The sequence below is a fragment of the Lycium barbarum genome, chromosome 3 (genome assembly GCF_019175385.1).
Source record: "Lycium barbarum isolate Lr01 chromosome 3, ASM1917538v2, whole genome shotgun sequence".
In the NCBI taxonomy this organism is placed as follows: Eukaryota; Viridiplantae; Streptophyta; class Magnoliopsida; order Solanales; family Solanaceae; genus Lycium; species Lycium barbarum.
The window spans coordinates 105,867,102-105,939,190 of record NC_083339.1 but is presented as its reverse complement, the minus strand read 5'-3'; the positions used below and the strand labels follow the sequence as shown (position 1 = coordinate 105,939,190).

Here is a 72,089-nt window from a genome sequence, read left to right as displayed (position 1 = left end):
ATGGATGAGAATGATGTATTGAGACTTACGGTTTCATAAAGATAAAACTTTAGCATAAAAACTGCTTGTAAAAGGGTTGAATTGATTAGAAACCCATGAATTAGAATAGTATGATCATTGGGAGAGATGTAGTGACAAGTTCACAATAAGTAATAGTTCAACCAATTGGAAAGAGTGGAAATAAGTGGGTTGCCCTTTCCCAATTGTTGTATTGTTTGAGTAGATGACTCAAATACTCATGTAGCGCTATATTTCTAGACTTTGAACGTTCCGAGGCATTGCGGAAAGGAAAGAATCACGTGGAATAGATTGCATTATTTCAGTTCTGCATTGAGGTAGGTTACGGTCTAGTTGAGTTAGACTTTGATTAGTTGATTGTATATGTTATGAATTTGATAAAAGAAGGCATGATTAGGTCTTCGAACATAAAGTGTTGGAAATTCCTAAGTTTGATATTGATTGATTGATTATGTGATGAACTATTATGATATGATAAAGAAGAAGTTAATGAATACTCTTCTTGTTGACTTAGAGTAATCCCTTATTCATGCTATTGATGAATTGATTCTTGATTCTTGATATGACTTGTGGCATGTTGACTTATGTTCCTTGATATTGATTCATTGATTATTCACATTCCTTATTGATAAAGGTTGTGCGCTTACCAAACAGTCTATGAGGGACCTGGTTGTGTACCAGTTCCCTTGTGCAATGCAGTAAGTAAAGAAGACACTGTTTTCACCATGGAAAACTCCTTGTTTAAGGGATTAAAAACACGATCTATCCTAGTAGGATTTCAACTCCACTACACGAGCAACTTCAGATTACAACCTATTATAAGCTAAGAACTAACTCCCATAATCCCTCAACTTTTACAATAGTAGTAACCTAGGAACTAACCCTCGGTAGTAACCTAGGAACTAACCCTCGTAGTCCCTCTACCCTTGCAATATTCTGATTACAAGCACCTCCACTTGACTAACTCTAGCCAAGGAAACTAAGGTTAACTACCTCTAGCCAACCCAACTAATACACCTTAGGCTACACACTAGCCAAGGGTACCACTTAATAGATTGAAAGGTAAACTGCCTAACAACTACTAAGAATTTAAAATACCTACAACAACTTCTTATAAAAGAAGAGTAGGTTTACAAGTCAAAGAACATAAACAAAGGTTAATGCAAACTAAGAGAATAAAGCATCTTCGGTGTTGGAGCAGATTCTTTAGTTTGTGATTAGCTTTATTGAACACTTGGAGTGTCTTGTGACGGCTGCACCTTTTGAGTGATTTTTAGTGATACACAATATGGTGCAATATGTTGTATATATAGTGGGAAGCATTTGGGATGGATGAAGACCACTAATTCAATATTTGACCTAAAGTATGGGCCAACTCAACTGCTGTACTTTTGCAGTGAGTAGCTCGTCTTTACAGTTGTCTCTGCTTACCATGCAAAGTGCACAGAAAGCAGATCACAGACCAGGTCTTTATCTAGTTCTGAATTAATTTGACAATCATCAAAACACGAATGCACTTGAGCTTATCAATTTCCCCCTTTTTGATGATGTTAAACTTATAAATGATGTTCCCCCTGAGATCTAACTTCCCATTGTTCCACCTGTGAAGAAAAACATCATTGTCAAGGCACCTGCAATATGTTAGAAACGTAATACCAATTTCAACTGGAACACAAAAAAATGCCACAATATCATCGCATATCAGTCTTCAGTTCTTCCCTCTTGCTCAGCACATCTTCCCACAATTGTGATTTTGCAGTACAATTATTCAACATGTCTTCCTCCTTAATCACCGCACACTTCTCATCACTTACGAGCACATAGCCAGCTCAACGCATATACATTACTTTCTCATTTCAGCAAAATCTCACTAACACATCAACCAATCTCCCCCCTTTTGGCATCGTAAAAAATAACTAAGGCATAACAAGTAAGAAGGTCAGATGCATCAACACATAGCCACAAGGTGATTGTCGATGATCAGAGCAATTTAGAGCAGACAAAGAGTGATCACATGACATATAGTAGTTCAAACAGTACAAACATATGTTAAATTAACTACTATTGTACTTGCAGGAGGAGATAGGGAAACATACCATCACATAGCAGCACAGAACTAAATAACAAAGGAAAAAAAGGACGGAGACTGGAAAGAGTTTTCTGAGGAGTGGGTTACTAGAAATGATTTAGATCGTGAAACATCCTATCAATAATTTCACCCTGATCCTGAAGCATTTGGTTCCGGAGTTCTTCCACTCTTGCTTTCAGCTGATCCTTCAGGAGAGCATAGTCGGCCTTTAGCTATTCAATTTCGTAATTTACTGCCTTTAGGGCTTCGGTCAGGACAAAAATGGTGGAATCCGTTCCTTCAGCGATACATTCGTAATCTTCTAGATTAGCCATAGAGAGCGTGTTCTCTGTTGTTCCTAAGGTTGTTTTTCGAATTCTTACATTGAAGTACCCCAGTACTTTTGTCAAGAAGAAGCCATAGGGAAGACCAGGTTCATCTTCCCTAATGCGCGTTGCTTTGATCATTTGTCCGATCATGATGGCTGGTAGATTGATCGATTCAAAAGCTGATAGAGTTTCTATGAGAACCAAATGTGCTGAAGTGACGATAGCACTTCCTCCAGTCCTTGGTATGAATACTTTGTCCATAAATTCAAGGACTATAACTGGCTGGATCTCTCTTTTGTAGAGTTTTTTGGTGCAAGTTGACGATTCGTTTTTAACAATCACATTATTGAAGGAGGTAGAATCTCTTCCAGTCACATCCCTTACCCCTACAGCTGGTGCTCCCAGAATTTTTGCCAGCATTGATTCATTCAAAATAAAATCTGTCACATTTATAGGTAGAGCCAATGTGTTATTATCAAGGTGACATAGGCTTGTGTACAGTTTATCCACTTCAGTTTTGTATACGCAAGGAGCCGAAGGAGTAAAAAGATGAGTCCAATTTTGAAATTACAACATTTCCATCAATTCTTTCATGCCAGTCTCCTCCCCCAGGCTTGTATCGATCATGTTTCCAAAGGGATGAGTTTGATGTTGATAGGTATGAATTTTCAGCACTATCATTGGAGTAGTGTGGTTGACTTGAGTAGAACAACTCGGATAGAGATGTAGACTTCCCCCAGGTTTTGCGGTTACCGCCTCTAAGAGAAACAGAGTCGCTGGTATTGTGGTCTGAGGAGGTTGGATCATATAAGGATAATGACACAGGAACCATTTTGCTTTGGTTAGATATCAGTATGTCACACTAGGCAATATTTAGCAGTAGGAAAGAGATGTGAACCAAATAAGGTGTTATGTAAGAGAGAGAGATTGATGGTGAACAAACGAGAAAGCCTGTAATTGTTGTCAAGCTATTAGAGATGACTGTTCAGAGTGGATATAAGAGAAGGGGTATTAGTTTAGAATTAAAGCATCGATCCTGGGGATTCGTGTTTGTTTTTTACTTTTGAAGTGGGATGCGCTTGACCAGAGACATATTAGAGTGCTGAGAGAACTACTAACCTGAGTCACAGAGAGACCAGGTCTATGGACAAACTTGACCGTACTAAGCAGCAATTCTAAAAACTTGAACTTGTTCATGCGCTGTATTGTACTTCTCATGTGTGCATACCCCTTTTTCTATCACATCCACCTTTTGACCCAACATTTTCACACTCTATTTTTTCCTTGTGCTTCCGTTGGAGTGATTGAATTTTGAACTGCAGCTTCTGATATTGAGATGTGTCCTTTCCATTAGATGACAAAGACACATCCTGTCATGAAGGATTTAAGGAGAGACTTCTCAAGTTAACTCAGAATATTAATTAACCATTTCCTTTCTTCTCTCTCTCCTTAGCCTACACAAGATGTCAGTGTCTGGATTTGGGAACCCAAACCAGATTGGGTCAATTATAATTATAGAAGGGATGTGTCACGACCCAACCCGATGAGTCGCGACGAGTGCATGACTTCTACTGACCAGACACCCTTATACTCGTACCTGGATCTCACTGAATAACAGGGTGGCCCATATATAACTTATAACTGAACTATACTGACTCCTGTAAGAATAACACAATGGACTCTGCATCGAGAACTCACAATCATATATATACATATGTACTGAATATAAAAGTGCAAGTCGACTAGACCGCTACATACGATGTACAACCAAATAAAAGCCGACAAGGCTACATAGCACCCCAACAACATACAACTATCTACAGACCTCTAATGGAGTACAAAGTTGTAGAAAGGATGGGACAGGGCCCTGCCATCCGAACTAAGTGGAGCGCCTTACTACTGCTAGATGGAAGTCCTACTGAGCTGGACCGCCTGTCTGTCTACCTGAACCTGTGGGCATGAACGTAGCCCCCCAAGCAATAGGGGAGTCAGTACAAATAATGTACCGAGTATGTAAGGCATAAGAACAACATATACATAAGAATCATGAAAGAAATATGAAACATGAAAGCGAATCCAAATATCTGAATACATCTGAGTGACTGAACAGTTGGAAGTGTCTGTATAACTCTGTATATCTGAAAGTGCCTTTTTAAAAATACATATACCATAATATAACTGTTAGTGCTGAGGAACGTATAGCCCGATCCATAAATATCAGTGCTACGGAACGTACAGCACGATCCATATATCATATCATCTCGCGTTCGGGGTAATCTCATACCGTACCCACTGCAATGGTGTGCACATCTACATGTCTGCCCAACTGACTTTATTGTGGCGCGGTGTGAGAAAATAGTTATACATAGATATAAATGCATGAAAGACTCGTAAAAGAATACTTTGAACTCCTCGGGGTAACATAAGAAATCCAAGTGGCATAAGAAGCTAAAGTATCAATATAATAGATCTCTGGAAAACTATAGATGTGAAACATATGAAATCAAGGATACAATGATTCCTATACTATCTAGGAATAGAGTCTTTGGAACTCGCTCGTTTACTTCTTTTGTTCGTATGATAAGGATCATGCCAAACGAATAAAAAGGATAGCCTTAATATACCAGAAAATCTAATCTAAACGTCCAACCTCAAGTCCATAGGTCTACAATCAAGATAATATAAATCACGATTAGACCATTTACATCACTTACTATCTAATTCGAGTATGAATGGAACTTAACGAAATTCGGGAAGCATTTCCCCTATAATTCTTATTCCAAACCAACTCTAGAACAGCCCATAATATACACAACATCACTAAAAACAATAATAACATCAAATAGCAACATAAATAAGTGAGAATCTCTCCAAAATCTAATAACAAATAGCCCATAAGAAAACCATATCGACAAACTAGTTTATGCCTCTATAACACCATTTTTGTCACTTTAAACTAGGGAATTCTTCCGTAACCAACTTAATTAACAAGATAAGGGATAAAGCATACCTTAAACTCCAGAAAACCCAATTACAATCTTAACTTTAAGCTCCAATGATCAGCCCTACATCAAGGTATCAATACTACAACTCTTCCTTAGCTAGTTTCCAATTTGTAGACCAAATCTTGGTTTATTTTGAAAAAAATCACTTTGAAGACTTTGGAGAGCCTTAGGGGAGTATATGGGTCTGTTTGGATGAAAATATAACGAACAGGTCGATCCTCAACTTAATATAACAAAGAGAGAAGGTGGCCACCGCCTCAAAAGGACGGTGGCTTCAACATGTTAGACAACGGCGTCGACATGGTCGACGACTGTCGTCCCTTCACCGTCAACATGCCACAGCCCCTGATTCTCAGGTGGCTGGGCATTAACTTGGCTCTGACCACCATCAACAATGTTGACGACGGTGTGAACATGTTGACAGGTCGTTAACTTGCCTCGTCAAGTTGTACCATGCATTTTTTCATTCGTCGTCGATTCGTTTAACCTCTAATCCTTCCAATACTTGTAATACTTAAAATACAAGAGTTAAGCATGTCTAATATCCCAAAATCTTGAAGACGAATCTTAAAACTCGAGTCCGAGGTGATTAACATACTATGGACTAATGACATATCAAATAGGGAGATGTAACATTCTCTCCCCCACCCCCCCCCCCCCCCCCTCTCTCCCTTAGGAACATTCGTCCTCTAATGTTTAGTCTATAGAATCTTCTAAATATTTCGGCAGAGTCTCATCTATAACTGTACCAAGACCAACCTTCCATACAACAACCTAACAACACAAACCCTCACAGGGCTACACAAAACAATAATAATCGTGGCCTCACACGACCAAAATAAAATAGCTGTAAGTATATCACATACCTGAAGTCTGGACTTCCTCGGAAGTTGAGAATAAATGTGGATATCTGGATTTCATATCATTTTCTGCTTTCCAGGTCATTTCTTCAACATTATTATTCCTCCAGAGCACTTTAATGGAAGCCATATCCTTAGTCCGCAGCCGACAGACTTGTCTATCTAATATATCCATAGGGGTTTCCTCATATGATAATTTCTCAGTTACCTGAACATCATCTACCGGTACAACTCTCGAGGGATTTCCTATGCACTTACGGAGCATAGACATATGGAATACTGGATGTACAGACTCCAGATCAAAAGGTAACTCTAACTCATATGCTACCTTACCCACTGTACGAATGATTCTGTATGGCCCAATGTATCGAGGGCTTAACTTACCCTTCTTGCCAAACCTCATTTCTCCCTTCACAGCCGAGATCTTCTGGAAGACCCAATCACATACCTCAACTCTAACTTACGTCACCGATTATATGCATAGGATTTTTGTCGACGCTGTGCCGCTAGTAACCTTTCTTGAATCACCTTCACTTTGTCAACCGCTTACTGTACTAAGTCTGGGCCTATTAGCTGATTCTCTCCAACGTCGAACCATCCTATTGGTGATCTACATCTCTGCCCATATAAAGTCATAAGGAGCTGTATGAATACTGGAATGGTAATTTTTGTTATACGTGAACTCAATAAGAGGCAAATGATCATCCCAGCTACCTCAAAAATCAATCACACAAGCCCTCAGCATATCCTCAAGTGTCTATATAGTACGCTCAACTTGCCCATCTGTACACTCAGCTTGCCCATCTGTCGTAAATCTAAAAGTTAGTTGTGAATTGTGCTCATCTATCTGAAATAATAGATGTAGCAACCCTATGAAGTCGTACAATCTCTCTAAGGTAGAGCTTCACATAATTTTCAGTTGAATAAGTAGTTCTGACAGGTAGGAAGTGGGCTGACTTTGTAAGTCTGTCAACTACGACCCATATTGAATCATACTTATGCTGAGTACGGGGCAAAATTGCAATAAAGTCCATATTAATCACCTCTCACTTCCATGTCGGAATCTCAATGGCCTGCAATAAACATCCGGGCTTCTGATGTTCTATCTTAACTTGTTGGTAATTTGGACACTGAGCGACAAACTCCGCTATGTCTTTCTTCAGGCCATCCCACCAATACACTTCCTTGATATCATGGTATATTTTTATTGTGCTCGGATGAATAAAATAGCAAAAATAATGGGAATCCCCCATAACCTGTTGACGAAGCCTTATAACATTAGGAACACATAAACTACCTCGATACCTGAGTACTCCATCCCCTGTAATCACAAAGGGTGTCTTTTCTTTCTGAGGAGCGGTATCTCAATAATGAACTAAAATAGGATCCTCGTACTGATGCTCTTTTATCTCAGCTACCAAAGATGACATCGCTATATCCTGCACAATAACTCCTGTATTACCCGAGTCTAACAATCGGACGCCAGGACTGGCTAACTGACAAACTTCACGGGTTAGCTCTCTCTTCTCTGGCTACAAATATGACAAGCTACCCATGGATTTATGACTAAGGGCATCGGCTACTATATTGTCCTTCCCAGGATGGTACATAATATCAACATCATAGTTTTTTAGCAACTCTAGCCATTGCCTCTGACATAAGTTCAGGTCCTTCTGCTTAAAGATGTACTGGAGGCTTTTATAGTCAATATAAATATCAACATGGACACCGTAAAAGTAGTGCCTCCACATTTTCAAGGCATGGATCACTACAGCTAATTCAAGATCATGGGTTGAATAATTCTTCTCGTGCTTCCTCGGCTGTTGAGAGGCATAAGCAACAACTTTACTGTGTTGCATTAATACACAACCTAACCCAATACTTGAAGCATCACAATATATCAAATAGCCATCTGTCCCCTCTGAAAGAGTCAAGACGGGTGCTGAGGTCAACTTATCCTTGAATATCTAAAAACTCCACTCACATGCATCCATCCACTAAAACTTAGCTGATTTTTGAGTCATCTTGGTCCATGGGGCTGAAAGAGAAGAAAATCCCTCTACGAACCGCCTATAATATCCTACCAGACCCAATAAACTATATATTTCTGTTGGTGTCGTGGGCCTTGGCCAATCCCTTAAAGCCTCGATCTTCTGAGTATCCACTCTAATGTTTTTATCTGAAATAATGTGACCAAGAAAGCCATAGAGTTCAACCAGAACTTACACTTAAAAAATTTCGCATATAAATCTCTATCCCGAAGAACTCTGAGCACTGCGCGTAGATGATCTACATGCTCAGCCTCTGATAATGAATAAATCACAATATCATCTATAAATACAATCATGAACACATCTAGAAAGGGTCTGAATACACGGTTCATCAAGTCCATGAATACAGCTGGAGCATTAGTTAACCTGAATGACATAACACGAAACTCATAGTGCCCATATCTAGTCTTAAATGCCGTCTTCGGAATGTCTTCCTCCTTCATCCTAACCTAATGATACCCTGATCTCAAGTCTATCTTTAAAAAATACTTGGCACCCTGTAGCTGATCAAATAAGTCATCAATTCTCGGAAGTGGATACCTGTTCTTTATAGTCACTTTATTCAATTTCCTGTAATCAGTACACATTCGAAAAGAGTCATCCTTCTTTCTCACAAATAATACCGGCGCTCCCCACATCGATGTACTGGGCCTAATAAAGCCCTTCTCAAGTAAATCCCTCAATTGTTCCTTCAATTCTTTCATTCTTGCAGGTGCCATTCTATAAGGAGGAACGAATATTGGCTGAGTAACTGGTAATAGATCGAAAGTAAAAAATCAATCTCCCACTCCGACAGAATTCCTAGAAGCTCATCTGGAAACACCTCTGGGAACTCATTAACCACAGAAACAGACTGAAGGGTTGGTAACTCTGCTTGTACGTCTTGAACCCGAACCAGATAATAATATACCCCTTTCTAATCATCTTACGTGCCTTAAGGTAGGAAATAAACCTACCCCTCGGCAAAGCAGCATTACCCTTCCATTCTAAAACTGGCTCATCTGGAAACTGGAACAGAACCACTTTCGTTCTACAATCAACATTAGCATAGTAGGAGGCCAACCAATCCATACCCATAATAACATCAAAATCAATCATATCTAACTCAATCAAGTCTGCTATGGTATGAAGATTACAAACTATGACTACACAACCTCGATTTACTGGCCTAGCTATGACTAGATCACCAACTAGCGTAGATACCTCAAAAGGTTTAATCGATTCAGGCTCTATCCCAAACTAACCAGCAACAAACGGAATAATATATGACAAAGTAGAACATGGGTCAATCTGTGCGTATACATCGTAGGAGGAAACTGATAATATACCTATAACAATATCAGGAGACGACTCACGATCCTGTCGACCAGCTAATGCATAGATGCGGTTCTGAGGACCGCTCGAACTGGATGCTCCACCCCTTCCTCTACCACGACTTGCTGGTGTCTGTGAACCTTACCTTGAAGGGTATACAAACGAAGAAGAACTAGCTACGGACCCTGTAGGCTGAACAATACCTACACCATCTCTCGACGGACACTCCCTCATCACATGACTTGGCTAGCCACAAGCATAACAAGCATATGATCCCAGTCGGCACTGCCCAACATGTAGCCTACCACATTGGGCACATCATGGCAAGGGTTGTCTCATCTGGCCTAATTCCTGTCTATACTGAAAATTCAAAGTTCTAGAACTCTAACCCGCTCCGGAATAAGAAGGTCGATTATATCTCTAACCTGAAAATCACGGAGGTGCACTTACTGCTGAATGGGCTGGATACAGGGAATACTGATGTCTCTGGCCCACTTTAAACACACCAGCAATATCTAAAGATATGGCCCTCTTACCATGGCCCCGGTCACATTCACGTTCTGTCCGCCGCTGACGCTTACGATCCTCCAAATTCTATACATATGCATGTATGCCAGAAATATCCATACCTGGCTGTAATGCAGCTGTTATACAGTAGTCAATCAAATGTGGCCCTAGACTAACCACGAAACAGTGAACTCGATCCTCCATCTCAGCCACTACAGCTGGGGCGTATCTAGCCAATGAATCAAAGTGTACACTGTACTCGCGAACACTCATGCTGCCTTGCTGGATATGCAAAAACCTATCTGCTCGACCTCATCGAACTTTTGGCGGTAAGTAATGGCGAATAAAGGCCTCTAAAAACCCCTGCCAAACTGCTGGAGGGCATTCTCTCTCCTAGATAACTCCCAAGTCTGGTACCACTGTACCGCAACATCACGAAGCTTATAAGAAGCCAACTCTACTGACTCGATCTTGTTGACATGCGTGACCCTCAAAGTCCTCTGCATGCTATCAATAAAATCTTGGGGGTCCATTTTCTGTCTCAACCCAGAGAATTCTGGGGGATCTAAACAAAGAAAATCCTTGACCCTCGCACTAATAGCTTGGTCTGTCTGATCAGCACCAACTCCTTGACGCCGAACCTGAGCGGCTACCAATCTAGTCAACAACTGTATAGCATCCCGCATATCCTGACCCGGTTCATCTGGCTGATAAACTAGAGGCACTGGGGCAGGTGCTGAGGCTGGGGCTGAGGCTGAGGCTGGCTCCTCTCTAAGCTCCTCTGGTGCAGGCGGGGTATGCAAAGTCTGAGATGGGGTCTCACTTTGAAACTCTCCCTAAACCCTGGTAGTCCGTGGAGTTCGGCTAGTAGCTTTTCTAGTTACTATCTTGCCCTTCTGGAAAGTCGTAGCTTTCTTCGAAGGCATCGCTCAAATCACAACAAGCTATTAGAAGATGAATTCTTATCACATAGCTCTATCGCACGATTTAAGATAGAAAGAATGGCAACATCCTAAATGTCCTGCAGCATCCTATCTATAAGTGTGGTGCACAACACACCCATAAACAAAACTCTATTGGACACGGTCTGTAGACAACCCTGGGACAGAATTGCCCTAATACCACTTCGGTCACGACCTAACCGAAGAGTCGCGACAAGTGAGCCGACAAGGCTACATAGCATCCCAACTACATACAACTTTCTACAGACCTCTAATGGAGTACAAAGCTATAGAAATGACGGGATAGGGCCCCGCCATACCCATATATACATATCAAACTAGAATACCAAAAGAGACTGTAGCTCCGAACCAAGTGGAGCGCACTGACTACTGCAGGATAGAAGTCCTACTGAGTTGGACCGCCTGTCTGTCTACTTGAACCTGCGGGCATGAATGCAGCCCCCCAAGCAATAGAGGAGTCAGCACGAATAATGTACCGAGTATGTAAAGCATAAGAACAACATATACATAAGAATCATGAAAGAAATCTGAAACATGAAAGCTAATCCAAATATCTGAATACATCTGAGTGACTGAACAACTGGAAGTGTCTGTATAAATCTATATAACTGAAAGTGCCTCTAAGGGCTTATGATATGCATACTTTCTTTTTTAAAAATACATATATCGTAATATAATTATCAGTGCTGAGGAACGTAAGGCCCGATCCATAAATGTCAGTGCTACGGAATGTAAAACCCGTTCCATATATCATATCATCCAGCGTCCGGGGTAATCTCAAACCGTACCCACAGCAGTGGTGTGCACATCTACGTGCCTGCTCGGCCGACTATAGCCCGGTGCGGTGTGAGAAAATAGTTGTACATAGATATAAATGCATGAAAGACTCGTAAAAGAATACTCTGAACTCCTTGGGGTATCATAAGACCTCCAAGTATTATAAGAAGCTAAAGTATCAATATAACAGATCTGTGGAAAACTATAGATGTGAAACGTATAAAATCAAGGATACAATGATTACTATACTATCTAGGAATAGAGTCTTTGGAACTCGCCCATTTACTTCTTTTGTTCATATCATAAGGATCATGCCAAAAGAATAAAAGGGATAGCCTTAAGATACCTGGAAATCAATCTAAACGTCCAAACTCGATTAGACCATTTACATCACTTACTATCTAATTCGAGTACGAATGGAACTTAACGAAATTCAGGCAGTATTTTCCCCATAATTCTTACTCCAAACCAACTCTAGAACAACACACAATATAAACAACATCACCAACAACAATAGCAACATAAACAAGTGAGAATCTCTCCAAAAAACTAATCAAAAATAGCCCACAAGACAACCATATCCACAAACTAGTTTATGCCTTCATAACACCATTTCTGTCACTTTAAAGTAGAGAATTATTCCATAACCAACTTAATTAACAAGATAAGGGGATAAAGCTTACCTTAAACTCCAAAAAACCCAATTAGAATCTTAACTTCAAGCTTCAATGATCAGCCCCACATCAAGGTATCAATACTATAACTCTTCCTTATCTAGTTTCCAATTTGTAAGACCAAATCTTGGTTTATTTTGAGAAAAATCACTTGAAAACTTTGGAGAGCCTTAGGGGAGTATATGGGTTTGTTTGGATAAAAATATGAAGAAGAGGTCGAGCCTCAACTTAATATAACAAAGAGAGAAGGTGACCACTGCCTCAAAAGGATGGTGGCGTCAACATGTTCGATGACGGCGTCGACATGGTCAACGACCGTCGTCCCTCCTCCATCAACATGCCATAGCCCCTAATTCTCAAGTGGCTGGGTGATAACTTGGATTTGACCACCGTCAACAATGTTGACGACGTCGTCAACATGTTGAGGGGTCGTCAACTTGCCTCGTCAAGCTGCACCATGCGTTTTTCCGTTCGTCGTCGATTCGTTTAACCTCTAATCCTTCCAATACTTGTAATACTTAAACTTGACTATTTATATACAAGAGTTAAGAATGTCTAATAGCCCAAAATCTTGAAAACAAATCTTAAAACTCAAGGCCGAGGTGATTAACATACTATGGCCTAATGACGTATCAAAATGGGAGATGTAACATGATGGATCTGGTTCCTTTTTGCCCAAACAGGCAGCACATTCCTTTTCTCCTTCTGAGGTCCTTTCTTTTGAGAACCAGTTTCTTTTGTACCTAAACTTACTCTCCTTGCGATAAACTATCGGTTCCTCTTAACCGATTTGATTCTTGCTTCGCAAGACTTCTTGTAGTGAACTGCTCGTCCACAATGGGTGCACAAGCAATTTTTAGTGGTGGAGACATCCTTGCTGTGGGGATTGTAGGGGGTCTTCTCTTTTATAAAACCGCTTTCTTCTTTATCATTTCCCTTAATTTTGTACATGGAAGTGATCACATCAGAAGACCATGTCCACTTGAGAGCTCTGTCAAGATCAAACTTGATTCTATTTAAGTCTTACTTTAACTACTTGTTTCTCTCTGTCTCAGTAATGAGACTCAGTTTTGCCTTTTTGAGTTCATCTTTAAGTTCCAAGTGAGCTCTACTGGCTTCGCCCTTTCCTTTAAGATGCGCGTTTGTATCCCTTTTCAATTCCCTTTCTAGCATAATATTCAGTTGATTAGTCTCATCAACTTGTTCCCTCATCTCTCCAATTGACACCAACATCTTATCTCTTTCGAGTTCAGAATCACTGATTTTATGAACGAGTGTACCTTTCTCTGTGATAAGGGCATGATATGCATCAATTAGCATGCCTGAGAACAACTTGAATTAATTCTAAAAGTAGGCTTTCAGGTTCTTCTTTACCTCCAAAAGACTTACCTCTGCGTTTTCATTACTCTCATCACTATCATCTGAGTCTGATTTTTCCACAAGTGCAAAATTGACTCATACTTACAAGCTTCATTTTCTATGACTACCGTTGATGTGTTCCTTTTTTCATTTTCTTGTTCAGACTCATTGGAAGAGTCCCTCAACGCACCAAGTGCTTATTTTATCACAGCATTGGTAGCTTCCTTTCTTCTGGACTTTCTATCAGGAAACGGGTTCCTTCTTGCTGTTCTGTCATAGCTGTCCTACTTGTTTAGAGGGCACTCTTTAGCAAAGTGACCGAGTCTTCCACACCTATGGCAAGAATATTCATTTCCTTTGAGATTCTTGCTAAAGCTTCCCATCCTCTGGATTCCACCATTTTTTCGAATCAATTTATGAAATTTCCGTGTGAGATATGCTAACTCTAATTCACCGTCACTTGAGTCTTCCCTAGCCTCTTTGAGAGCTAGGTTCCTTTCCCTTTTGATTTCATTGTTTTCTTCCTTCTTCATAGACATCTTCATTTCATATGTCTTAAGATTTTCGACGAGTTCATCTACAGTCAATGTGCTGAGATCTTTGGCTTGGCAGATGGCATTTACCTTGCTATCCTAGGAGTCAGGTAACACACTCAGCAACTTTCTTACCAATTTGGTGGTTGTGATGACTTCTCCTAGACCATGAAGCTCATTTATAATATAGGTGAATCTAGTGTGCATATCATGAATAGATTTTCCCTCTTTCATTCTGAACATTTCATACTCTGTGGTGAGCATGTCGATCTTGGAGTTCTTCACCTGTATTGTTATTTCATGGGCAGTTTGAAGAGCTTCCCAAATATCTTTAGTAGTTGAGCATGCTGAGACTCGATTGTATTCATCAGGTCCTATTCCATACACAAAGATCTTCTTGGCTTTATAACTTTTCTCCACTGCCTTCCTGTCAGCATTATTGTATTCTTTCCTTGTTTTGGCAGTGCTTTTTATACCATCTTCACCTATGTGTACTGGAATATAGGGACCATCACAAATGATATCCCACAGTTCTAAGTCTTCAGCCATGATGAAGTCATGCATTCTAGTCTTCCACCACCCATAGTATTTTCTATTAAATCCGGGTGGCCTAGTGAAAGATTGACCTTCTTCAGTATTGGGTGGACCCGCTCTAACACCAATTGATAAAGGTTGTGCACTCACCAAATAGTATATGAGGGACCTGGCTGTGTACCAGTTCCCTTGTGCAATACAGTAAGTAAAGAAGACAGTGTTTTTATTGTGAAAAACTTCTTGCTCAAGGGATTAAAAACCATGAACTACCCCAGTAGGATTTCAACTCCACTACACGAGCAACTTCATATTACAACCTATTGTAAGCTAGGAACTAACCCCCATAATCCCTCAACCTTTATAATAGTAGCAACTTGGGAACTAACCCCCGTAGTCCTTCCACCCTTGCAGTACTCCGATTACAAGAACCTCCACTTGCCTAACTCTAGCCAAGGAGACTAAGGTTAACTACCTCTAGCCAACCCAACTAATACACCTTAGACTACACACTAGCCAAGGGTACCACTTAATAGATTGAAAGGTAAAATGCCTAACAACTACTAAGAATTTGAAATACCTACAACAACTTCTTATAAAAGAAGAGTAGTTTTACAGGTTAAAGAACATAATCAAAGCTTAATGCAAACTAAGAGAATAAAGTATCTTTGGTGTTGGAGCAGATCCTTCTGTTTGTGATTAGCTTTGTTGAACACTTGGAGTGTCTTGTGACGACTGCACCTTTTGAGTGATTTTTAGGTTTTCCAATTGATACAAAATATGTTGCAACATGTTGTATATATAATGGGAAGCATGTAGGATGGATGAAGACCATTAATTCAATATTTGACCTAAAGTATGGGTCAACTCAACTGTTGTACTTTTGCAACGAATAGCTTGGCTTTACAGCTGTCTCTGCTTATCGTGCAAAGTGCACAGAGAGTAGAACACAGACCAGGTCTCTATCTGGTTCTAAATCAATTTGACAATCATCAAAACATGAATGCACTTGAGCTTATCACTTATTGATTATTTGGAACAGAAATACATTGAGATGAGAAAGAACATATAAATATGAAAAGGCACATTTGACAGGGGCTGAAGATGTGGCCTAGTTATGGGCTCGTAATCCGAGGTCAGTTCTGGAGCTAGTGGTACATGGACATCATGGGTCCCCTGCAGGTCATGGCTATTTGGGCAAACAATACCACTTATTATTTTTACGGATATGTGATAGAGTTGAGATAATTCGTGGGTTACGGTTGTGTTGGTGATGACATGGGTTGAGTTACTTTTATTACTTGTTGTTTGTGTGGGCTTATCTTACTTCGGTGTTGGATGATTCTTGTTGATAATTTCATATGGTTATGTGTTGTTGTGCCTATCTGTCTATTCTATTGATTTTATGATTTTATGCATGATACTAATCTTAGTTGGCCTATGATATCTACCGGTACATAGTGTTTGTACTGTTACTACCTTGCTGCATTCTTTTGAGTGCAGACTGTGATCCAGAGACATCTACCAGACCTCATATTTAGCGAGAGGCTAGTTTCCGACAGATTTGAGGGTGAGCTCCTATCCATGCCAGGCCGCCTGAAAATATTCTCTTATTGATGTTTACTTTCATTCTAGACATTACTCATGTTATTTTAGATAGTTGTTATTTCCTTAGACAATTTATGTTTTAGAGTCCTTGTACGATGACTTTTGGATATTTGGGGATGTAATAGTTAGATTTTCGCACTTTTATTTATTGATGGCATGCCTAGATAGTTTTATGATTTAATTCTGGTTATTGATTTATGATTGTTTAAATGATTAAGTAATTTGTTTAGGGGATGGTTCGCCCACTAGGGGAATTAGTGTGGGTGCCACTCACAGCTATTGGGTCGTGACAATTCTACTCTTTGGAGAATTTGGGATTTGAAATGTCACGACCCAAAATCTAAAGTCATGATGGCACTTATTACCCACCCGATAGGTACGCCAAAGAAAAAAAAATTAACAGTCGATTCATTTTAAGTTAAATAAACATAAAGTAAAGTGAAAACACGAAACATCATTAATCAAGTCTATATATTTAATCAAAATGCGAAAACAACCCAAACTACCACCAAAGACTGGTGCCATGTGTACAAGAGCTATTAAGAATACTAACACAAGTCTGAATCGATCAAATACACTAGCTAGAATGTAAAAGAGACAGAAATAAATAAAGGTAGAAAGAGATTGGCATTGCAGATCATCCAAGAAGCTCACCTCTAAATCTCCTATTCAGAATAGAATTTGCACCACAAAGACTGCAGCAAGTGTAGTATGAGCATGAAACCACATGTACTCAGTATATCTCATAGACTGACAACGTAATAAGTAGTGACGAAGTAATTAGAAAAATACCAATTATATCATTACCATCTCACCTTATCCGAGAAACGCTTATCCATCCGTATTAGGACTATTTAATTTTTATTTAGGCCAATTCGACATTTAATCAGAATAATAAACAATCAAGTAAGGTAAATAACTCAATTAGTCAATTAGGAGCAACAACACAGATATTCAATCAAGGGAAGAATGATGATACTGTGCAAAGGCAATGCAATGATATGTATCAACCAAATGCCCCAAACCTGTATATACACGACACTCCTCGATAATCTTTGGGAGTTTGTGACCCATGAGGGACTTGCCAGGTCCATATACCTGCTGCAGGCGTGCAAACCCGAGCCAACCATATATAATCTGTTGCAGGCGTGCAACTCGAGCCAATCATATATAATCTGTTGCAAGCGTGCAAAACTAGCCAACCATATATAATTCGGTGCAGGCGTGCAACCTGAACCAACAATATGCAAGTGTATGTTATAACACATAAACATTAATCATCTCAAAGCTGGAGTTAATATGCTAAAGGTTCAACATCAACAACAATAAACTGGACTTAATGGCCGACAATTCCTTAACATGTTATTTCAAGTGTACGAGGTTTCTTGAGATGTCAAATATAACAACAATCAAGTCTACATATAGCACATATTAGCTAATGTCCATATGCTTTGGCATTCTGACCCCACACATAATGACTTAAATACGATACAAACTCCAGATCATGGCACCGGTACTCCTACCAATGCTAATCACATCACGGATACGAGACCCCCCTGTTATGCCCTTACCCCATTATTATTTCCATTTTTAATCTTTACTTAACAAAAACGTCCCTCAAACAAAATCTAGAAAGTCTTAACATACCTCGAATGCCAAGCAAACGCACCACGAACCCTCATGATTTTTCCTGTCCTTTTCGTAAAGCTTCGAAAGGCTCCCAATATATCAAATACGCGCTACGCGTAAGGAAACGAATCCGTAGACACCCATATTGGCATACTTTGATTTGAAACCAAAAAATGGACCAAAAAAGGTAACCCTGAGCCCACAAGGGAAAAACTGGAATTTTATTACAAATTTGATTTACCATAACCTATAGAGTATAAATCCAAAAATGACTCAAAACCGACTTCAATTCGATTTCCAATTTGAAGAAATTCATAATTTAAACTTAGGGCTTTAAAATCCGAAAAAAGTGACCCCGAACTCCGACGACCAAATCAGAAGTTTCCTTTCAAAATAGTTTCCCCTCAACTCAAGGAACTTAGAACCAGAAAATCTAGTAAAAAAGACTCCATCTTGACCTTTAATTTTTCCCAAAAATCCAACTTAGGGTAAAAACCCCCCAATTTTCCAACACCCAACCATGAAATCAAGTCTAAATAATGTAAAAAATCTATGGAGTAACATTAAATAAGGTTTAGATTCTTACCCCCAAGAAAATACGAAAAGAATGCCTTGAAATCGCCTCAATTCGAGCTCCTAATGAGAAAAAGTCTAGAAGCAAGTAACCAAAAAACGCACAGTTGTCCCCCGAAACAGATGCTAAATGATCACGAAACTCACCTTTAACAAGCCCAACACGATTCTTGCGAGATTCCACCCAAGATAACCTTTGAATCACCCAATTTGACCTTAAAATGAGAGAGATATGATGTTTTGAAGTTTTGAATGAAATTTGAAATTCAAGGACGAACTTGGGGCATAACTGGTATTTTCAGAATTGTTGCATCAGAAAATTCAGCAATTGCAAAATCTTAGTGTTAGCACCCGAAACTCATCCGGAATCTCCCAGACACAAATCATATATGCATTTCAATCATAAAACACGCTACCACTGCTCCTGCACTCGGAATTCCCAAAAAAGGTTATCTTGAATGGGTGTTGACCAAGGTCAACTCCAATTCTTCAAAATACTAGATTTTCAACCAACGATACAAATCACACTCGAATGCCTTGGGACCCGAACCAACATTCCAACCAAATATCATATTTCAGACCTAACGAAATCGCCAAAACTTCAAAAATGACGCATTTACCCCCGATGTCGACTTTCGTTAAACTTCCTCATTTTCGTAACTTAAAAACTTCCAATTTTGCTAAAACTAATTTGAAACTCACCCGACATCCTCGGGACCCATGTCACCATCCCCGCAAGTCATAAATACCAAGATGAAACTACAGAAAAGGGTATTTTGGTGGAAAACAAGCCTAAAAGCTCAAAATGACCAAGAGGTTCGTTACAAGAAATCATGATATGAAGTTGAAGTTGGAATTTTGTGCAAATTTCATAACACAAACGTTGATTTGAAAACAAAAGACGAAATCATATTTCCAAATCACATGGCCAAACGCCTACTAAGAGTTTGCAAGAAGGGGAATTATTTGGATATCTCGTAAGTCGTACTCCTTCTGTCCCAATTTTAGTCTGTCCCATAAAGAATGATATATTTCTATATTTAGAAAAAATCGAACTTAAAACTTCCGCTTTTACCATGAAATGATTTACAACCACACAAATATCTATGACTTGTTTTAAACCACAAGTTTCAAAAGTCTTCTTTTCTTATTCTTCTTTTCTTTATTAAACTATGTGCCTAATTAAACTATATCACATAAATTGGACGGCGAGAGTATTTCTTATCTCATCTTTGTCGTTTCTGATGAAATTCACAATATTCTAATTTCCCGGTCATCCTTCCCTCTCCTTAGTATTACCCTAAATTTTGAACTTGAAATCTTCATTGATTAAACATAAATATCCTTAACATTCAGTCGAAGATTCTTCATAGCATTACACATTTGTATGTTTGGAAGAAGCTCGTGGGGCAGTCAATTTCTAGTGCTGCAATTACTATGACGGAGTTGAGTTTTTTGCTGGGATTATTAGGGGATCCTCCGGATAGTTTTTGACTGATTTCCTCCTTATATTTCATAAAAATTAATTATTTCAAGTAGTTTAATTTTAAGAAAGGGTAATTTTGTAATTTCTTGTATAAAAAATAAATAAGTCAAAATAATTGTTACAAATAAATAGGGGAGATAACAGGTAAGCGTAATATTACAAACCACAAGGAATGTTAGTATTATGATGCTAAAGTTGAAAGGAAGTTGGGACATTATCCCAACAATCAAAGGGAAGTGAGTGTAATATTTTAATAATGACAAAAAAAGTTAGTGATGTAAAAGCAAATGTGGAGGGAGGTTAGTAAAATTTTCCTAATATATTTTACCCAATTTCGGTTAAAATGATATTTTAGGAAATTAAGTTAAAGTTGAGTGATATTTTGGTTAGAAAAATATGTTCGATGATTTTCCTATAATACATTATAAGGGGAGTGACCCTTTATGTAATCAACCCTTTAATTAATTTAATAATGTATTACCATTACACACTAAAAAAAGACGCTCAAATTGCGGAGGTTGAATTTTACATTTTGCGGCGGTCAAAAACCCGCGTGATCTGTTGTCATGGTGGTCATTAAAACCTCTGCAATAATGTTCGTCATTATCTGTTTGCTGCGTTTTATTTACTGACCGCCGTTATATATTGGCAAGATGTTAAATTTATATGTTGCAGCAGTCAGAAACTCCCGCAATTCGTAAATTAACTTATTTAATGTATATAAAAAAGGTTGTGGGGGTTAAAACCCCCCCCCCCCCCCCCCCCCCAATTTGTGTATTTTAGAGGGAGTCACAACCTCCGCAGTCTGAACGATTCTTACTGACTAGAGAGAGTGGCATTTTATAACCTCAGCTATGGTTGATATATTTTTCTAGCAATAATTACTACAAAATTGATTGATATGGAATTTCTAATATACTAGTCATCAACATACTAATTAGTACAAATGTTTTTAAGTAGCATAAAAATATTGGAATTTGTGTGCAATGAGTTACACATAATATTTGAAGGGAAAATGCAAATTTAAACTCGAGTTATATTTATTGTTGTTGCCAAGCATAAACGTATTCTAAATTGCTTTGATAAATGTGAGATAATATCCTTTATTTGATGATAAAATTCATTGCAACAAAATAATGTTCGAACAACTTTAATTTTGTATTTTCAATATACCAAATGTTTAGTCTGACAATTTTGTTATTTTCCCTTAAAATTTCATAACACATGATTTAAATTTTAAATATGACAACATCAGTCATGTTGCAAATATGTCACGTCTAGAAGCTTCTGCGTTTAAGAAATTGTAGCCTTTTTACTTTTATAGCGGCATACTTATCAAGAAGTTGTATGCATAGAATTCGGTCGACATAAGTCTTCCTTAGGATGTTTAGTGGATCATTGTCAATTTCATTGTATGCACATGCAAGGAAGTAATAGTATTTTTTTTTTTGAGATAAAGATACATAATAATTATTGCTATCAAAAGATTTAATTGATTATGTAAATCCACGGCAAAAAAAAAAAAAAAAAAAAAACTAAAATTAGCTATGATATTGTGCTTAGCAAAATGAACTGGGTGAGCATAGTTTTTCATATCCAAAACACAAAGTATAAACGAATATATCCAATTCCATTATTGTATATGAATTGGTACAAAACTGTGATGTATCTAACTGAAAAAGATCCAGTCAAGTACAATTGTGTCAAGTAATGTTCAATGGTCTTACAGATTCATGCCATGTGTATTATAAAATAATTAATAGTTGAGGTCTCATTTCTAACTCATATGCTTATCTTCTTTATTTTATGTAAGACTCATTTATCTCTTTATTCATAATTAATAAAATAGCCCCTCGGGGCCTAACCTAATAAAAAAAAAACTTATATGTTTATCAAAAGAATAAAAATGACAAAATATACTAACAATATACTAATGGAAGCTGTTAACTACCCACATTTCTTACCATTTAAAAAAGATCCTCTCCATAAAGGATTTCACTGGAATGGTCAAATATTGTCAAATTTCTTAACAACGATATTATCCTCAATCAATATAAATATACCTCATTTAGAGAAAGAAAAAAATAATGAATTCCCCCATAGAAAAAGTATGCAATGCTATTTTTTTAAAAAAACTAATCCAACTCCACAATAGAGGTGTCACTGGTACAATTTGGCTGGTTATTTTGTGAAAATTATACAAATCTAATTTGGTATAATTGAAATTAGATTTTGTAAAACCGTCTCATCGACTTGGTTTCTCTTTCCTATGGGTACAATACAATTATTTTTCGGTATTTGTGTATATTGTCATATAAAATTTGCAGATAGAAGTTGAAACACGATATCACAATATGCGGTTCGGTCGAATCGATTTTTAAAAAATAATTGACACCCCGACTCCACAAATATTTGTCATCTCACGACAAGATTGTTAGAGCTCCAAATGACTTTCCAGTTCAAAACATAAGGAATTATATCTTTTTCAATTGGTAAATGTGTGTTATAATTAACAACTTCCGTTAGTATATTATTACTGGGTGTTCACGGTTTGGTTAAAAAGCGATCCGAACCGTAAACCAAAACCAAACCGATATTTACTTGGGTTAGGTTTGGTTTGATTTTGAATTTTTAAAAACCGATAATATTTGATGTGGTTTTGGTTAAACTAAAAGCAAACTGGAAAAAAAAAACGAACCGAACCGACAAATTTTATACATAGCTTTTATAATGATATATATACAATATATTAGTTTTTATAAATACTTTTAATTAATTTATATACTTTTTAAGAAATTTTTTATTTATCTCTAATAGGCTAATGAACTTTATATTGTAAGCCGATTTAAAAAAAAGAAATCCATGAATTCAAACTCATTTATTCAAATAAACAACTATATGAGATTTACCTAGATTTATTTTTTGCATTTCTTATAAACTTTATTCACTTAATTAAAATCATAAATCTTAAGACATTTTCTCCATAATGCAAGAAACTGTAGCTACCACAATAAAAAGATTATAACGGATTATAAGTTGGAAAATGATAGAAAATTCTCTCATAATTGTAGGAGAAAGAAAATATGAAAAAGAGAAATACCGTTAATTTTCTTAAAAATCGAAAAACCGACCCAAACTGACCTATGAACACCTCTAATTATTTGTATATTTTGCCATCTTTTATTATGTTGATAAGCATATGAGTTGAAATGGATCTCAACCATTAATTGTTTTATGGTACACATGGCATAGATCTACAAGACCATTAAACATTACTTGACACAATTGTACTGGACTGAATTTTTTCAGTTTCTAATCTTCAATAAGTAATGCATTTTCTAATTGGTACAAAACAATAAAAGAATCATTACAGTAGTTAGAGATCATAAAATAAAAGAATACAATATTCCTAAGGGTAAATGTTCAGTTGTTCTAAATACAATCTGCTGGAAATCCTTGAGGAAATCGCTTAGAATCAGTGCAGTAATTATAAACCATGTAATTTTTCTGCACCCATTTCAACCTCTCTTGACTTGTATTATCTAACTCTTCATTCAGCCATGAACTGCTGGTCGAAATTGCAGAATTGGAATTGCAAGAAAATGAAGGTGAATTGGGAATACAAGCATTTGCATTGAAGTTTCTGTAAGAAGCACTAAAAGGTGCGTGGCACCAACCAGTCTTGACAAGTCCCCCTCTTGTAGCCCAATCATCTGCATTCCATAGACTTGAGTATATCCTCATTGCCTGGTTCTTGGGGTATGACACTCCAATTGATTCACCATTCTTGTATTCTCTCATGGGTGTTCCATCCACATAGAATCTGTTCAACCGAAAAACAAGAGAACCTCAAATCCGGATTAGATTAAAGTGACCGATTTTTAAGAAAGTTTGAATCTTTAATTACTTACATAATGCGTTGTGGATTCCAGAGGATGGAATAGGTATGGAAATCAGCAGTAGGGCCAAACCAAAGATGAAATTGTTGTTCTCTGTTGCCTTTGCCTTGGATAAACACATTAGTGTGCAGAGTATAAGGATCACCGCTTAGATTTCCCAAGAATTCAAAATCTATCTCATCATGTGTTGGCCCTTGTAATGACAACTGCAATAAAAAAAATAAAAAAATAAAAAAAAAGAATAAAATTTTATTTCAACTCAATAAATTAAACATGTATGTAATCTAGCTAAAAATGATTGAAAGAAAATGTTGAGGAAGAAGGGTTACTTACATAGTAAGCAGTAACAGTGCAAACAGAATTTCCAGGGACACGTTTGAGTTGCATGTCAATTTTACCAAATAGATACTCATTCTTGGATTGAAAACCTGAACCAGATACAGTGGCGGAGCCAGAAATTTGATGAAGGGTGTGCAAATTTTCTTCTTACTTGTATTAAGGATGTGCAAAATTAAATAGATACTCATTGTAGCTAACATTTAACCTATGTATACCGCGTAGTTTTCCGACGAAGGGTGTGCACCTGACCACCCGAAGGTGGCTCCGCCCATGACCAGATATTTTGTCAAGTGAGAGAGTTAGGTGGTCCCCATTGTTGAGTATCTTTGCTCTGCCTTCACCCCATGTTATGTCAAATTCTTCATTGAATTTGGCCCCAATAGCAACGCCAAGTAGTACTGACTTAGAGAAGAAGCCCTCTTTAATTATTAATATTTCAAGGTTCTTGGATGAATTAGAATTGGATAGCTAGGTGTGGTTTTATAAGGGTTTATACCACCCCACCTCACCAACAAAGCAGTAGCTAGAGCGTGTGGGGTTAGGCTTGAGGAGGTAAAGAGGAAGGTTCAGATTAAAACAGAAAGCAGGAAAAAATATGAGTATTGAGCTGGATACACAGGAAAAAGTGATGCCATCAAAGCTAGTGACAACCCATTTACTACTTTTTCCAACTCTCACACTATCAGTATTATTGGAATTAGTTCAACTTTGGTGTATGGGCTGTGTTATTCATGGTTACCAACGTATACAGTAGCATTTCCTTCATTTGATTCCCATTGCCTATTTCTATACCCCTACAAATAAAGATGGAAAAGAAGAAGTCAAACACAGAAAAAAGAACTACAGAAAAAAGAACTTATTTTTTATGTTTAAATCAAACTATATTGATTTATCATAATTAATTGATAAAGTAACATAATAATATTATTTAATCATAATATATCGATTAAATATGTAAGTAAACACATGTTATGTTATGTAGTAGATTTATGTCTTAATGCATATGCACCCTCTTAAACTTGCGCCTTTTTTCCATTTTGGCACCTTAACTAAGCGCTTATCTTATTGAATTCCTGAATTCGTCTTCAAGTGTGTCTATCAAATACAATCTGACTTTCAAACTTTGCAATAGGATAGAATTATTCTTTGTATACGCGAGCAGATATCTGGTTAGTTTCATTAGTGTCATTTTCTTACTTAATTACCAACTTCCAGTTCATGTGCCATGGTTTTTTGGTTGATCACTGATTGAATTGAATACCATTAGGTGTTACTTTTTTGTAACACCATTAGGTAGTAAAATAATTGAAAATATTCTAAAGATTTTGTTGCGGGGTATCTGATTTAGTAATATAAACTACATGGGTTTACACTTTACCGAAACAATCTTGTTTGAAGTTTTGGATATGAAGAAAAATATATGGAATTTAGATTTAAGATGGTGCATTGACCAGATTTTGTAATAGTATGCTTAGGTAGTCAAAGAAATGGGTTCATATCTACTGTTTGAAAAATGTTATTTAAGTCTAATTGTATTTGATACACACTTGAGAATGAATTCAGGGGTTCAATAGGAATAATGCTTAGTTGAGATGCCAAAATGAAAAAAGATGCAAATTTAGAGGACTCCATATGCACCCTAGATTTATTAGTACCGCCTTAAAGTATTTGACTAGCAAGTGGTTACATGCATGGCTATAAATCTGTGTGGACCAACCAGCTGGCCCTTTTATTTACCATTTCAATTCAAGATGTGCATTTATTTCATTCGTGTAAGTTAGTAGTATTAGATTGGGTCAGTTTCTCACCATTTCTGATTTGCCTTTTCATTTATTTATCCAGTACAGTACTTTCCAAAGTGCATTTAATTCATTCAATATCTTATTACCATGAAGTTGGTAACCTCATCAGCTGTCACATAGCTAAGATCTCAATTAACTTCATTCTCAAAGACTAGCCATATTGTATATGGGTGAAAATCATTTAAACCTTCAAAATATGCTTTAAAAATTAAACTCCCCCTCAACTTGAACATTAGACATTCTTCTCCCTTTATCGTAGTTGACTTTTTTAAATGCCTATTTTATCCTTATATTATCAACTTTTGTCTTCTTTTTTTACTTTTTTAAAATTATGATATTTTCATTTTTTTAATTTATGTAACAAATTTCTTATAAAAAATAAATATTATCTTCTACGTGAAGAAAAAAGTAATAACTACTAATTGAGTATATAAGTTAATGATGTTCTATATTATAATAAATTTGCGGAATAAACAAAAAACTAATTTTATTAAAAATAATCAAAACTTTTTATTCATACAAGTGAAAAAGAACAGATCATAATAACTTTATAAATATATTTCTATGCGTATAATCCAAGAACAATTAAAAAATTGAGGCAAATTTTTAAAAATGATTTGTTTATATTGTAAATGAATTTTATTATAATTTAAGAAACATTCCATTGGTGACAACCAAAACTTGTTTATTTGTATAAACAATAGAGAATAAGAGAGAAGTGAAACTTAAATATACACGCATGCATATACCTATTTACTGCATATAATATTGAAATAACAATCATAAAAAATAGCACTAGATTTTGTTACAAATTCATAAAAGTATTATATACTTAAAATGTTAATGAACTTAAATAAGAATCTATAAATACCTAAATTAAGAAAAAGTTGAGGGGGAGTTTGATTTTTAAAGCAAAGTTGGGGGTTTTCACCCTATTGTATATAGTCATATTTTTTTATAACATGAAACAAAAAATATGCAGAGAAAAGAAGAGATTTGCAGTAAAATAAGAAATGGAATAGAGATGAATGTTATTGCTTTTTTACTGGAACTTGCAGTCACTTTATAACTGATACGCAGAGTTATAAAATAACCATAACAGTAACTTAAAACACCTAAAATAACTCCAACAACTTACTAAGTCCTAATCTAAATCAACAAAATATCTGATATCATTCCTAAATAATAGGAACTTATTTGACTCAGTAAACTTAAAGAACTGTAAGAAAAACATGATGATGCACTAATTTTTAACACTTCCCCTTAGTGTATGCTTACGATCAATAACTCCAAGAGCGGCTCTGAAATATTCAAACTTAGGTTTCACCAAGGCTTTTGTAAATATGTATGCGACTTGCTCATTTGTAGAAATTTCTTTCAGAACAACATCATTTTCCAGTATTTTCTCTCGAATGTAGTGATGGCAAACCTCTATGTGCTTCGTCTGACCATGAAAAATTGGATTAAGAGCAAGCTTGACAGCACTTTCATTATCACATCTGATTTGTACAAAATAGTCAACTTTCCACAACATCTCTCGATTAATCTCGTCAACCACATACATTTTTGAACATCCATGGTTGCCGCTATGTACTTAGCTTCAGTGCTAGATAATGCTACCACTGGTTGCTTCTTGCTGCACCAAGATACCATAGCTGAACCAATGCTAAAACAATAACGCGAAGTTGAATGTTTGTCATTCACATCTCCAACCCAATCTGCATCGGTGAATCCACTTAAAAAGAATTTTTCATGTCTTTTATACATAAGACCGTGATCAAGTGAGCCCTTCACATAAAAAAGAATTCTTCTTGCTGCATCTAGGTGTGAACTTCTCGGACATTGCATGAACTGAGAAACAATTCCAACAAAATAAGAGATCTCCGATCTTGTGATAGTTAAATAAATTAAACTACCAACAAGTTACTGAGATATTTTGGAATCTTTTAATGGCTTTCCTTCATCTTTCATTAGCTTGAGATTTGGTTCCATTGGAATGACTTTTTCTTTCGACTCCCCCATGCCAAAACACTGCAACAATTTTTTCGCGTGTGTCTTTTGAGAAATAAAATATCCTGGATCTGTTTTTTCAATTTCCAGACCAAGAAACAGCTCCCTTCCCCCAAATTCTTCATCTCGAAACAAATAAAAAGTTCATTTTTCAACATAAAAATTGCAACTTCATTATTTCCGGTAATGATCATGTCATCCACATATAATAAGACCATCAGGTGCACATTTGACTCTAATTTAGTGTAACGATCCGCTGGATCGTTATTGGGGGTGACTTAGAAAACTAGACCCCCGTTGGGAATTCCGAGGCCATAGGTGAGCTCGTAGCTTGATTTTAAGTGTATGTGCATGTTTTGTTTGTGTCTGTAGGGCCTTGGATTGTTGTTGGGATTTTTGAGTGGAAATTGGTGCAAAGAAATCGAGTTACTGGTCAAAATGGACTACTGCAGCGGGTCCATCGTAGCGGTTAGGGGGTCGCCGCCGCGGATCCGTCATAACGATTAGGGGGTTGCCGCCACGGGGAGGCGGGACTTGAATGAGATCCGCCATAGCGGGAGCGTTCCTGCTATAGCGAGACCGCTGCAGCGAGGCTTTGACCGCTGCAGGGGTCGACGGGAGGCAGAATTCGATTTTTATATTCCTTATTCCGAACCCATTCCTTACATAATACCAAAACAATTTTCAAGAACTATTGTGGCGAAATTCTAAAGCCAGGGCTAAAATACTCTTGAAAGGTAAGTCTCAACCCTTGACTTTTCTAATTCCATCATATTTATAATTCCATGATTAGTTAAAGGTCCGTTAATGGCGAATGAAAGGGCTAAAACCCTAGAACTTAAGAAGCCCTTGAATAATGAATGGGTGGTTGAATTTATCACTGTTTAATCATCTAGGAGTATAGATTATCACTTCCTAGGATGAGAACTTGTCTATTAATGATGGAACTTTTTGAATGAGACCTAGGGTTTCATAAAGATGATAACTTTGGCATAAAAACTGCTTGTAAAAGGGTTGGAACGATTAGAAAACTCATGAACGGATAGAATATGATTATTGGGGTTGATATTATGATGAAATAACTCTTAGTGATAGTTCATCCATTTGCAAAGGGTAGAATTAGTTGGGTTCTTTTCCAAAAATTTTGTATTATTTGAGTTGATGATTTGAATACTCATATAGCTCTATTTTTTTAGACTTTGAACGTTCGGAAGCTTTGCGAAAGGATAAAGCTGTTGCGGAGTGATTACATTGTTCTAGTTTTGCTTTGAGGTAGGTTACGGTCTACTTGAGTTGGACATTGATTAGTTGATTGTATGTGTAACGGTTCGCTTTTTCACGCGGGTTTAGGGCGTAAAAAGGCTACTAGGAACTCGTTGGTGCTCTTTCAGACTATGTTTTAAAAAAGTCGTCATCTAATTTTTAGGAAAACAAGTCGTCATCTAATTTTTAGGAAATTAGGAAAATCAGTTGTGAATGGTTTATTCAATGCTGTGAAAAAACCTTCGTAATCCAGAGTTCTAGGTAAGGATTCTGATGATCCCCTAGGGAAGGTGTTAGACACCCCAGTATTAAGGAGCTGAACTATACGATTGACCTTCGAATTCCAGTGTATGAGTATTTGCTTAAACTGCTTATTTTGTGTTTATTTTCCCGTAAAAAAAGAACTGTCATGCATATCATGTATTTTGGAAGAATATATCCCCTTTATTTATAGGGGTATCGTAGTTTTGGATTTATATCATCCGAGAATAAATAGTTCACTTTATGTATAAGGAATAAGTATAAATTGTAAAGGAGACGTTGTTTATAAGTTATTTATTTTATACTCATTCACCGGGGTTCGGGTCGACTCGTATTGGTACGTTTCAGTCTTATCCGAAACTTAATATTATGCGTAGATTCTTTAATCGTTTATAAAGGCATTCTATATTTGAACGAGGATATCCCGTCTTAAAATTATAAGTTTATTTGGGCCACTTTGGGCTAAAACAATGTTTCGTGTTAAAAATCCTCCATTTTTGTCCCTATTTTCCAAAAATGGGTATTCTTTTAAAATCTGGTTTTGTTTAAGTTAAAAACTTGGTCTGACGTTTTGTCAAAAGATTTGCCACTTATCAATGAAGTTATATAGGCTAGAGCCAATCGCGTTAAATCTGTCTCACTTAAAACTGATCTTGGAAATCCAATTTTGAGCGGGCATTAAGTTAATTAACTCATTTTTTGTGAACTAACTTTATAAAACGTGATTTTCTATTTAAACTTAGAAAATCAGTAGTGATTTGTTTTTTAAAGCAGTTTATGAAAAGATCCCATTTTGATACTTAGTTGTGAGAAAAGAAAGGAAAAAGAAATTATGCTTGAATCTGTGGTTTTAAAAATCGCGTATGGGGACCTAAAGTCGACTAAACGACATAAGAACCGCTGTCCTAAGACGTCTAATTCCAATCATAAGGATTTTTTTACTATAATATGAGTTTGAATACACATTTTTTACTAGTACTTCAAGTTGGGAATAAGTCAACAAATAAATATAAAGAGACTATGTTAGACTAGGGGGCGTACCAAGCCCCTAGTTGGACATTTTCACCCATGGTTGGGCCTTCTGCACGCCTCACTATCTTCTTTGTTTTTTCGGACTCTATTTTGAAGTAGTATTCCCACTTGGGCCTTGGGCCCAAAGGGTGGTTTTATGCATTTGTGACCCGAGCGGCAGCGTGGTAGGAGGAGGAGGAGAGAAAAAGAAAACACCGGTTAGTTTATAATTACTGAACTTATCACTAAAATAAATGACTAAAATGTTTAAACACACATGCATATATACAAGTAAACACTTATAAATATATACACATATAAGACAGTATGTAAACTCATATATACATATTCAAGACAATCACACTCAATCTATACTTACCCCTCTGCCTATCTAAATGACATTCAAATTAATCCAAGACTTAGAATAGTATGGGGACTAGGTCTGGATCCCGTATTTCCGATGTCGCACAAGTTTCAAGGGGTTTCGACGAACCCTAGGCATGGCTAACACTGGGAGATTAAGACAACCCCGAATTACTACTTGGTCTTGGATTTATTTGAACTTATTAGAAAAAGGCAGAGAGAGTATAGACTTTATAAAGAAAAAATAGAGTACAAGGAGGCAGGCAGTACTAATTCAGTGAAGATAGGTGAGCACAGAAAAATGATACACTAGGTAGATGTGGTGAGATGATCATTAAGGATCCAAGCAGCATAAACAAATCAGTAGCAGCCAAAGAGATATTCAATATGTTCTCACAAGACTCAAATATGGTAACATACATAGTGACCAAGCAGTTCTAGTATTAGTCAGAGGATGGCAAGACCTATTTCAACATATGGAAATGAGCTAAAGGATAGAGGTAATGTGAATAGCAGCAAAGTGAGTAGATAGTTCAATGCTAAACACAGCTATGGTGCAATCAAATCACAGGGCAGTCATAGCACAGGGCAGTCAGCAACTAGAACAAGCATAGGCAGTGAGAAAGGGGGCAAGAAGAAAGCTAAAATCATATGTGATGCAGAACTAGTTTCAGAGGTCTTAGGGAAGGTTCATGCTTCCAGTCATGGTTGGAATGAATCATTTATCTAAATCCAGTTTTATCATTTTTTGGAAAAAGACCATTTAGATCAGCAATCAAGCAAGACAAGATCATGGCAATAATTCAGAGATTCAAGCAGGCTATAGATGTGTGTGTTCCAGACTCAGTGAGGCAAGGGTCAAGGTAATGTGAGGAGTGATGAGTTCAACCAAGGAAAGGATACACGGGACATGGCATGACAGCAAGATTCAAGTTGAGCAACTAGCATGATAGGCAAGGGTACAAGAAGGCCTCACACAAAGAACTACAGGCCAAGTATATGCAAGGTAATTGATAGGGGTTTGGGAAAAGAGCAAGTAATAACAATCATCCAAGGTACATAAGTTACAAAGCAAATCAGTTCCAATTATCATTAAGGTATGCCTAAGGCTGTTGGGCATACTCATATGCACAGGGCTATCACTAACTACTTCTACAGTGCAGGTTATCAAGCAAGGTACACAAATATGACACTTAACAACAGATGCCAGACATGGGAGTATGCAGAGCTCAATTTTTCAAATAAGAGGAATGGAGGGTAGGAACATAAATGTGTACAAGGAAATCAAGTGAGTAGGCTAGTATTCATTTACATTATAGTACAAGGTTTTGACAGCATGAGTATGAGATCCCAAAATTTCAAAACAAATGGCACAAAAATCAGGACACTGGACCAATTAATCATACAAGGCACAGGGGCAAACTGAGTGAAAATAGCATTCAAAACAAAATGTGGAGACCAAGCATATTAAGAACAGTGTTCAGAAGGGCATTCAGAGACAAATTCAACCTACATTCAAATATACAGGACAAGATGCAGCCAAGTGAAGGACCACAGACTTAGGAAAAGGAACTACTCATGCTCAAATAGATAAGCCTTTTGAACACACAAAGGTAGGACTTGGCACTTCACACAAACTACAAGTGTTCACTGACACCTCATTCTACTCTTTTAGGCATTGCAAAACTGGGAGAAGAAAGGAGGAAGGGACGAGCAATCACAGACCATGGTGCATACATGGTATTAATCAAAATGTTCTATCTTCTCAGATTTTACATACAAGCACAATCAAGTTCAAAAGGAAATAAAAAGAGACACTCTAAATCATCTTGCACAGAGAGTATATACTCAAGTCTAACTTCTTCCAATATGCAAACAACACAAAGATAATTATAGGTTGGCATAGATGATCTAAGCATGGTTTTGGGCCCCTCCTACACATAACCTGTTACACCTCGGAAAAATTTCATGTTGTTGCTCAGTAAATAGACTAACGCGGGATAAAAAGTATATGATGTTTATACAAGTAAGAAGTAGTACTTAACAGTTCTAATTAAGATTCCAAAGATATTTGAGGCGAGAGAAGAAAGATCGTTGAAGAATGTCAAGTATAAGTCGTGTGTGAAAGGGGTTTGCAAGTGCCGAGCTAATGAAGATTCAGTAATGTCTTAAGGAAGAGTTATGATGCCCCTTAGATTGCTAATGAAATGTTAAAAAAGTGCTAAGAAGGTTCCATAAGGATTGGAGATCAAACAAAACGACGGAAATAATTTTAGAAAAGTGGAGTGGAGTTATACGACCACTTATACGGTCCGTATAACGGTCTGTATAACTCAACAGAAAAGATGTTTTCCCTGATGATGAAATACGGACACTTATACGGACCGTATAAGGGTCCGTATAAGTCCCAATGGGCTGAACATTTTTCAAGTATAAAAACATGTTCCTACTTCTAATTTCCCATTTTCTAACTTCTCCACTTCTTTCTAACTCTCTAGAATATTCCACTCATTCCATTTACGAGAACTAAAGGGAAATCAAAGATCAACATAATCAATTCAAGGAAAACAAGTGCAAGGGAGTTCTCTAGGGTTGTTAGAAGTCAAGAAATTCATTGGAAGTGGAGCTAGGGTTTTCTCCAAGTGAATTGTCTTCATCCAAAACCCGTTCCTACACAATCAAAGGTAAGTTTTATGATCATTTCATGTTATTTAGAATATTGAAGGGGTGAAAGACTTAGATTATGGAAGGAGGTAGAATATGGAGTTCAAATATGTAACTTGTGATATTCTTGAATAGTAGTTTGACATGAGTCATAATTCTTGAGATGTTATGAATATAATCTTGTTATGAATGGTGTTAAGAATGTGGAAGAAGCCTTATATGGAAATGAATGCGACGTTGGATGATAACCATAGTTATGGATGACTTTGAGAAGAGATTTTAAAAATTAAATAATGACTAACTTAACGAAGTTTATTGACTATAATATTGTGGGTGTGTTGTTGATGTTTGGGAGTTGTTATATTTTATGGAGAAAGTTATAGAAACAAAGGAAATGCTGCCCAATTTTCGTTAGCTTTAGCTTAAGCTTAAGTATATTTTCGATTATCTAATTCTAGCACGAATTCTCTTAAATGTAGAATCGCGAACTTGGAAAGAAGCGTTTAGTGGGCAAGTTAGAAAGGCAAAAAGGTATGTGAGACTAGTCCCTTCTTTTTCTAAGGCATGATTCCTATGACATGACTCCCTTTATCTTTCCATGACTTTCTTACATTCTGAAAACTATGAGTCAATGTTTATGAAGAGCTTCTCATGAGGCAAAGATAAGAGATATGTTAAGAATATGATAATGATGATGATGAGTCTAAGTCTAGAGATTCTAAAGCTCATGATATGATATTTCTACGAAGCTAATGATCCTCATACGATTCTTTAACGTTATTCCTTGTTGGTACACTCACCTTATAATGCTAGTTCCTTCAAGGCGAGGCATGATGATTATGGCTACTCCATAATGGAGTCGGGGGTTCTCGACCTTACGTCACCCCGATAGAGTTATAGCTTATCCTTGAGTTTTTATGCATGCCTTATGATAAGTATACGATGATGAGCTTACACCGTGCCTATATGGCCGGTCAGACACCGCTAAGGCGGGCGGCATATACACCATGTCTAGAGGGCATGGGCAAACACCACTAGTGGGCGGCATGAGATGGTTACCCCGGACGCAGGAGGCCTGGACGCAGGCTAATGATGATCACACTGTACCTATATGGTCTAGCAACTTATATATGTATACCTGATATGATGATGTTTATGATGTAAGCTAGCATGCATTATTCCATCTTAAGTGACATTCAGTTACAGGTTGTTTCTTTACTTGATGTTCCCTTATCTCTTTGATATGTTATTGTTGTACATGCCTTGCATACTCAGTACAATGTTCGTACTGACATATTTTTCTTTTTGGATGCTATGTTCATGCCCACAGGTAGACAGGGAGGTGGCCCGAATTCTTAGGAGCTAATCAGCAGATTTACAGGAGCACTCCATTATTCTGGAGGTGCCATTTTTGAGATATTATTTTGTCTATATATATATTTGGGCACGACGGGGTCCTGTCCCGTCCTTATGTCCAGCACTCTAGTATAGGCTCATAGATACGTATGGGTGGGTAGTAGATGTCCCACGGTGGCTACATTGCATTCTTGTATATCATTTTTGCAGCCGTGAGGGCTTATATCTATGCACGTGTTACCTTCGAGATTATATGTGTCCAGGATGAGAACGATGGTTAGCATGATGAGTGGTGCTCGGTAGTCAGCTCTGGATACCTGTCATGGCCCCCTAGTAGGGTCATGACATAACCAATGAAGATTCTAAATCAAGGTCAAGAGACTACTACAAGATCACTTTTCTTGCATCACATATTGGGTAAAACAAGGAACAAGCACTGCACTTTCATAGCTGCAAGGCAGCAGACCCTCAATGCTGACACAAAGTTCAAATTAGGCCTCTAGAGTTAACTAAAAGAAGTGATACTACACTAGCAGGCCTCAAGTCAAGGTGCCTATACTTGGACGGCCTGATCAGAGAGAAGCAGGCCAATAGTTAAGATATTTAAGAAATATGGAATATGACAGAACCACTCATCCACTATTTCTTTTTATATGAGTGCAAGGACTAAATCAATCCAGTCATTTTAATACCTTAACCATGAAATGAAATCAAGGTAATTTAATACACTAAATCAATATTACAATAAAACTAATTTTGCAAGACAATATTAAGGCAAACTATACATACATGAGTACAATATGTCTTGGAGGAAGATTCCCCTTTCAAGACACTCAAGTAAACATTATATGCATACAACCACGGATAAATTACCCTTACAACACTTAGGACCCTCAAAACAAGACAAGTATAATGAGAAGAGGACACATAACACATACAGAAGTCACACAGGTCTTTCTTCGGTGGCAGAAACAATGGAAAGTGTACAATAGTATGGTGTGTTGAGTGAAAACAGGCCTAGAGAAAGTTGAGAGCGCAAACAGAAGAAGCCATAACAATCAGCTCACATAAATGTACCACATCCACATGTCATGGGGGGAAGGGGAAGAGAAAAAAGATTATACTCAACCATGAATTGACCAAAAAAAACACTCCATGTACCATCTTAAAATAGTATAGGACAGTTAACTAGTTATACAGGTTGGTCAAAAGAGAGGCTAAGCCTAACAGAGCCTTGTGTAGGTGATTTAAGTAAAATGCAAGTCAAAGATCTTCAAAAAAAAAAAAAACCAGCTACTCAGGTGAGATTAAGCAGACATGACAAGCAAAATGAAATGTGCAGTGAGAGGGGATATCACACAAGCCACATAGAGAAAAAACATAGGCATGTGAAAGTCCAAGGATACACTGCCTTGATAAGCACAAAATCAGTCATGACATAGAGGGGTTCAAATAAATAAAAGAAGAGTATGTCATGTTGAAAAACATAGATAGAGTGAGTTAGTCATAAAGCAAGAGGCATGTTGGATGCAAAGGAGTGAAGGGACACAGAGCATGGCACAAACAATGTACAAACACCTTGGATACACATAGACATGAGGGAGAGGAAAGGGATAAGAGCATGTTGGATGGCTGAGGCTAGAGGCAGGATAAGGAGATCCACACACAACACACACACACATACACACACACACACACACACACATGTTTCTCATAAAAAAGCTTATCAACAGAAGGAAATCACACAATATGGGCAGTAGTGCACACATAAGGAAATCACACAACATGGGCAGGGGTGCACACATAAGGCATTACACAACCTGGGTAGTGGTGCACACAAAAGGCATCAATGATCAATTTTTCAAATGCATACTAATGCAGACAAGCCTAGGGGAGAGAACTAAAATAATCAGATCCCTCCTGCTTTCAAGATGAGCACCTTGTACATACCTGATTTCTTTCAATATTATAGCAAACAAAGATGGTCATAAATCATGATCCTAGCAAAATCGAACCAGCTTTTAAGCACCTTTATGCTTGTAACTGGGAAAGAACTTCAAACCAAGAGATATCACACTAATGCAAGAGCACAGAACTCTCATTGATGCTAGGATAAAACAAGAACAAGCTTCACATTTAAGTCTTACTAAAACAACACAAGAATGTCAAGATAAGGCCTAATTAAGAACCATACAAACCTAGACCAACAGGGGATGCTATACCATAGGCATTTTTAGTAAAATCAGACACATGAAGCAATACAACCAAGATGAAGGGGCTAAGCAGCATGTTCAGGGATCCAAACAACATAGGTAACTAAAGGAAGACCTGATTCATTGTTCTTACCTAGGCATAGACTAAGCCAAACTATCCTCACAAAAATGGGGTAATGGGCTTAATACACATAGAAGCAGTGTCATATGATCATCACAAGCTCAGGCAAGCTTATTCCATTAATCAAAAAAAGAAAGCAAGATATTTAAGAGACTTCACACCTATTCTGTCGAATCTGTAGTCTCACGACCAAACACATGAATCACTAAAATCCTACATTATTCTAAACCACCAATCCCAAACCTTAAACAATTGATTATCACAAATTAATCTATATAACCGAGCATATAAGGATTAAACTGTGTAACTAACATATAAAACAAAACCAGCAAAAAAATAGAAATTATGCAGAAACTAGGGGAAAAGCAATAAATAAATACAAAATTACCTTTTGCTGGCACATCCTTGATTAAGAATAGACTTGCAAACTCCTGCAACTTCCAAACTCAGCCAAGACAAAACACAAATGCACTAAAATTTTAACTAATGCTTTTAACTCGAAATCTCAAGTATAAAGCTTTGTTTTTCCAAATTTAATCTCTTAAACCTTTAAAAACTAAACTTTTAACTTTTTAAAGCTTGGAAACCCTTTTCTTTTCACACTTCCAAAAGCTTCTCTTTTTCCCTTCCCTGGACCCCGTGCATAACGGGAGCTTAGTGCACCGGGTTGCCCTTTTTTTTTTTTTTTATATATAGGGTTCTATTTATAGTAATCCCCTAGCAAAAATCTTCCCCCTTCCAACCGGTGTGGGACAAAAGACCTCTTCTTAACATTAACACGGTGAAGGGACAGATTTCAACAAAAGAAAGCAATCAACGGCTAGAAATAGATGCAAACAACTGTAAAACGAAAATCTTAAAGATAAATCACAAGGATTGTACCTTAAGGGTCTGTTTGGACGAATTCTCGAGCCAAATATGAGAAAAAAACACGAAGCATTAATGCTTCGTCCTCTTCTCACCACCCGACGACGTCACAGTGTTAGCGTTAATAGTGAACGACTATTTGACCCAACACAAAAAGGGAGGAAAGGGGTAACAGGGGTGAGGGAGCGTAGAGGCAGCTAGGGTTTCACCCTAGCCCCTTTAGAAAATAACAAATGAGCCCCTCATTTTTGTGTTATGCTGGAGGGAGTATTATAACGCTCATGGGCCAAGTCGGCCCCTTTGTAGGCTGGTCCTGGTCCATGTATATTTTTATATTTATTTGAAAGCGTTTTTGTATATTATACGGGTATATACGTGTATATCACGCGTATTTACATCTGCAGGGGAAAAACGGGTATTTTACTAATATAGGGTAACATTTAAAGTAATCGGTCATAATAAAAGATAATTAAAATAAGGTCAAATAAAGGCGTAGTTAAATTAACAAGCGATTTGAAAATTCATTTTGCAGAAATAGCCCTCAATTGATCCTTAATTGAAGGAGGGTTGCAATTATGGCCAATCTTTGTAATTAATTGAAGAAATGTCCTTTCAATTGACTATTTGTAAATGTAGCCTTATTTTGGTATTTAATTTAACCAATTAAGACTAATTTGCATTAACATCCTTAATTAATCTGCCCATGGCTTGGACATTTCAATTAAGGGTATTCGGAATTAAAAATTTGTAAAATTGACCCCAGCTGTATTGAACCATGAGTTGGTTAATTATGAGGTGATCATTTATGCAAAATAACAACAATTAGGCTAAAAATCATAATTTTAAACAATTTTGCCAAAATTGGCACAAACATGCATACATAGTAATAATTCAAAGCCTGAGGGATAAAAGTGGTAAATTCTTTTAATTACCCAAATTCCATGGATATAAAAATAAACAAATTGCCTTTTATCCAATTTTCTTAATTTTGCTGAATTAAATGAACAATTGTTTGAAATTGCTCTTCTGCTGGTAAATTATAGAAAATACTGTAAAATGCTGATAATTTTTTGAATAATTAATAAAGCCTTGAAGGTTCCCCTATTAATTTATAGAAGTAAAATATCAACATGAATAACTGTTTAAAATTATTCAAAAATTTTGTGAGTGTGAAAAAATATCTTATTTATTATCCAAGGACCCTGAGTAAATAAAATAAATTACGGGAGGTCAAAAATCAGGTGTCAACAGCTGTCCCTTCGGAGTTCGGGGATGGCGGGACCATCCCTGAGCAACGAAATTTGACTAACTCTGGTTTTTGCCGATTCTACCCTTCGAATTTCCATGCAAGTCACATAAGTGTGGCCAGACCCGGGCTGCTGGATTTTGCTATATATCTCGGGCTATATGAGAATTCAGACCACCTGTAGGTCGACTCTATTAAAGACTTTAAGTGTGCAATAAAAGAGTCCTGAGATCACTGGTGCTGTGCCCGATGTTTCTCGGACATTTTGTTGGAGTGTGGCCAACCCTCTGGTCTTGAGGCCGTCTACATATCCCTGGCCTCTAGGCAATATAAATGATTGAATAATGGCCCTCTTGGCAATATGAGTGATTGAATGAATGAATGGCCCTCTCAACAATATGAGTGAATGAATAATGGCCCTCTCGGCAATATAAATGAATGAATGGCCCTCTCGGCAGCATGAATGAATGAATGAATGGCCCTCTCGGTAGTATGAATGAATGAATGGCCCTCTCGGCAGTATGAGTGAATGAATGAATGCCCTCTCGGAAGTATGAATGAATGAGTGAATGGCCCTCTCGGCAGCAGAAAATAAATGTGCAATGGCCCTCTCGGCAGCAGAAAGCACACGTGCAATGGCCCTTTCGGCATGGCCCTCTCGGCAACAGAAAATAAACGCGCAATGGCCCTCTCGGCAGCAGAACATAAACGTGCAATGGCCCTCTCGGCAGCTGAAAGTAAATGTGCAATGGACCTCTCGGCGTGGCCCTCTCGGCAGCAGAAAGTAAACGTGCAATGGCCCTCTCGGCGACAGGAAAGTAAAGAATCGAAAGGAATTTAAGAATGGAAGAATTGAAAGGAATTAAAAGATACAGGTATGGCCCTTGTAGCTGGATGATCTTTCTTTCGTCTGTAGTGTGGGTCGTGACCCTCGTGGTCGGATATGCCCTTTTGTTTTGTCATGACCCCTTAGATCGGATATGTCTTTTCGCTCATTCGTTGCGACCCCTTTGGCCAAATATGTCTTTGTTGTTTATTCTTCGTTAAACCTTTCGGTCCACTGTACCTTTGTTATTTATCCCTCTCGGGACCCTTTGGTCAGCGTGGTCTCTGTTATTTGTCCCTCTCACAACTATTTTGGCCAGTTACTTCCTTTAAATCCAGTGCGCCTTTCCTTTATTTGCTGAGTCTCTTAGTTGGGCATGTTTCTCATTCTTTCCTTCTGCGATCCATCTCTTAGTCAGATGTATTTTCTTTCGTCTATTCATCTTGTAGTGTACATGATAGTCCAACGAGTTATTCTTGCCAGATTTGGCCTCCGCCACTTCGTTGCTTTCCTGTTAAGACCTTCATCCACAGAAAAATTGTGAGTTTCCTAAAAGGCTTATTAGCGTTGTTGTCCTCCCGTCTTATGGCTCCTCTAAACGTCCTTCTTAACCCTTTTGGCCTTGGTATTCCTAGAGATGGTTTCAGAGCGTATTTACACTAACGAGCATAAGTTAGTGAAGCGCATTGTTCTACGTATACAAGTTCGTTATTATTATTACTATATATATATATATATATATATATATATATATATATATATATATATATATATATATATATATATATATATATATATTTGAAAATCTTTTGTCATGACTTATGACTTTGAGTGCAGACTTTCGGATCCCCAGGGAGGTGTGACTAATGATTTCTGATCTTGATGGAAGAACCCTAAGACCTTTCTCGGAAGTTCTGTCTAAGTTCGGGCTTGCCCCGAGCGGCTCTTGCTGTTTCTCATCATGTTTCGCCCCAGTGTAGGTGTCACGACCCGACCAGGGGCCGCGACGGGTACCCGGGGCTGGCCACCGAGCACCCCTCATTCTACTGCTTATCATACTCATTGAATGTCCTTTTATCAAAATCATACTCAAGTTATAAGAAAATCATCTTTCGTTCGAAGATACAAATACTTTTATATGCACAAGCCTTTTGGTCATTGAAATAGTATATACATATATGTATGCATGGTAGCAACCTCGTGAGACCATTTTACCCACACTGCATATCTACGAGCCTCTACTAGAGTACTAGACATATGAACGGGACAGGACCCCGTCGTACCCAAAACATACATGTACACAAAAAGGATAACTATAAGCGCCTCCGGAACAATGGAGTTCTCTCAAGAAGCTAACAGCTCCTACGAGTCTGGAGCAAGATCACCTCCCTGTCTACCTGTAGGCATGAACACAGCGTCCAAAGAAAACGGACGTCAGTACGAACATTGTACTGAGTAGGATAGGCATAAACTATAATATCACATCAATAAAGTAAAGGAAGCATCAATAAGGAACATATGTATCTGACTGTCAAATGGAAAAGGAGTGATGCATGCTGGCTTACTCATAGTCATCATCATATCATATATGCATAAATATATAAACTACCCGTCCATATCGGATCGGTATGATAATCATTAGCCTGCGTCCAGGCCTCCCGCGTCCGGGGTATCATCTCATGCCGCCCACTAGTGGTATCTACCCATGCCATCTGGCCATAGTGTATAGCTGCCCGTCTTAGCAGTGACTGCCCGTCCAATTAGGCGTGGTGTTATATCATCATCATAATAGACTCATCATAATGCATGCATAAAGACTCAAAGATAACTATGTTTTATTGGGTTGACGTATGGTCGTGATCCCCGATTTCCTTATGGAGCACTCATTAACATCTTGCCTCACCTTGAAGGGAATAGTATACGAGGTGAGTGTAAGCAATAATGACATCATGGACGTTTTAGTAACATCATATCATGAACATCTTGAACTTCTATACTTTAACTCATTACCTTGTGTAGCTAATTAGAGATATCGGCTCATATCTTTTCGGAACTTAAGAGATTCATGGAGAAGAAAGAAAGTCATACTATAGGATTCATGCCATAGAACAAAAGGACTAGCCTCACATACCTTTTTCTCTTGACTAATCTATCGTTCGCTTGGTTTCCTTTGGTGCCCACGTTTCTACCTTCAAGAGGAATCGCATTGACATTAGTTACTCGGCTGTAGGAACATTTCACTATTTCTAGGGAAAAATTGGGCAGCACTTCCTTTGTTTATACTACTTTTCCCACATTCTATATCAACTCCCAAATGTTAATAACAACATTCACAATATAGCAACAACAATCATCATTTACCTACACTTCCCACAATTCACCATTTCTCTTTGATTTCTCCACAACTATGGTCATAATTCATTATTGCACTTTTTCACAAATAATACTTATTCCATATTCTAGATGTCGTACATAAAACATTTACAATCATAACATACCAATATTCATCATCCACCCCAAACTACTACTCAACAATGACACTATTCACATATTCATGACCCAATTTCTATGTCTTTCCACAATCCAAGTGTTACAACTTTCAACCACTCACACCATATAAAAAGGATCATAAAGCTCACCTTAGATGATGGATGAACAATACTCAAGTGGATCTTCTCTTCTTGCACCAAAACCCTAACTCACTTCTCTTGAGTTTTCTTGGCTTAGATGAACTTTTAATGGGTTTCATACACTTGATTTCATGGATTTGTTGTAGTTGACTAATGTTTTCCTTTGATTTCTTGTGGATGAATGGTGGAGAAGGTTCTAGAGAGTTCTTGGAGAGAAGAGAGTGGAAGATGAAATGAAATAAAATGAGGGAGGGGTCTTATATTAATTCATACAATCAGTCCCGACCGAGATGTATGGTGTGATCGACGGAGCGTCGATTGGATCGACGGAGCGTCGATCTAGGCATCGAAGTCGTTAAATTTCCAGTGAGCAATCTGTCATTTCCTTTCATTCGACGGTGAGAAGGACGGTTCGTCGAACTGATCGACGGAGCGTCGACCTGTTCGTCGAAGGGTCTTCGCTCCAGCTACAATTTACGACACAATCGACGGGGCATCGACTCGTTCGTCGGTACAAAGAACGACCGTCGAACCCCCCTTTCGTAAAACTGTGGTGAAGTTTCATTTAACGAGCTTTTATCCCTTACCTTTAACTTCTTTGGAATCTTAATTAGAATTATTAAGTATCCCTTCTTACTTGTAGGGACATCATGTTCACCTTAACTTATGTTAGTCCCTTCTACGCTCAGCAACCCAATGTTTCGAGGTGTAACATTCTTCCCCCTTTTTGAAACATTCGTCCTCGAATTTTAAGTACTCGGGAATTCTACAAAAATTTCGCTAGAGTTTCCCCTGTAACATAGCGCTACCATCCTGTCACAACACCCCATAATAATCTGCCTCACAGGGCTACAATACAATAAAACTCTAAGAAAGACTTACGAATGCTCCCGAAGATAGGGGAAATAATATGTGAGTAATGATGGAAATAGGGGTGTTCAGATACTCTAATTATTATATTTCATTTACTGCATACATACCTTATAGTGCCGGCGCTTCCTCTTAAACCTCTCCCAGGGTTTGGAATAAGTGTGGATACCTGGATTTTATTTTCTCTTCCGCTTCCCAAGTCATCTCTTCTCGATTGCTATTCCGCCATAAGACCTTAATTGAAGCCACTTCTTTGTTTCGAAGTTTTCGTACTTGCCTATCTAAGATGGCAATGGGTACTTCTTCATATTCCAACTTTTCTGTCACTTGCACATCATCTATCGAAACAATTCTCTTGGGATCTCCAACACACTTGCGGAGCATTGAGACATGAAAAACTGGGTGAATTGATTCAAGTTCTGAAGGCAAGACCAATTCATAGGCTACTTGGCCCACCTTACGGATAATTTTATAGGGTCCAATGTAGCGGGGACTCAATTTCCCTTTCTTGCCAAATCTCATTACTCCTTTCATTGGCGACACCTTCAAAAATATCCAATCATCAACCTGAAATTCCAAGTATCGCCGGCGATTATCCGCATAAGATTTTTGGTGGCTTTGAATTGTCAACAATCGATCCTGGATCACTTTGAATTTTTGTACCGCTTGCTGAATCAATTGAGGGCCTATTAACTATACTTCCCCTATTTCGAACCATCTAATTGGGGACCTACACTTTCTTCCGTATAGGGCTTCATACGGAGCCATTTGGATACTGGAATGGTAGCTATCGTTGTAAGCGAACTCAATAAGGGGTAGGTGATCATCCCAACTACCACCGAAATCCAGCACACATGCTCGGAGCATATCTTCCAAGGTCTGAATAGTACGTTCGACTTGTCCATTGATCTGTGGATGAAATGTCGTGCTAAGCTTCACCTGGGTACCTAGACCTTCTTGAAAAGATTTCCAGAATTTGGCTGTGAACTGCATTCCTCTATCTGTAATAATGGATAATGGAACACCATGAAGTCGCACAATTTCCTTGAGATACAACCTCGCATAATCTTCTGCGGAGTATGTGGTCCGGACTGGAAGAAAATGAGATGCCTTTGTTAATCGGTCCACAATTACCCATATGGAATCATACTTGCCTCGGGAACGGGGCAATCCTATAATAAAATCCGTATTGATAACCTCCCATTACCACGTAGGGATTTCCATTACTTGCAATAATCCTCCTGGCTTTTGATGTTCGATCTTTATTTGCTGGCAATTTGGGCATTGGGCCACAAATTCTGCTATGTCTCTCTTCATGCCATCCCACCAATATATCAATTTGAGATCGTGGAACATTTTTGTTGCACCCGGGTGAATAGAATACCGAGAGTAATGGGCTTCTTCTAGAATTCATCGATGCAATTCTGCAACATTCGGAACACATAGCCTGCCATGGTATCTAAGGACCTCATCCATCAAAGTTTTAAATGGAGATCTCTCTTTTTCATGAAATGTGTCTCTGTAGTGGCTCAACCGCGGATCTTCATACTGACGCTCTTTCACTTCCATATTCAGAGACGAAACTGTGGGATCATTAATACCAATCCCTGCACTACCCGAATCTACCACACGCACTCCAAGATTAGCTAGCTGGTAAAGCTCAGAACCATTTCTTTCCTTCCCGGGGGAACTTCACATAAACTGCCCATTGATCGGCGGCTAAGCGCATCGGCTACTACATTTGCTTTTCCAGGGTGATACAAAATATTCACATCATAATCTTTCAACAATTATAACCACCGCCTCTGCCGCAGATTTAACTCCTTCTGCTTGAAAATGTATTGAAGGCTCTTGTGGTCTGTATAGATGTCAACATGTACGCCATACAAGTAATGTCTCCATATCTTCAATGCATGAACAACTGCAGCCAATTCAAGATCGTGAGTTGGATAGTTCTTTTCATGCTTCCGCAGCTATCTCGAGGCATAAGCAATGACTCTACCATGCTGCATCAATACACATCCTAATCCAACACCGGAAGCGTCACAATACACCACATAGCCATCTGATCCTTCCGGAAGTGTTAAGACTGGAACTGAGGTTAATCTGTCCTTCAACTCTTAGAAACTGCGTTCACAAGTATCATCCCATTGAAATTTAGCTGACTTCTGGGTTAGTTTCGTCATGGGGCTGAAATAGATGAAAAGCCCTCTACGAATCTTCTGTAATAGCCTGCCAATCCTAGAAAACTACGAACTTCTGTAGGTGTCGTAGGCCTTGGCCAATTCTTTACCGCTTCAATTTTCTGAGTATCAACTCGAATACCATCATCTGAAATAACATGGCCCATAAATGTTACGGAATTCAGCCAAAACTCGCACTTTGAAAATTTTGCATATAGTTCTCGTGCTCGAAGAATTCCAAGTACGATACACAAATGATCGACATGTTCTGATTCTGTGCGAGAATACACCAGAATATCATCAATGAATACTATCACGAACAAGTCCAAGAGTGGCCTGAACACATTATTCATCAAATTTATAAACACGGCCGGAGCATTAGTCAACCCAAACGACATCACCCGGAATTCATAGTGGCCATATCTTGTTCTGAAAGCTGTTTTGGGAATATCTTCTTCTCTAACCCTCACTTGATAATAACCTGACCTTAAGTCAATTTTAGAAAACCACTTGGCACCCTGTAGTTGGTCAAATAAATCATCAATCCTAGGGAGAGGATATTTGTTCTTATCGTCTCCTTATTCAACTGCCTATAATCGATGCACATTCGTAGGGAACCGTCTTTCTTTCTCACGAACAAGACTGGTGCTCCCCACGGCGAGGAGTTGGGTCTAATAAACCCCTTTTCAAGCAAATCCTTTAATTGCGCCTTTAGCTCTTTCAATTCTGTCGGAGCCATTCGATAAGGAGGAATAGAAATAGACTTGGTGTCTGGCAACACATTAATGGTGAAGTCAATTTCTCTTTCTGGAGGATGGCCTGGAAGTTCATCTGGGAATACGTCCAGAAATTCATTTACTACCGGAACAGATCGGAAAGCTAGCGACTTTGCTTCGACATCCTGAACTCGGACTAGATGATAAACGTAGCCTTTGGCTATCATCTTTCTTGCCTTGAGATAGGAAATAAACCTACCTCTTGGAGACGCTGTATAACCCTTCCATTTAAGCACGGGTTCTCCCGAAAATTGAAATCGAACTACTTTCATCCGGCAATCAACATTAGCATAGCATGAGGCCAACCAGTCCATACCCATAATCACATCGAACTCTAACATTTCAAGCTCAACTAAATCAGCTTTAGTTTGGCGATCACGTATCACTATCACACAATTTTTATACACTTGTCTAGCTATCACGGGATCACCAACCGGAGTAGATACCTCAAAAGGTTGGATTGGCTCAGGTTTCACCCCAATGAGACCAGCAACGTACGGGGTACTATAGGAAAAAGTAGAACCCGGATCTATCAAGGCATATACATCATAGGAAAATATGCATAATGTACCTGTAACCACATCGGGGGAGGACTCAAGATCCTGTCGTCCAGCTAATGCATATATACGGGGCTGAGTAACACCTGAAGTAGATAATCCCCCTCGGCCTCTACCTCAGCCCGCTGGAATCTAAGGAGTCTGCCTTATTGGGTGCATTGAAGAGGAGCCGGCTGCTGATCCTGTGGGCTGAATCTTCACTCTCCCGCTCGTTGACGGGCAGTCTCGCATCATATGCCCAACCTGGCCACAGGTATAACAAGCATCCGAACCTTGGAGACACTGTTCGGAATGTAGTCTACCGCACTGGCTGCATCGCGGCACTGAGGGTCTCCTCTGACTGTAATCTTCCCTGAATTGAGAATCTGAGGCCCTCGAACTCTGACCCGGTCCTGAACGAAAGGAGCGATCAAATCTCCTACCCGTGAATCGAGGAGGTGCACTAGTCACCGACTGGCCTGAATGTTGGGAATAAGTCTACCTCGATGCCCCTCTATAATCACTGCCTGCCCCCATAGATCTGGCCCTCTTGCTTTGTCTTCTATCAATATCACGATCACCTCTTGGTAGTGGCTGTCGTCCTTCTAAGTTCTGGGCATAGGCTTGTATTCGGGAAATATCCATCCCTTCTTGTAACGAAGCCGTCAAACAGTCCTTGAACAAATATGGCCCCAAGCCACTCACAAACCTGTGCACCCTATCTCTTATATCAGCCACCATAGTAGGGGCATACCTAGCCAAGGAATTAAATTGCAGGCTATACTCCCGGGCACTCATATTCCCTTGCTTTAAATTTAGAAATCTGTCCGCTCTAGCTCGGCGGACCTCGGGTGGCAAATAATGGCGGATGAAGGCATCGACGAATTCTTGCCAAATCGGAGGAGGCGCATTCTCTCCTCTTGATAAGACCCAGTTATTATACCATAAGACTGCCACATCCCGGAGTCGATAAGATGCCAACTCCACGGATTCAGTTTCAGAGGCATGGACAATCCTTAACGTTCTCAACATCTCATCAATGAAACCTTGCGGTTCTTCATCTGGCTTTGACCCGAAAAATTCCGGAGGATTTAGACTCATAAAATCACGGGCTCTGGTACTGGCTGATAGATCACTTGGGCCCGTATTCTGCCACTGTGCCTGAGCGGCAACTAACTGTGTCAATAGATGTATGGCCTCAGTCATTTGTTGACCCGAAGCAACTGGTGGAGGGATTGGAGCTAGAGATCCTCTTTGTTCTTCCACATTAGGCGGGGTGGAGGAAGTATTAGATAAGGCCTCATTATGTGATTCGCCTTCTTCTATATCCGTTGGCGTCTCTCTTACTACTCGTCTATTTGTCGTGGTCTTGCCCTTCTGGGCGGCTGCAGCTTTTTCCTTTGGCGGCATTTCTGAAATCACAACACACTATTAGGGAGGGTAAAATCTTATACACGGCTCTATCGCACGATCTCATAAGAAGAAAGATGGTCATTTTCCAAAATGCCCTGTAGCCTCTTGTTTATTAGCGTGGCGCGCAACACACCATAAACAAGACTCTACTAGACACGGCTCGTAGACACTTTCTAGGACTGAACTGCTCTGATACCACTTTTGTCACGACCCGACCAGGGGCCGCGACTGGTACCCGGGGTTGGCCACTGAGCACCCCTCATTCTACTGCTTATCATACTCATTGAACGTCCTTTTATCAAAATCACACTCAAGTTATAAGAAAATCATCTTTCATTCGAAGATATAAATACTTTTATGTGCACAAGCCTTTTGGTCATTGAAATAGTATATACATATATGTATGCGTGGTAGCAACCTCGTGAGACCATTTTACCCACACAACATATCTATGAGCCTCTACTAGAGTACTAGACATATGAACGGGAAAGAACCCCGTCGTGCCCAAAACATACATGTACACAAAAAGGATAACCATAAGCACCTCCGGAACAATGGAGTGCTCTCAAGCAGCTAACAGCTCCTACGAGTCTGGAGCAAGATCACCTCACTATCTACCTGTGGGAATGAACACAGCGTCTAAAGAAAACGGACGTCAGTACGAATATTGTACTGAGTAGGAGTGGCAGAAACAATAATATCACATCAATGAAGTAAAGGAAGCACCAATAAGGAACATCTGTATCTGACTGTCAAATGGAAAAGGAGTGATGCATGCTGGCTTACTCATAGTCATCATCATATCATATATGCATAAATATATAAATTGCCCGTCCATATCGGATCGGTGTGATAATCATTAGCCTGCGTCCAGGCCTCCCGCGTCCGGGGTATCATCTCATGTCGCCCACTAGTGGTGTCTGCCCATGCCATCAGGCCATGGTGTATAGCTGCCCGCCTTAGTGGTGACTGCCTGGCCCATTAGGCGCGATGTTATATCATCATCATAATATACTCATCATAGTGCATGCATAAAGACTCAATGACAACTATGCTTTATCGGGGTGATGTATGGTCGTGATCCCCCAATTTCCTTATGGAGCACTCATTAACATCCTGCCTCACCTTGAAGGTAATAGTATACGAGGTGAGTGTAGGCAATGATGACATCATGGACGTTTTAGGAACATCATATCACGAAAATCTAGAACTTCTATACTTTAACTCATTACCTTGTGTAGCTAATTAGGGATATCGGCTCATATCTTTTCGGAACTTAAAAGATTCATGGAGAATTAAGAAAGTCATACTATAGGATTCATGCCATTGAACGAAAGGACTAGCCTCACATACCTTTTGCGCTTGACTAATCTATCGTTCGCTTGGTTTCCTTTGGTGCCCACATTTCTACCTTCAAGAGGAATCGCATTGACATTAGTTACTCGGCTATAGGAAGATTTCACTATTTCTAGGGAAAATTGGGCAGCACTTCCTTTGTTTATACTAGTTTTCCCACATTCTATATCAACTCCCAAACGTTAATAACAGCATTCACAATATAGCAACAACAATCATCATTTACCTACACTTCCCACAATTCATTATTGCTCTTTTTCACAAATAATACTTATTCCATATTCTAGAATGTCGTACATAACACATTTACAATCATAACATACCAATATTCATCATCCACCCCAAACTACTACTCAACAATGACACTATTCACATATTCATGACCCAATTTCTATGTCTTTCCACAATCCAAGTGTTACAACTTTCAACCACTCATACCATATAAAAAGGGTCATAAAACTCACCTTAGATGATGGATGAACAATACTCAAGTGGAGCTTCTCTTCTTGCACCAAAACCCTAACGCACTTCTCTTGAGTTTACTTGGCTTAGATGAACTTTTAATGGGTTTCATACACTTGATTTCATGGATTTGGTGTAGTTGACTAAGGTTTTACTTTGATTTCTTATGGATGAATGGTGGAGATGGTTCTAGAGAGTTTTTGGAGAGAAGAGAGTGGAAGATAAAATGAAATAAAATGAGGGAGGGGTCTTATATTAATTCATACAATCAGTCCCGACCGTGATGTACGGTGCGATCGACGGAGCGTCGATTGGATCGACGGAGTGTCGATCTAGGCGTCGAAGTCGTTAAATTTCCAGTGAGCAATCTGTCATTTCCTTTCATTCGACGGTGAGAAGGACGGTTCGCCGAACTGGTCGACGTCGAACTGATCGACAGACCGTCGACCTGTTCGTCGAAGGGTCTTCACTCCAGCTAAAATTTATGACACAATCGACGGGGCGTCGACTCATTCGACGGTATAAAGAACGACCGTCGAACCCCCCTTTTGCAAAACTGTAGTGAAGTTTCATTTAATGAGCTTTTCTCCCTTGCCTTTAACTTCTTTGGAATCTTAATTAGAATTATTAAGTATCCCTTCTTACTTGTAGGGACATCATGTTCACCTTAACTTACGTTAGTCCCTTCTCCGCTCAGCAACCCCAAGTTCCGAGGTGTAACAGTAGGGTTTTATTTTGCTATCTCCCTTTTGATTGTTCCGGATAGGAATTTTTGAGATCCTCTCAAAAATTCTGCCCCAGTGGGGAGTTGACACTGGTCGGTCCTTGTGTCGGCCCTCGTAGCTTAATTTTTCCGCCCCCATTTTGCTTCACTATCTCTGGGGTTTTCTTAATGATTTTTGGGGTTTTCTTTTATGACGACCGAGTTCGAAAGTGCCTACGTATCCTGTCGCAGCAGGAATTCAGGTCGAACGTAGTTCGGGATAAAGTAATTGAATTTTGGTTTTTCTAATAAAGCGACTGGATTCGATATAGACTGCCTATGTATCCCACCGTAGAGAAGTCAAGCCATTGCGTAGTCCATTATATAGACGATTTGTTTTTACTCCTATTCTAGTACGAATACAAGCAGAAGGTACGATTACAAGGAGCTAATTATGCGATTACAAGCAAATGGAATCCTAAATGTTGTATCTCTTGAGTGCATCTGCGTTGATGGCCTTGGGGAACTCTTGTCCATCCATCTCGGCTAGGACTACGGCTCTTCCTGAGAGTATTTTCCTGACCATGTATGGCCCTTGCTAGTTTGGCGCGAATTTCCCCTTATATTCCTCTTGGTGAGGGAAGACTCGCTTGAGCATGAGTTGCCCGATCTGGAAGAGTCGGTTCTAACCCGCTTATTGAAAGCTCGAGACATCCTTTGTCTGTATAGCTGTCCGTGACATACTGCCACCATTCTCTTCTCTTCTATCATAGTCAGCTGCTCATAACGATTTTTTATCCATTCTGTATCTTGTAGCTCTACCTCCTTGATGATTCGAAGCTAGGGGATCTCCACTTCTGCTGGTATGACCGCTTCCATACTGTAGACAAGGAGGTATGGAGTCACCCCGGTGGAAGTACGGGTCGTCATTCGGTACCCCCAACAAGGCATAAGGCAGCTGTTCGTGCCAATCTAGGTAGTTTTCGATCGTTTTTCTCTGGACTCTCTTGATGTTCTTGCTGGCAGCCTCTACGACCCCATTCATTTGCAGTCGGTAGGCGGTAGAGTTCCGGTGGGATATGTTGAACCGTTCGCAAATGTCCCACATCAAATGACTGTTTAAATTGGCACCATTGTCCGCGATGATGGATTTCGGTACACCAAAGAGGCATATGAGATTATTTTTGACAAAGTCGGCTATGAGTTTCTTAGTCACTGACTTGTAGGAAGTGGCTTCTACCCATTTGGTAAAGTAGTCAATGGCAACTAAGATGAAACGCTGTCCATTGAAGGCCGGGGGCTCAATCGGTCCTATGACGTCTATCCCCCATGCTACAAAGGGCCATGGCGAGCTCGTCACGTGCAACTCGATAGGAGGAACCTTAATTAAATCCCCGTGTATCTGGCATGGCATCTCTGCACGATTCATGCTCCATGTCCATCCAGTAGTATCATGTCCTTAGGATTTTCTTCGCAAGGACGAATCCGCTTATGTGAGGACTGCATGCCCTCGCGTGCACCTCCTTCAGTAGTTTTGTAGCTTTTTCGGTGACCACACACTTGAGTAAATCGAGGTCGGGCGTCCTTTTGTACAATATTTCTTTTTTCAGGAAGAAATCGTTGGCCATTCTTCTGACGGTCTTCTTCTGATTTGCTGAACTCTATGGGGGGGGGGGTTCTCCCTTCTCCAAGTATGTCTTGATGTCGGCATACCACGGTTGGCCATCTGGGTCAGCCTCGACGTGGGCGTAGTGAGCCTATTCTTCCCTTATTGTGATCTCAAAAGGGTCGATGTAAGTGCTTTCGGGGTGCTGGATCATGAAGGCTATCATAGCTAACACATCTGCAAACTCATTTTGGGCTCTCGGGATATGCCTGAAGTTGATGTTCTTGAATCTCCTACATAGTCGTTGCACCAAATTTACATACGGGAGTATCTTATCATTTTTGGTCGCCCAACTTCCTTTTACCAGATTTATGAGCAAATCGGAGTCCCTGATTACCAACAGATTCGGTATGTTCATATCCAATGCCATCCTGAGGCCGAGGACACATGCTTCGTACTTTTCCATGTTGTTAGTACACCTAAAGTTGAGCTTCGTGGCCATCAGATAATGTTGTCCTGTTTTCGATATCAACACCGCTCTGATGCCTGATCCTTTGTAATTGACCGCCCCGTCAAAGAAGAGCTTCTACCTTGTGTATGGTTCCGCCAATTCTTCTTCCATAGCTAGCACCTCCTCATCTGGGAAGAAAGTCCGTAAAGGCTCAAGCTTATCGTCGACAGGGCTTTCTGCCAGTAGGTCAGCCATGGCTTGTCCTTTGATTGCCTTTTGTGCTACGTATATGATGGCGAATTCACTTAACAACATCTGCCATTTAGCCAAAATTCTCACGGGCATGAGTTACCTGAAAATGTATCCCAAAGGATCCATTCGGGATATAAGGCTGGTGGTGAACACCAATAGGTAGTGTCTCAGCTTCTGAGCGATCCAAGTCAGAGCGCAACAGGTCTTTTCTACGAGCGTGTACCGTGCCTCACAGGATGTAAACTTCATGCTTAGAAGTAGCTGGCATGTTCCTTTTTGCCTTCCTCGTCATGCTGGGCCAGCATACAACCGAAAGCGTTCGCCGATACTGACGGGTACAGTTAGAGAGGACTCCCTTGCCTGGGTGGCACCAAAATAGGGGGATTGGAGAGATATCTCTTGATTTTGTCGAATGCCCCTTGGCATTCCTCCGTTCATTTCATGGGAGCGTCTTTCTTGAGCAATTTTAAGGATTGGCTCCATGATCACAGTGGACTGGGCTATGAACCACACAATATAGTTCAACCTTCCCAAGAAACTCATGACCTCCTTCTTGGTTTTGGTCGGCGATAATTCCGTAATAGTTTTGATTTTGGTACGATCCAGTTCAATGCCACTGCGGTTGACTATGAATCCCAACAACTTTCCGGCGGGCACTCCAAATACGCACTTAGCAGGGTTTAGTTTCAGATTTAATTTACGAAGCCTGTCGAAGAACTTGCGCAAGTGTGTGGTGTGCTCCGAGCTTTCCTTTGACTTTATGATGACATCGTCCACATAGACTTCGATCTCTCAATGCATCATATCATGGAATAGGGTAGTCATGGCTCTCATATATGTGGCACCAGCATTTTTGAGGCCGAACGGCATTACTCTGTAATGATAGACTCCCCAAGGGGCGATGAAGGTTATCTTTTTAGCATCTTCCTCGTTCATGGGTATTTGGTGGTACCCGGCGAAACAGGTCTACAAACGACTACAGCTAGTGCTTGGCGTAGTTATCTATCAGGATGTGAATATTTGGGAGAGGGAAGTTATCGTTCGAACTGGCCCGGTTGAGATCTCGGTAGTCCACACAGATTCGGATCTTTCCGTCCTTCTTGGGCATTGGCACTATGTTGGCCACTCAAGTAGGGTAGGACGTTACTTCCACTATTCCTGACTCGATCTATTTTTTAACTTCGTCCTTTATCCTGATGCTCATGTCTGGTTTGAATGTTCGCGTTCTTTGTTTGACTGGGAAAAACCCTTCTTGATGGGCAATATGTGGGCCACTATCCCAGTGCTCAGCCCTGGCATATCTATGTACGACCAAGCGAAGACGTCCACATATTCCTTTAGTAATGCTATAAGCTCTTCCCTTTGCGGGGCTCCTAAGTGAGCGCTGATTCGTGTCTCCTGGACATCTTTTCCTTCACCGAGGTCGATTACCTCAGTTTCGTCCATATTTGGCTTCTTCTTTTCTTCTAATTTTTCCAACTCTTCTACCAGCCCTTCTGGCATCATTGTTGATTCATCGTACTCTTTGTACTCCTGCTGGTCACCTTCTTCGATCATTTCGTGGCATGTTATGACATTTTTTGTTGTCTTATTAGGATTATTACTAAAAGAGCGAGGCGAAGTAAAAATCAAGCTTATTATCCGTTGTTATTATTACTTAATTATAAAAGAACTAGTTATCATTAATTAGTGAAAGTAGTGATTTGTGTGGATCGAAGCTTTCATTAATTCGAAAGGGTAATTGATTAACCCTGTGGTCATGGTCTGGAACAACGTCGGTCCATTTTCATTTTAAAACACCACAAAATATATTATTTCTTTTAGAAAAGGGGTGATCATTCGGGCCTCAGCCGATGTCACCGTTTTTAGCAAAACGTTTTTTCCAAGAAGTCCATCTCTCTACCGAGGAGCCAAGAGGAAGGTGGATGTCCAATTGTTTAGGCGTTTCTCTGGCCTCAGACTTCATATGTTGGGCGTCTCCTGACTTTCTTCAAGGACAGCATAGCATCCCTCTTCTTTGAAAAGTGATTCGATACTTTCAACAGCTTCCTCTTCATTCAGCATCGGCATCTTTCTGGGGAATGACTGCAACAAACTCAGGATTGGGCTAGGTAGATTCCTTATTCTGGGCTCCCTTCTAATTGCCCTCGTGAGCTCATCTTCGTTAGGGGTGTACCCTAGACCGAAATGGTAGTTTTCTTTTAGGATTGGCAAAAGTTCTGTTATCCCTTCAAGGTCCCTTCCTAGACTTTTTCTTGTTTCAAAACCGTTTCTTAGCAGGGTAGAGGCAATCATTCTGTAGACTGTCAGCATGGGCTGATCGACCTCTTCGTCTACATGGGTGGCCCTTACGTATTCCATTATGTGAAAGTTGGAGAAATGAGGACTCCCTTCAATCACGGGAATGGTGTCGTAAGGAGGCTTCTGAATATCCCTCTCAGCTGCTACTACAATTTCCTATCCTCACCACTCGAATTTTATGGCCTGGTGCAGACTCAACGGTACTGCACCAGCGGAATGGATCCAGGGCCTTCCCAAGAGCATGTTTTAATTGGCAGTGATTGCCATGACTTGGAACTCTACTGTGAAGGAGGCAGGCCCGACTCGGATCTGTAGGTCGACCTCTCCTAAAGAGTCACTTAAGGATCCGTTGAATCCCCTGATGTTTGTCGCGCTCTGGCGGATCTTTCCCACGTCATAGCTGTGTCAGGGTGGTCGTGGGGCAGATGTTGAGGCCTGACCCGTTGTCCACTAGTACCCTTCCTACGGCCTTATCACGGTATTCCAGGGTGATATAGAGGGCTTTGTTGTGGGATGTCCTTTCGACGGGCAATTCTTCTTTAGAAAAGCAGATCTTATACTCCCCAATGATATGGGCCACTAGCCCAGCCAAATCCTCACTATTCTTTCTTGCTGGCACGTGCGCATTATCCAGTACTTTCATGAGGGTATGCCTATAAGGCGGTGAGCTGGCCAACGGCGATAGCACCTAGATTTGCGCTGGTGTCTTCTTCAAATGCTCAATGATGGAATAGTCTTTGGGCTGCATACGTCGCCAGAGATCTTCAGCCTCTCTTTCAGTTATCGCTCTTTTCTGAGTATTCTCTTTCCTTGTGGTATTCTGGGCCAGCTCTTCAGGAGTATAGCACCTTCCTGAACGAGTCATGCCTTGGGTGATTGACGCCTGCACAGTGATTGGCTTTTTAAGTTCAGGCATAATCTATTGTGCCACCCGGGCTACCGCAGGTGCTGGGACCAAAATCTTTAACACGGGTGTGGCCTTGGGAACCCTCGGACTAGGGATCAGAAACTTGAATTTGGGTTGTTCTTGGAGGATGAGGGAAGCAACCGTCTGTTCCAGAAGCTTGGCGATTTTAGGAGACAACATTCCACAAGCTTCCCAGTCTTCATCCCTTTCTATCATACGGACCCCGTCGTTTCCATGATTTGGTAGCGAGTTCGTGTTTACGTTAGGGGCAGCAGTTTCTAAGACGATCTCCCTTTTGTCGATTAGATCTTGGATTTTGTGTTTCAGGTTTATGCAATCCTCCGTGTTGTGCCCGACCCCTCCCGAGTGGTAGGCACAAGTTTGATCGACCCCTGTAGAATCGACTTCCGGGCTGTGCCAGCTTTGGCGGGGATTTCTGAATTAACCTTGTGGTCAACAGTCTAGCCCTTTGCTCGAGGAGCGTCGTGAATTCCCTCACAGGTCTCTTCTCGAAAGTTGGACGTAGCGCATTATATGTAGGAGTGGTAGCTGATTTTGGTAGTTCTGGGTTTGATAGGCTTACAGGGGGTTATTTTGTGGTAGACGATAGTTTTGCTGGTGCAGTGGCTAGTATGTTTGTTATGGTGGTGGTTGGTATATTTGTTGTGGTGATGGTTGGTAAGTAGGGGCGGAAGCACGGACACTGGGCGAAGCCGTGTATGTTGGCACAGCGGCGGTAAATGCTAGTTACGTGTAGTACGCGTGTGCTGAGCTGTATGGAAGGGTAGAGCAATTCAGAAGGGGCGGGGCTTGGTGGGAAGGTGAAGGTCCTTTTGGGTTTTGATTGGATGCTTGCCACGTCTTCTTTCTTCTTGCGGAAGATTCCTGCGGCAGCCTGTCCAGACGCTTTGTTGAAGATACTGAAGATCTTTCTAGATTTGAGGTCGTCTTCTATGGCCTCTCCCATCTTTACCAATTCAGAGAACGGCCTTCTGGCCATGGACAACATCCTATCATAAAAATCTGGCTCCTGTGACCTGATGAATACGGAAACGAGTTCTCCCTCGCTCATTGGTGGCTGCACACGGGCTACTTCAGCCCTCCACTTGCTGGCGAATTCTCTATAGTTTTCCATTGATTTTTTATTGACCTTCTCGAGGTAGTAGCGGTCTGGTTTGGTATCGATATTGAACCGAAACCTTTCCATGAAGGATTCTGCCATGTCTTCCCAGCGGAGCCACTGGCGCATGTCCTGTGTGGCGAACCATTCGGCGACCTCAACGGTCAGGCTACGACTGAACGATCACATGATTGCGGGTTCACTCTTCTTTACTCCGACTAACTGGTTGCAGTATGAATGGAGATGCTCTTTGGGGGAACGGAGATGCGCTTTGGGGTTCCCTGTCCCGTTGAACATTTTGAACCTCGGGATTTTAAACCCTTCTGGCAGGTCTAAATCTGGGTGCATGCACAGGTCGTCGTATCTTAGTCCTGTCGCCTTCCTTGTGGACCTATTGGACTTTTCCAACAACTTCTCCATCTTCTTCTCCATGTTTCTCTCTCGCTTGTCCTGTTCAGCCCTCCAAATCCTTTCCATCTCCTCATAGTGATCCAGTCCCTCGTGTCCTGGGGAGGATTCATTTGGCATATTGGGGGTGAGAAAGGATACCTGGCACTACAAGAAAGTATAGAAATGGCAACAAAAAAATTAATATTTGGCAACAACTTAGTTTTATTGTTGGCAAATGAACTTTTTTGTTGCCAAATAATTTAATTTTGTTTCCATAGTATTGATTATGGTTGCAAAAAGGACTTTTGGCAACCAAATAAAAAAAAAGTTTTTACACGTCGTGGCAATAACAACTGTTGGGAAAAGTTTATGCAACAATTTTTTTTTTGTTGCCAAAAGTACTTTTTGCAACAATAATCTATCTATGGCAACAAAAAAAAAAATTGTTGCCAAATATCGTTTTTCTTGTAGTGTGGGGGTGTAGCACCTCAGACCTTTAACTTAAGCTTTGACCATGATTCCAGACTTAGAAAACCAGATAAAGAAAGTGGGAATTGGAAATTTCTCTTCAGCTGTCAAATGGGGATTTATGCTCCAGAATACGGACCGTATTTCAATATACGGCCCGTATTTCAAGTCGTAAAGTGACACCCAAAATCACTCTGCATTCTGGAATTTGTCTTGTGGAATTTTATATTGTTAAATACGGACCATATTTTGAAATACGGCCCGTAAACTTTGATCGTATTTAAGAAGGAAACATAAAGCAGTGATTCTATTTGAAATATGTTGAATTACGGTCTAGGTTTACGGACCGTAATTCAGTATACAGACTGTATTTTGGTCCGTATTTCCCAACCCACACTAAAACCTATAAATACCAGCCTTCAGTTATTTTATTTCGTTTTTCATAATTCCAAGCCCTAGAAACGAAGTGTTCTTCTCCCAACAAACCAAAAAAACAAGGTAAGTCATTCCAACCTCTTCCAAATCAATTATGTCATATATGCTCTTAATCTAATCATGAATCCATGTTCTTAACATAGGGTTTTCAAGAAAACCCAATTAAAGAGCATAAAGAGCAAAACCTTGGAACTCTTTTCTAAGACCAGATTATTATTCAAGTTTGGGAGCAATTCCAGGTATGTTAAGCCTACTATCTACATGAGGAACATTGTTTAATCATCCTCATACCTCAATAATCATAATTCCCAGCAATCCAATAAGTTCATGATTTTGCCATAGTTCTTGATTTTCATAACTTAGGGTTAGAGTTCAGTTTTTTTATTATGTTCATACTTGTTTATGGATGCAATGGACCCTAGCTTAATCTAAAAGGCTTGTAATTCAAATCTACGAGTCTCAGAATGCAGTCTTAAGTCATCAGTCAGGATAAAGAGTCAGTAGTCAGTTTTACCCCTGTTGTTTCATATTTGATTGGGCCCAAGGCCATAGATATGATTCATATGCATATGTAATTATTTTGAGCCTGAGGCCATAGCTTGAGACCTCATTATTTATTGGGCTTGAGGCCATAGTTACATAATATTTGTACAGGTGGTTTCTATACAGATCAGCTCATGATATGAGTATTTAGTTTCATTATGCTTTATTGTTGATATATCCCTTATCATTGCTTCAGTTTCTTATCATAGTTGTAAAATTCAAATGTACAAATTTCCTTATGCATAGGCCTACACTTTACGGTGCAGAGTCTGACATTCAGGAGGATACAACAGCCGTTTAGCTTCCAGCACTTTGATTATATCAGCTAGTTGGTGAGCCCCTCTCATTCAGGGCTTCCCGCCTATTTTCAGCTTTCGAGTATTAGTTAGTTTATTATTACTTGAGGCATGTCAGGGTCTTGTCCTGACTAAGTTATTCTTACAGTATTTTGATCATAAAGATTTCATAGATACAGTCTTTAGTCAGTTATGTTGGTTTTGCCTCACAACATTTATTTCCGCATCCTCTATTATATTTGAGTTGGAGTATCCTCTTAGTTCATTTTATATCTTTCATACTTTCATCATTCAACTTTTAGACTCAGCAGCCATGGGTTCGCTCGGTCATAGACAGTCAGGCACCGAGTGTCATGTCACTCCCAAGCCATGGTTTGGAGCGTGACAAAGCTTGGTATCAGAGCAGCAAGGTTCAATGTCGTAGGGAGTCTATGAAACCGTGTCCAGTGGGGTCTTCTTTATATGTATGACGGCCGCACGCATATAAATAGCTGACCACCAGGACATATTAAGGAGGTCTCACTTCTTTTATTCTAGATCGTGCAACTAGAGCTATAACTTTAAGATGTCTTCCTAATTCTTGTGTTTACATAATTTCAGACGATAATGGCTCCAAAGAGAAAGACTACCAACAGTTTAAGGGCAGTTTCCAACACTGCTCGTCGTGAGGCTATACGATCCAATTCTAATCATACGCCTACGCCAGAGACTACTCCTACTGCTCCAGCTCTGACAGAGATTCCGACTCCTAAGACTGGAACAACTAATGTGGATGTTGGGAGTGCTATTTTAAGGCTTACACAGTTAGTAGTTGCTCAGGCCCAGCGTCAGGAAGCGGGGTCTAACTCTGGAAATCATGGAGAATCCTCCAGGGCTAAAGAGTTCTTGAGAATGAAGCCCCCAGTCTTCTCGGGGACGAGGACCCTCAAGATTTTGTTGATGGTCTTCAGAAGATTTATAGAATGATGACTGTGACGGAGACAGAAGCAGTTACGTTTGGAGCTCACCAGTTGCAAGGAGTAGCAAATGCTTGGTACGAGACTTGGGAATTATCCCAAGGTAATGATGCTTCTGATGCCACATGGAATGAGTTCGTAGAGGCCTTTCTGGACCATTTTATGCCTATTTAGGTCCGAGAAGCCAGAGCTAAGCAGTTCTTGAAGCTCAAACAGAACGGAAGGATTGTTCAGGATTACTACATGGAGTTTATGAGTCTGGAAAAATATACTATAGAGCTTGTTCCTAACATGAGGGCTAGAGTAAAGAGGTTTGTCACTGGTCTTGATTCTCACTTATATAATGCGGCGAATATTAAAACCCCGAATGGAGGTATGATTATCGCCAAGATATTGGCATTTCTGCAAGGAAATGAAACAAGGCTCAAGGAGGAGGAAGTTGTGCAGAAAGAGAAAGACAAGCAGTTTAACAAGAGGGTTAAGTCAACCGGGTAGTTCAGCGAGAATAGTGGGAACAAAAAATTCTGAAACAACAGGTCATCTGGACCCGTTCCTTCATCAGCTAGTGCTCCAGCTCCTAAGTTCAGAGAGGAGAAGAGAGGAAGCTTTTGAGCATCAGGCTCACAAGCTAAAGGGAATTCAAGCAGTCATGGCTTCCACCTAGTTTGTAATACTTGTGGGAAAAGACATTCAGGGACATGCCATCCGGGCATGATGGTTGCTATGGATGTGGCCAGTTAGGTCACTTTTTGAGAGATTGTCCATTTGTTAAGCAGGGTGCAGGTGGGACCATAGCTCAGTCCACCAATTCGGTTGCAAAAAAGAACACTCAGGCTCAGTCAGGTAGAGCTCCAGTGAGATCAGGGAGTGCAAGTGGAGGTCCAAACCGCTTGTATGCTTTAGGTGCTCGACAGGATGTTGAGGGTCGTACCGATGTTGTCACAGGTACTATCACCATTTTTAGTTACGATGTTTTTGCACTTATGGACCTAGGATCCACCCTTTCTTATATAACCCCTTTTACTGCTAAAAATTTTGGAGTCAAACCAGAATCATTGTCCAAACCTTTTGAAGTGTCTAACCCTGTTTGTGAGGCAATTCTAGCCAGATATGTGTATAGGGGTTATCCAGTAAGAGTGTACCATAAGTTGACAATAGCAGACCTTCACGAGTTAGAAATGGTAGACTTTGATGTGATCATGGGGATGGATTGGATGTATTCTTATTATGCATCAGTTTGTTGTCGGACCAAAACAATCAAATTTAAATTCCCAAATAAGCCAGCCTCAGTTTGGTCCGGTGATTCAGTAGCACCCAGAGCTCAGTTTATCTCTTATCTGAAAGCCTAAAAATGATTTCTAAGGGCTATATCTATCATCTAGTTCGGGTTAGGGATGCAGATACCCATACCCCGACTCTTCAGTCAGTTCCAGTAGTCAGTAAGTTTTTAGAAGTCTTTCCAGAGGACCTTCCAGTAATCCCGCCTGATAGGGAAATAGAGTTCGGAATTGATCTACTCCCTGGCACTAAGCCTATCTCTATTCTGCCATGTAGAATGGCTCCAGCAGAACTCAAAGAACATAAGGCTCAGTTAAAAGACCTCCTAGATAAGGGATTCATCCGTACCAGTGTTTCCCCATGGGGCGCACCAGTTCTATTTGTGCGAAAGAAAGATGGTTCTATACGTATGTGTATAGACTATCGCCAGCTCAATAAAGTCACTATCAAGAATAGATACCTCCTTCCTAGAATAGATGACTTATCTGACCAACTTCAGGGTGCCCAGTTTTATTCTAGGATAGACGTCAGATATGGTTACTATCAGCTTAAGGTCAAGGAAAAAGATATTCCTAAGATAGCTTTCAAGACTAGATACGGGCACTATGAGTTTTGTGTCATGTCTTTCGGGTTGACGAACGCGCCAGCAGCCTTCGTGAATCTTATGAACAGAGTGTTTAAGCCGTATCTCGATCTCTTCGTGATTGTCTTCATCGACGATATTTTCGTATACTCCCGCAGCGAGTCAGATCATGCTAAGTACCGCAGAGTAGTATTGCAGACACTTAAGGACCGTGAGCTATTCACAAAATTTTCCAAGTATGAATTTTGGCTCAAGTCCGTGGCATTCTTAGGCCATGTTATTTCCAGAGAGGGTATTCGAGTTGATAACACTAAGATTGAGGCTGTCAAGAGTTGGCACAGACCTATCTCTGTTTCAGATATTCATAGTTTCTTGGGTCTAGCTGGTTACTACAGGCATTTCATAGAGGGATTTTCCTCCATCTCAACTCCGTTGACTAGATTGACTCAGAAGAAGTCTAAGTTTCGGTGGTCAGATGCTTGTGAGCGTAGTTTCGAGGAGTTGAAAACAAGGTTGACTTCAGCTCCGGTTTTGACCTTGCCGGAAGGGACCGAGGGGTTCGTAATTTATTGTGATGCTTCGGAAGTGGGTCACGGATGTGTCTTAATGCAGCATGGTAAGGTTGTAGCTTATTCATCTCGTCAGCTTAAGGTTCATGAGAAGAATTATCTGACTCATGACCTACAGTTGGCAGCTATAGTTTTTTGCACTTAAGATATGGCATCATTATTTGTATGGAGTGCATGTTGATATTTTCAAAGATCATAAAAGTCTGCAGTATATTTTCAAGCAAAGAGAGTTGAATCTTAGGCAGAGAATATGACTCGAATTGCTTAAGGACTATGACGTGGATATTCTCTATCATCCAAGGAAGGCGAATGTTGTAGCCGATGCTCTCAGTCAGCGTTCTATGGGAAGTTTAGCTCATGTTGATGCAGATAAGAAAATTATGACCAAGGAGGTTCACCGTTTGGCCAGTCTTGGGGTTCGACTATTGGACTCCGAGGATGGCGGTGTGGTTGTTCAGAATAGAGCCCTTTCCTCCTTAGTCGTTGAAGTTAAAGAGAAGCAATATAAATATCCCTACTTGTTGTAGTTGAAATAGGGGATTCACAAGCATAATATGACGGATTTCGAACAAGGGGGAGATGACGGAACCATGAGATATCGAGGAAGATTATGTGTTCCAAAAGTAGATGGGCTCAGAGAGCGAATTATGTCTGAAGCACACCACTCCAGTTATTCCATTTACCCAGGTTCCACATAGATGTATCACGATCTTAAGGAGATTTATTGGTGGAATGACATGAAGAAGAATGTAGCAGATTTTGTGGCTAAGTGTCCAAATTTTCAGCAAGTGAAAGCCGAACACCAGAGGCCTGGTGGCTTGGCTCAGGATATTGATATTCCCATTTGGAAGTGGGAGATGATAAATATGGATTTCGTAGTAGGTTTACCTCGTTCAGCTAGGAGGCATGATTCAATTTGGGTGATGTGGACAGACTTACGAAGTCAGCGCACTTCTTACGACTTAAGACCACAGATGCAGCGGAGGACAATGCCAAGTTGTATCTTCGTGAAATTGTTAGACTTCATGGGACTCCAGTGTCCATTATTTCAGTTCGTAGTGCTCAGTTCACAGCAAAATTTTGGAAATCCTTTCAGAAAGGATTGGGTTCAAAGGTTAACCTCAGTACAACATTTCACCCTCAGACAGATGGCCTGGCAGAGCGCACCATTCAGACCCTTGAGGATATGTTGAGGCCATGTGTCCTTGATTTCAAAGGTAATTGGGATGATCACCTACCTCTTATTGAGTTTGCTTACAATAACAGTTACCATGCTAGTATTGGGATGGCACCGTTTGAAGCTCTTTATGGGCAGAGGTATAGATCACCGATTGGTTGGTTCGAAGTAGGTGAAGCAGAGTTCTTGGGATCAGATTTGGTCTATCAGGCTATGGAAAAGGTCAAGTTAATTCAAGAGCATTTGAAGACGGCTCAGAGTTGCAAGAAGTCTTACACAGATGTAAGATGTAGAGATTTGGAGTTTGAAGTTAATGAGGGGTATTTCTTAAAGTCTCGCCTATCAAGGGTGTCATGAGGTTTGGTAAGAAGGGGAAACTTAGCCCTCGCTATATTAGACCATACAGAATTCTGCGAAAAGTTGGTCTAGTAGCTTATGAGCTTAAATTGCCACGAGACTTGGTTGTCGTACACCCAGTATTTCATGTGTCCATGTTGAGAAAGTGTGTAGGAGACCCCTAGTTGGTTATCCCGACTGATGGCATAGCAGTCAATGATAGTTTGACTTACGAGGAAGTCCCAGTGAAAATCCTTGATCGTCAGGTTCGCAAGTTAAGAACTAAAGAGGTAGCCTCAGTAAAGGTTTTGTGGAGAAGTCAGAAAGTTGAAGAGGCTACATGGGAAGCCGAAGAAGACATGAAGTTCAGATATCCCTATCTCTTTGAAGAATCAGCAGAAACATGTGAAGGTATTGTACTACCCTTCTTAGATCCCTCCATTCTATAGTTTCCACATTATCAGTATTCAGCCTATTAGACAGCAAGTTTAATAGTTACTCAGTTCAACAGATAATTCAGTCCAGACACTTTCAATTTAGTTTTTATGTGCTCATGACAGTTAGTGTGCACATGTCTCAGCAGTCCTTTCTAAACAAAATCCATCATTCGAGGACGAATGATCCCAAGGGGAAGATATTGTAACACCTAGGACCTTGAACTTAAGCTTTGACAATGATTCCAGACTTAGAAAACCAGATGAAAAAAGTGGGAATTGAAAATTTCTCTTTAGCTGTCAGATGGCGATTTATGCCCCAGAATACGGACCGTACTTCAGTATACGGTCCGTATTTCAAGTCGTAAAGTGACACCCAAAACCACTGTGGATTCTGATATTTGGCTTGTGGAATTTTATATTGTTAAATACTAACCGTATTTTGAAATACGGCCTGTAAACTGTGATCGTATTTAAGAACGAAACATTAAGCAGTGATTCTATTTGAAATATGTTGAATTATGGTCCAGGTTTACGGATCGTATTTTGGTCTGTATTTCCCAACTCGCACCAGAACCTATAAATACCAGCCTTCAGTTATTTTATTTCGTTTTTCATAATTTCAAACCCTAGAAACGAAGTGTTCTTCTCCAAACATACCAAAACAACAAGGTAAGTCATTCCAAGCTCTTCAAAATCAATTCTATCATATATGCTCTAAATCTAATCATGAATCCACGTTCTTAACATAGGGTTTTCAAGAAAACCCAATTAAAGAGCATAAAGAGCAAAACCTTGGAACTCTTTTCCAAGACCAGATTATTATTCAAGTTTGGGAGCAATTCCATGTATGTTAAGCCTACTATCTATATGAGGAACATTGTTTAATCATCCTCATACCTCAATAATCATAATTCCCAGTAATCCAGCAAGTTCATGATTTTTTCCTTGTTCTTGTTTTTCATAACTTAGGGTTAGAATTCAGTTTTCTGATTATGTTCATACTTCTTTATGCATGCTATGGACCTTAGCTTAATCTAAAATACTTGTAATTCAAATCTACGAGTCTCAGAATGAAGTCTAAGTTATCAGTCAGGATACAGATTCAGTAGTCAGTTTTACCCCTGTTGTTTCATATTTGATTGGGCCCAAGGCCATAGCTATGATTCATATGCATATGTAATTATTTATGGCCTGAGGCCACAACTTGAGATCTCATTATTTTTTGGGCTTGAGGCCATAGTTACATGATATTTGCACAGGTGGTTTCTAAACAGATCAACTCATGATATGAGTATTCAGTTCCATTGTGCTTTATTGTTCATATATCCCTTATCATTGCTTCAATTTCTTATCATACTTGTACAATTCAAATGTACTAACGTCCTTATGCATGGGCCTGCACTTCACGGTGCAGAGTCTGACTTTCAGGAGGATACATCAGTCGTTTAGCTTCCAGCACTTTGAATACATCAGCTAGTTGGTGAGCCCCTCTCATTCAGGGCTTCCCATCTATTTTTAGCTTTCGAGTATTAGTTAGTTCATTAGTACTTGAGGCATGTCAGGGTCTTGTCCTGACTTAGTTATTCTTACACTATTTTGATCATAAAGGTTTCACAGACACAGTCTTTAGTCCGTTATGTTGGTTTTACCTCACAACATTGATTTCCGCATCCTCTATTATATTTGAGTTAGAGTATTCTATTGGTTCATTTTATATCTTGCATGCTTTCATGATTAAACTGTTAGACTCAGCAACCATGGATTCGTTTGGTCATAGACAGTCAGGCACCGAGTGTCGTGTCATACCCAGGCCATAGTTCGGCGCATGACAGGGGGGTGGTATGGTTGAACAGAATAGTGGTGTATTAGCCCGCAGGTGGGGTTGGTACGTGCGTTTAGGTTGTTTGATTGAAGAATACCGGCTGAAGGGCTTGGTATGTGGGGACAAAGTGAGCGGTCTCTGGGACTTAAGCATTTTAACTGGTGGTGGCGTACAGTAAGATAGGCCAGCATGGTTCGGGTTGGTGATGTTTAGTGGCGGAGGCATGGTTCCTGGCGGGTAGACGGGAAAATGAACGGGCACTGCGAAGCTCAACAAGGGAAAGGGAGGAGGGGCCTTTTTCCTTCGGTGAAGCCATTCTTTTCTGCGTCAGCTGCCTCACTTCTGGCTACCTTCTCCTGGAGAGTAGCGATAGTAGTTAACAATGTTGAGATCACATCCTCTTGGGATGCAGCCTCTCGCGAGTCCTGGGTGTCCCCGTTGCAGAGAGCGAGCTCATTTCTCGTTTCCTCAGGAGTACTAGTTATTTTGTCCTTTCTTTTGTCGGGGGGGGGGGGGGGGGGGGGGATAGTAACGCGGCTCTGGATCTTGTGAAATATGCCAACTTTTGATATCACACTAATCGGTCCCTTTCTATAAGATAAGAATAACTTAACGGTAAAGAAAGTTAGTTTCCGTGCATCAAATGTAAAGGCAAAATATCAAATATGGATATTTAGAGCACAAGTAGCACATAAGATCGTATTGAAGCTTGAGTACTCTTGATCCGACGTTCTAAAGTCTTGGATATCATGAGCTTTTATGTTCGGGTGGGTCTTGGTTTGGTGGCCTCGCAGTTGACTTAGCACAGCGAACCCTTGGGCTTGTTATTTAGGCTAATGGGGAATTTAAAATTTAAAGCAGGAAGGAACCGAGTCTTACATAGACAGCCTACGTATCTCGCCGTGGGAAATCAGGCCCTACGTAGTTCAATTACAAAGCAGGATATACATTTTTTCTAAATATCTTTTGACCAATCCTAGCTACAGACATTCCAAGACCAGGCCCGACTAGGGCTTCCCGCGTATCCCTCCACTGGGACATCAGGTCAACGCGGTTCCTTTACATTTTTATGAGGGTGGGGGTGACATTTGTGCAAAAGACGGGACACCTAATATCTACCCAAAAGTATAATTCCTGCAAGCCGCTATCCTTACGAACTTGCTTTCTCATGTCGAACCTTTCTTCCCTCAGAACCACGATGGGAGCAAGACCAAAATCTATCCGGTCCTGGTCATATTTTTAAGCTCGAGTTTGAAAGAATGGCATCATTCAATATCATGTCCCCCGGCCCCAGTATGGTACAGGCAGAACTTGTTTTTATTAGGCCATAACGGTGTGGGCTCGTAGACAAGTTCCACAGGCCTGATCTTGTTCAACGAATCCAAAGTTGAGAAGAGGCGAGCATATGACTCCTCAAAGACAGTAAAATTATACCGCCATATTTGGGTTTCGGGGGTAACTCCCTCTCTTGGAGTGATGGGGTCATGGACCAACAAAGTATGCGGCTCCCATAAAGTCCCGATGATTTTGTCGTCTATGAGACTAAAAATCCTCCTTCTTAATGCTAAACACTCATTCAAGGTATGCCCTGGCTGATTGAGATGAAACGGGCATCTTTTGTAGGCGTATACCAAGTCAGGGACAGGAAACCTAGCCCTAGTGGTGCAATCCATCCCGGCGGCTATCATCTTCTTGAATACCTCCTTACAAGTGATAGGCAACGGTGCTACTCTGAACAGAGAAGATCGAGCTTTGAAGCTATGTTGCACGGAGCTAGCGCGGGGAGATTTGCCCTTCCAAAGTTCTCTGAAGCCATAGTAGAGGTGGCGGGCATCAGCATAGGCGAAGGCGCATAGAAATTCGTTCCTTCCTCAGTGGGGGCATAATAACAAGACTCGTTGTTTGCGTCATTTCTTTGGAACTTAGGGAACATATCAAACGGGTTCTCCCCACCTTTGACCCCTACGTCGACAGGCTCTTCCATGTCCTGAGGCTCTTCCTCCTCTTCCTCTGGTTCCTCTTCTTCTTCTTCCAGTTCTTCTTTCTCCTCCGACTGTTCTTCCTCAACGGTTCAGGGTCCTCTTCCCAAGGCTCTGCTCCCTCATGTGGGTCTGGTGCGAACACCCACGGGTATGAACCGGCCCTTTGTTCTTTGTTGGCTCCCTCCGGGGTTCCCTTCCTGAGTGTTACAGGTCTTTTTTCTAGTGGTATGTAGTTCAGCACCAACTCCCTCGTCTCTTTGGGGACATTTTCATAATACTGTTCTTGGGGTATGCCCTCCGGCGGATTTCCAACTATGTCTAATAACCTATCTACCTCCTCAATCTTTTTCCCTATTTTTTAGAGGTGCTTCTCCATCTGCAGTACTTTGCCTCATAGTATCTCAGTCGTCTCTCCTAGAGTTTGTGCTTCTTGCCCACCTTGGTTCGCCATTGCAAGTCAACCTCTAGTGGAGATAAGTTTAGGTAAGTTTCAAACCTCATGGTTTTTCTTTCGGGTATGTACTTTAAATTATAAGATCAATTGTACCCAAGCTCAATACACGATCGTACACATAGCATGTAAGCACGCGAAACACGTAACAGATAAACATGTAATTTACAGTCATTTATACTACTCGCGTTCCTGAGGCCTCTTAAGTTAAGGCTTTCTTTGTCGTTTGAAACATGTAAGTGTCATTTGTGAAGGTGAACCATTGCCCCAAAAAAATCATCATAATTGATAGAAATAGTAATATCTTTTCCCATAGGGATTACAAAAGTGATGATAAAAATCCTACATGGGGCTTACATATATGTAAAAAAACAAAAAAAAACAAGCAAGGAGGTCCTCCAGCGACTAATGTCGAGGCTTGATTCATTCTGGCCTTCTTGACCCTTCAGAGGGTAGTTTGGATACGAAGGCGTGCTTGATAGAGCTCCATTTTGATAATCACCGGGTCTGTTTCTTCTAGGACTCTAGCCAAATGTTCGTCCGTACCTTCCAAGCACGCTTTCATGTGTTCCTCTACATGGGTTTCCTGAGGAGGTACGGACTATAGCACAGGTGTGAGAGCCAAGTGTCCCTGTAGCTATACGCGATACCGGGGGTCGCACCCTACTTCAAGTCTATCTGGAGCTAGAGTATCTAGGCCCTAGATCACACGGCCATTCCATTCACTGAGGATCACCCCAGCGTGCCTGATTTTCTATTCGATGTGCTCAATTATGAATTGCTCAGAGTTTCCTACCTGAGGTATCACTTGCCTCCTGCCGAATTGTCTTAAAACCCTGGACGGATAGTAAGGAGGGTTCCTCGAAGCCCTACTAGCGGCACAAGTGGGAAATTCTTAACTCAGACTACCACAGTTTCGGATATGAAATCCGGGAACATCCAACGAATTCGATCTTCAGTCAGGTCGGTGAAGAATTCAGCCCAAGAATTTTTAAACGTATACCCGAGATTTGGATAGTAATTCATAAGGCGGTTTATCCGGTTCTGTCGACTACAACCCTGAACCTCTTTGGCCATGTTAAGGTGTTTGATAATCCACAATTGTAGCAATATATTCCATCCTTGGAAGTATCAGAAGTGATTTCGGCATTTGTCAAGAGATTGGAAGATGTCAGCCAATATAATGGGTGCCAGTTCGAAATACCTCATCTCTTGATCCTTGGTTTTCCCGTGGAAGATTGTATGGGCCAGGTATATCACCTTGGTGTATATGACCAACGACTCATCCTGTGGAAAAACAATAATGCCCAACAAGGTTGTGGCAAATGCTAAAGGTCTAGCAGCTTCCCACTCTCCCTGGCTCCTGAATTCTCTTTGGTATAGGGTGTATCCGGTGACGTCTCCAAACTTGCGGTATAGATCCCTGAAGGCTACAGTGGGCCCTTGTGCCCAGGGCGCTTCGGTTAGAGTAGGAAATCCCATAATCTGGCTTATGGTAGGCTTATGTGGGAACAACAGATTATGGTTCGGCTCGTGTCACCTCCTCAGGCAGGTTCCATTGTTGTCTATAGCATCCCTAATCTCTTCTAGAGTAGGAGTCATTTCAATATCACCGAAACAGAACAGCATTTGTTTATCGTCCCAAAATTCCGCCAATACCTCTACCAGCTCTGAGCGACCTTTCATTGTCATAATGGAGGCCAAGTGGCAAAAGTGTTGTTGATTATTCTCTGGTGAGCATCCCCCAACAATTCATACCAGGCCCTCAGCAATTCTGGAGCATCAGTGACGATGTCAAAACGGATTCTTCATTCCATCTACAAAACAAAACACGGTTAAGATTCCCCCCGTCCTCATAGGATCAATGGTTCATCACATAGGCAAAAACATGTTTCCATATAACACATAAATGAGATGCAGTAATTTTCGGGACCGTCTGAACACGGGGTAGTCGCTCTTAATGATCCTTTAGGTAGGTCTGAGATACCTAAGGCCAGTCTAGGTATAAATGTTCTAGTTTAGTAGGGTTTTGGCTTAGCTCTATCCTAATTTTTCCAGAGTGATTTTCACGAATGACCGGGAACCTGAGCGGACAACTGGGACTGAACCGTTAGGGCTGTTGGACGACCGCGTACCAACCCCATCTCATAACGGTTCCAAGAAAATTTTGATTTTATAGTGAAGGAACGACCGCGTTCTCCGTGAAGTCTCCTTTGAAAAAAACTGTAAAATAAATGCCAAGAGTGGCAGAGTTATGATATGCATGCAACGACAA

General features: G+C 39.9%; 1 protein-coding gene across 1 annotated transcript; it reads right to left on the bottom strand.

Annotated features, from left to right (window-relative positions):
- Positions 1-23,640: 23,640 nt before the first annotated feature.
- LOC132631085 (xyloglucan endotransglucosylase/hydrolase protein 22-like) lies at positions 23,641-55,320 on the bottom strand. Its single transcript, XM_060346685.1, has 10 exons — positions 55,195-55,320; positions 53,651-53,826; positions 27,919-27,990; positions 27,603-27,823; positions 27,074-27,080; positions 25,262-25,316; positions 24,738-24,990; positions 24,517-24,611; positions 24,196-24,389; positions 23,641-24,107 (listed from the first exon to the last, which is right to left on the bottom strand). Exons 1-10 carry the CDS (start codon positions 55,318-55,320, stop codon positions 23,717-23,719), a joined length of 1,590 nt encoding a protein of 529 aa, XP_060202668.1. The 3' UTR covers positions 23,641-23,716.
- Between the last annotated feature and the right edge of the window lie 16,769 nt (positions 55,321-72,089).

Bases quoted from the DNA above. Each gene is read 5' to 3' on its own strand.
- LOC132631085 (XM_060346685.1), bottom strand. From the start codon at position 55,320: ATGATCGAAGAAGGTGACCAGCAGGAGTACAAAGAGTACGATGAATCA. The intron at 27,824-27,918 runs GTACATAGCGGC...TGTACAAATCAG, and splicing joins TTATCTAGCACTGAAGCTAA to ATGTGATAATGAAAGTGCTG. The intron at 24,612-24,737 runs GTATACATAGGT...TATCTGGTTCAG, and splicing joins CTTCGTCGGAAAACTACGCG to GTTTTCAATCCAAGAATGAG.